At 44.4% G+C, this 72,089-nt stretch overlaps 1 protein-coding gene across 1 annotated transcript; it reads left to right on the top strand.

Moving 5' to 3' along the window:
* Nucleotides 1-20,800: 20,800 nt before the first annotated feature.
* pcdh7a (protocadherin 7a) lies at nucleotides 20,801-56,976 on the top strand (the record flags this gene model as incomplete). Its single annotated transcript, XM_079158792.1, has 5 exons — nucleotides 20,801-22,224; nucleotides 24,333-25,509; nucleotides 30,870-31,652; nucleotides 54,231-54,432; nucleotides 56,395-56,976. 5 exons carry the CDS (start codon nucleotides 20,801-20,803, stop codon nucleotides 56,925-56,927), a joined length of 4,119 nt encoding a protein of 1,372 aa, XP_079014918.1. The 3' UTR covers nucleotides 56,928-56,976.
* Between the last annotated feature and the right edge of the window lie 15,113 nt (nucleotides 56,977-72,089).

Raw genomic sequence — 72,089 nt, forward strand, 5'->3', positions numbered from 1 at the left:
TATATGTCATCCGCGACATTTCTTTGCTCACGTCTGACCGAGACGGGAGTGCCGCCTCAGCATATTTCGCCCCCCGAAACTTCTCATCTGTCTCCAGCACGAGGCTGTGAGCGGGAACATGATCCATAATTTATCTCTACTTATGAGCAGACGCTCTGGCAGGGTGTGTTGTGTGTATCTTTTTCTTCTTATTTTTTACATGCGTGTGTGTTCAAGATTTCTTTTTTTGCATGTTTCTGCCTCGATAAAGCCCTAAAAAAGTGACTTTTATCAACAACAAAAAAATCATCATTCACATCGTGTCCTTGGAAAGAAATCTTTAGTATTTTATTTTATTCTTTTTACATTACTTTCCAAATGTGTACTCTGTTGCCAGTGGTTTTAGGTGGTCATGGCAACGTTGTTACCATGGCTTTTGTAGATATCATGGAGACAAGGGGAAGATAGACCTGAAGTGCTATTGCATTTCTCACAATAAGATAACAAGCAAAGTGCTTTAAACAAAGGATTTACAGTCTCGTGATCCTTTAATTTCCTCAGGAGAAGAAATGCAGACGAGAGAAGGCTCCTCGTCTGTTATTTTCCATGTGTGTGCATGCATATTCGTATTCACTACGATTGTGTGCAATATGCAGATTTCTATACCCACTCGGGTTTTTACGTAGTCGACGTGAGAGAGACTAAAACTGCTTTGATGTAGAAATAGTGGGAGGGAGGCTGTATTGATTATCAATAGCGTGCTGACATGACCAGAGGGCCTCAGAGAACACAGAGTCTCAGTAAAGCACACTGACATAAACAAGCCCACGCAGTTTTGAGGTCCTCAATGCGAATATAAAATAATATATACAAGCACATTTGAATTATTAATTTAATCATTTATTCATAATATTGATGCACGGATGAAAAACAGTAAGAAGATTAATGCAGATAAAAGGCGTGTTGTTTCATTCTTATGCCTCTGATTCACTTCTGTTATCCACTGTTCAGTCAGACCTCTCTCTGTTTCTGCCCAGGCCACAGCCTTTATCACACACACACACACACACACACACACACACACAAACAGGTACGCACATGTGCACACACAAACACTTGAACACAGGCTCAAACCCATGATGCGTTCCCACTCCTCCCCCATGCACACACAACTACACAAAACCACAGCGCGCTCACCAACAACTATCGAACCCAAACTCTCTCACTCACACACACACGCACACACGCCAACTGCACACACACACACACACAGTGATACGGGGCTATTCATCTGTCTGAAGCAGTGGCTTATGAAAGGTCAGCCTTTGAGTTATGACAGAATCTCCTGGCCACAACAGCCCAAGCGTGGGTGGCAGAGCAGTGACTGTGTGTGTGTGTGTGTGTGTGTGTTTGGTAAATGTGTGCGTGTGTGTGTGTGTGAGAGAGAGCAGGGGCAGGCCTGTAATGAGTGTGCGGTGCTGTAGCAGGGCAGGAAAGGTGGTGAGGGAGGAGAATGAGCGCGGCGCCGGAGAAGTGGGTCGCCGGATACAGTTTACCTCAGAGCGGTGATGGAAAGGGACAGCTTAGAGGAAAGACAAACAGAGCGGAGGGCCGGAGAATTGAATACGAGACGGCTTATGGGGATGGGGATGGGGATGTGGGGGCGGGGGGGACAAAGCTTTGGCAGAGATGGAAGAGGACGGACGGACGTAGAGAGGTCAGCAGAGTGAGAGAATGCCGGACGGGTGCCAGGAGAGAGGATAGATTGGCGCGAGGGACAGCGGGGCCGGGGCTAAACGAGAGAATTATCAAGTGTGTGTCAATACACGTATGTCAATCTATGTGAGTGTTTATTCAAATCCATGCATCTAGCTGTGTGTGTGTGTGTGTGTGTGTGTGTGTGTGTGTGTGTGTGTGTGTGTGTGTGTGTGTGTGTGTGTGTGTGTGTGTGTGTGTGCCTTGGCAGCGGCCGAGGGGCAGATGCTGCCCGCGCTCCAGGCCTACTGCTTTACGGCCTTCTGCGGAAATGTCGCCGTGCCAACCTCAGTTCTCATCTGCGGCCAATCACATGCCTCGGCCTGCGGTGGAGCAGAGTTAATGCATACACACACACACACACACACACACACACACACACACACACGCCGCACACGTGTATACATACGCTGGCAGGAACACACAGAGACGCACACCCTCGCCGGAGCGCATGCGCGGAAATTCCGTAATGAGAGACCAGGGTAATAAATGGAAAGTGTGTGTCAGTGGTGATTCTGTTCATTAAGGTGCCGGGAACAGTGTGTGCTGGTAATCAGCAGGAGGCTTTTGCAGCACACAGACTGTCTCTCACATACACACACACACACATGTACGCACACGTACTTGCAAACAGCAGCAAGGAGGGCTGCCTAAGGAGACATTTAAAGATGCTTTACGATTGGCAATATAAAGCCGTTCCAACCTCTGAACTTTTCGGAGTTGTGGCAGCGTTTTACGAGGAGAACTTTGCATATGAAATGGAGCAACTCCATATATCTCTAAGCACACTCCGAGACTATTCTAAAAACTCCTGTCGACCCCCAATTTGCCGGAGAGGTCGGATCCAATCCCACACATCACTCCTGTTACATTCAAGGCTTTCACTTGACTACTGCCTCGCTCTCCCAACAGAGAGAGTCAAGAGTTGGACAGGAAGTACTGTCACGCAACGGGAGACTGACATCATATGTATCCCGAATCCCCGCTATTTATTTTTGTCATCCACCTGATCCATCTTCACAGTCCAACTTAACTTTCAGAAGGAAAAAGAGAATGTGACTGAACCAGGCGCCGGAAGTGCCTTAAACTTGCATTATTTCAGGGATGACAGAGGCTCAGTGGTAGAGCAGGGTCGTCTTTCAATCAAGAGGATCGGCGGTTCACGCCCCGACTCCGCTAGTCCATGTCGATGTGTCCAAGACACGTAACCCCATGTAAATGGGTGAATGATAATGAGCTTTGAGTGTACAGGTTTTGGCATTTCTAATGGCCAGCAGGGGGCTACTACTTCTCTCTTGATATATTACCTCAGTAAACATTGTAAACATGAGTTTATGGACTCAATCTCTAGTTTCAAGTCTTCTTCAAAACAGCATGACGTTCAGTTTTGAAAATAAGGTCCCATTTAGAGTAAAACAGATCATAAAGAAGAGTATGCTTTAGGGCGGGACTACCTTGTGATTGACAGGTCGCTACAACAACGTCCAGTCTTTGAGTTGTCCTTGCGTCTTCAGTTCATGAAAGTTAACTGTAACATTTTTGGTTTCACAAAAATATCTTATTCGGCGTTTGTTTGTACTTAGCTCCACCCTCTTGTGTCACTTCTGGTTGCAAAAAAAAAATAGATGGTGACTGACAAAAACCAAGATGGCGACGGACAATATGGTGAACTCAAGGCTTCTAAACAGCAGTCTACGAACCAATGGGGGACGTCATAGTGACTACCACCAGTCTATGGACTGAACATGTTTTGCATTAAATAAGTAATAATATAATATAATTTTCTTTTACTTTATACTTCTACTCCACAATTCAGCTGCAAATATTGTACTCTTTACTCCACGTCAATTATTTGGTAACTGTATTGATCTTAAGCCCCACTTTTACCAGCTGTAACATTCAAGTGATATACATATTAGTGCATCAATAATTATAACGCAATCATTATTCTGAGATGGACCATTGGTCATAATTTACACTTTTACTTTTAGTACTGTAAGTGTATTTGAATGCAAATAGATTTGCACTTTTACTTGAGGCAGAGTAAGTAAATAAATATGTGAGTACTTCCTCCACCACTGCATTCAATTTATTTTAAAGACATGACACTGCAGGAGCCATTTCTATTTAGAACTACACAGTGTCGCAGTTTGAGTTTGAAATGACATAATCATCGTTTAGAAACAGACACAGGTGTGTGACATTAGGAGGCTGAGAAGAAATAGTTTTTCAACCGCTCGCAGGCTATGTGCAAAAGAGATTAAGTTGTTTTCCTTTCTGTTTTTTATGTTGAACTAAGCCTAAGTTTAACATTGATGCTTTCAATTATAGTTTCTTTATTTTGTTATAAGCGTAACGCACTGTAGATTCGCATGCACTCCACTCATTCATTCATTCATTTCACCCTGCTGCAACCCAAACCAAACATGGCCTTCAATTCACCCGACTCAGCAAGCGAGTGATGCATGTATAAGCTATCGTGGATATTACTGAAGCGCGTTGCAATCAAGTACGTTCCCATGGGCGTCCATTGAGCTTAAATACATCTCTGAAAGCCGTGACATGCACCTCTGTTATGTGTCCTGTCGTTTTGTTTTCACATATCTATCTCTACATTTCTCAAGTTAAAGCCAAGATTAGAAAAAAAAAAAAAAAAGAGATGATAAAAAGTATTTGTAAGACAGAATGGCAGAGAGGTGAAAACATCCAGAGTGAAGCCAGAGATTGAAAGCAATGCAACAGACAAAGGCTCCGAGGAAGGGATGGAGAGGGCATCGAGGGAGAGAGGCAGGAGGATGCTGTGGAAGAAGAAAAAAACCCCAAGGAAGCAGGGAAGAGGAAACGATAAGGGGGGGGGGGGGGGGGGGGGGACGAAGCAACAGAGGGATGCAAGGATGGGGGGATGCAGACGAAGAAAGGAAAGGAGAGTGAAACGGGAGAGGTTGAAGGTTGAGAGGCAGACAGACAGATCACAACCAAGCCGAGACCAGCCGACAGCTGTGAGAGCAGAATCTGATACTGCGGCACAGACACACACACACGCACACGCGCACACACATGCTCACACTATCCAAAAGAGCCACATTACACATGAAATATTAATGCTGCAAAGCAATCAGCAAAAATGGAGATGGGGGAGACAGAACGGGGGAGGGGGGGGTAAGGAAGAGAGACGGGTGAAAGCAATATGTCTTTATTAGCAGTCCTGGGGAATGACATGTGGACTATCTGCAAAAACGATACGCGTCTTGAGTCATCACTTTTAAACAGGAGCATGATCAGCCCCCCCCCCCCCCCCCCCCCCCCACACACACACACACACACACACACACACACACACACACATGAAACAACTTATTTTTCTTCCTCTGTGGTGTGTTTGTTCCGTCGAGCAAAACAAAGCAAGGTCATGCCAAGTGCTAAGATGCCCTTATGCTGATCCATTCCGGCAACAATGAGTGTATAATAATACAAAAAAAAAAAGCAGTATAAGTGCGTACGTGAGCGTGTTTATCTGTGCTTAATGCCGGGTCGGAAATGCAAAGCTTAATGTGGCTTCTTAAGCATGGGCGCCTCTCAATAAATCATTAATGAATAATTTTCACAGGTGACAGCGTGTGCGCGGGGAAAACAAAAATTGGGTGAGAACGTACTGCCTTCCGTTTGCTAAATGCTAATGTTTTCAAAGAATATCGCACGTGTGTGTGTGTGTGTGTGGGGGGGGGGGGGTAATTCCTGATGATAAAGCACAAACAGACAGGTGTGTTTGTTCTCTTGAGCACCTTTCTGCCCCTTAAAAGCTTCAGGTAATAACACCATCCATCACCCACTTGTGTGGACACGTGTGCACGCGTTCAACAGAAAGGTCAAAAGTGGGAGGGGTTTGCGGGTGGTATCTCCTCTCCGCAGGAGTTTAATCAGAAGGTAAAATATATATATACATATGTAGGCTATATGTATATATATATATGTATATTGTGTGTGTGTGTGTGTGTGTGTGTGTGTGGTGTGTGTGCATCGCTGCTCTTATACCTTTCTTCCTATAAAATAAGTAGTAATAGGAGAGAGAATGTGTGTCGTAAAGTAATAGTAAATGGAAACAAGAATGTGCAATTGTTGTGGATTCATAGACCAAGTTTGTTTTGTATGCATGTGAGATGATTTTAATTTCCACTTCCTGCATCATGTATATATACATATATACATGTTATATATATATATGCCAGCGTGGATTTCCGAAGACTCAGAGCCACACACACGCACACACACACACACACACAAACAAGAAGCCAATCGCCCGGGACATGAACATCAGCCGAGTACACGCATTAGCGCGCAGCGGCAGCTCCCTTTGCTAATGAAGAGGGGAAACATTGTGGAGCGCCACGTCTGGGCAGGTGTGATGAGAAATAAACAAATAATGAGAGCAACACTGCCAAGATTACAGCACACTCATTACGGGACTTAATCGGCTCCCTTCAGCCGCCGAATCTTTCCTTGTTTTCCTCTTCGTCTTCTGCATCGCCCATCTTTGTCTTTCATTTTTACGCGCACACGGCGTTCTGTTATTGCGGCGTTGACTGCGGCGTTACGTGTTGCGCATCTTCTTTTCCTTTAACTGAATTGAATAATCATCGGAACCGAGTGACTCTGTATTCACAAGTATTTTGCTAATTGAATTGCATCAAAAGCATCTCGAGGCCGAACGCGCCAACTGCGGGCACAAAAAGGAGAGGAGGTATTCCCGCCATAATCTGCATCCTCGGTCAGTTTATTTTCCCCGAATCATCGACCTGTGATTTATGAATGCCGCTTGACAGCTGCGCATACTTTCTGCTCTACGCATGATTGAGTCTGTGACAAACGGTTCGGTCTGCACAATGTCGGGAATTCCAGAGTTTTAACTGCAATGCCGTAGCGCAGGGGATAATGTTTGTGCGGACGTCACTGTGCATTGTTTGCTCTTCCCTCGAGGGATTGCGGCTACAATAAACGCATGATGTCTGCCGCAACGGATATCTGATACAAAAGATGTCGAGCCTGCTGGATCTTCATTCGTCTTTTTGTTTGCTATTTTCCCCCTCTGGTTTTACTTTAGCGGTCACTCTGCGGCCATCGTGGATATCTCAACAACGTTATTATGAGATTTTGAACGATGCGAATCAAGAGCCTTCATCAGCAGAGGGGTCGGTGGTGGTGGTGTGGGGGGGGTACCTGTTCTGACGAAAAAAGGTGAAGCGTGGAAGAAGTACAAATTTGTTCCGGTCGTGCTTTTTATTTGCCGACGGCCTGTAACTTTTTGACAGCTAGTGCTGTAGCAGTGAATTTCCAGTGGGATAAGCCCGTGCTGTCTGTGCCAGCACGCTTGTTATTCTGATGATGGAAGGAAAGGAGGGAAGGAGAGGAAAAGCTTCCTGATCTTCATTAAGAATGACTCAGCTGCTTTTTTCGGGCTGTCAGCATTTCCGAAGCTGATGACGTTCCAGGGGCGCTGCATGGAGAGCCATTCAACGCCGCTATTGAGAGTTTAAGACTAAGGCTGCCACAGCTTGAATTAAACTATATTATTTTGTGTGTGTGTGTATGTGTGTGTGTGTGTGTGGTGGAGAGACAGTAATGGCAAAGACAGCGACTAAGAACTTGTCAAAAGCGCTTTATATTAATATTCTTAAAGTGATTAAAAAATGAGTAGAGACATAATTCAACCCTTGCTCCTTATATAATTTGAATATGGAATAAGGATTTTAATAATCACATCTGTACGATTGACAAAGCAAAATCTGAAATTGGAAGCAAATCCTGTACTTTGATTAATTAATGCTTTTTTTCTTCTTTGCATAACGATCGTCTTTGTTTTTCTCTCTAAAGTAAGTACTTTTTGAGCTGCGGGAGGAGCTTGTTTACTGTCAACTGTGATGATCGGTGATGTTCCTGCAGCCGGAAACGTAATGACTTTTTGACGTGTGGGACAGAATATCTGGGTTAGAAATTAAATGTAAATGTGTGCATTTCTTTGATAAAACAAGCATGAGCCTCGGGTGATCCAAAGTCTTAAGCTGCATGAAGATTTCCTCTGTTTTGATGATTATTTTGAGTGTTTACCAGTGGCGGGCCGTTCATTTTATACCTGGGCCTTCACTGCTGTCCTACAGCTGAAACACAGCTACAGTTATTACTTGTTTCGTGTAAAAATGAAGCCAACACCTATAGATACACTATCTGCCGAGAGTGTGTCTCCTCTCTGCTCTGAATGCAGCTGGGACTGCTGCGCGAGGCGGAAGAGCAGCACCCGCTGCTCGTTCACGACAGGGCGGAACGTACGTGTTTTAACGTCAAAACACCAGAAAATTCTCCAATAACACCAGAACAAGTCGCTAGATTTGTCACTAGAATGCCATGAGGGTTTGGAAAGTCGCCAGATTCAGCGAGAAAGACGCCAAGTTGCCAACACTGGCACCAGCTAAATATGTCCCCAGAGCAACATTGGATGTAACAATAGTTCCTATCACACATAAAACCAAACAAAAATCTTCATAAAAACAAGTTGTACAATAATAATATATAAACAAGCATAATAAAGCTACTGCAGATGTAAAAACACATGCATTTAACTTACCAGAGCTGCTGTTCACTATTTAAAGACAAAGTCCATCCTCCTTTCTTTGTTAACAAAGAGTTTAATCTCACAGTTGTTCAGTACATCCGTGCGTTTTAGTTCCAGTAAGAAGTCCTTCTCGATTCATGGACGCCAGTGAAGACAGTCGAGCCTCCACAGTTGTACTTCTTGAATACGTTTTAATGCATTTGAGGGCTGAAAATGTCCGCTTCACAGAGGCAGCAGATATTGGGATTGTCACCGCCCAACATGTCATGCTAGCCCACTGACCAATCACGTATGGTTAGGCCAGCTAGAAGGCTCGGACATGTCAAAGAATACGCCCAACATGTCAAACGAAAGATCTGATTGGTTGAAGACTATGACAATCAACAATATCGTCCCCATTCACTTAAACTGCACATGGAGGCACTTGTGAGTCTGCAGGCCTCGGGCCTCTCTTCTTACCTAGAGACACAGAGGTGAAATCTGATTGGATAAAAGCTCTACTTAAAACAAGCTGCACTGGAAGCAGAGCAACCGAGGAAGACAGTAGCTGTGCAATGAGAAAATAAGATAATGGGAAAAATATTTGTATAAATTATAATACATGTAGTGTATTTAAGAATAATTATTAAATTATAAAATAGCTCTAACTTTGTGATTCTGTTTAGGCCAGCAGAGAAGGCTTTGCAGGCCCTGACGGCCCACCATTGGTGTTTACTGAATAATGAATTGTTGCTGATTTCTCCACAGTTTCTTTGACTGAGCAGTATAAATATAAAACACTGGCGTAGACTGGATTTTTTACAATAATGCTGACTGTTTTGCTCAGCATTATCGCCTTTTAGTTTTTTCTCTTTCCGCTGCAGCAAAGCCGGCTGAATTGTAATGCATCAACAAAGCCAATGGCCACCGTGGTGGCTCAACAGGGATTTCTTTTGTTTATTTCTTCTCCTTTTTTTGTCACAAAAGAGACATAAGAGCTATAATTCGCTGTATGGTCGAGCTTGAGTGCAAAGAGAGATGTGTGAAACCTCTCTCAGTGACGGCTCTGTAGACGGCATGAGAGAGAGAAACCTCGGAGAGGGATTCAGAGAGATGAAGGATCACTAGGAATAAAGCAAGTGACTGACTGTGTGTGTGTGTGTGTGTGTGCGTGTGTGTGGGTGCATTGTGCATACTTGCTGCTATGTAAAGACCTATCTGCTCTTATATCTTTCTCCCAGAACCGACAACCGGGAAGAAAATAAGTAGGGATAGGAGAGAGAATGTGTGTCTGTGTGTGTGTGCTGGCATATCTGATTTACACGTATACTGTATACGTGTGTGGGTGTGTGTGTGTGTGTGTGTGTGTGTGGAGGGGGATAATGGCTGAATGAGAGAGAGAGAGAGAGAGGTACAGTCGCCTTCCTTATTCTCAGTTTATAGCCTAATTTCTGAGATTCCCAAAACACGTATGTCGCAATAATTTAGCTTGATGGGATTTTTTAAAACACATAAGTGAAATCTCGCCCCTCTGCGGATAACAGAGTCAATTAAAAAAACTTGTGAAGAAGGATTTTCGCACTTCTGACTGCCCAGTTAATCCGCTCCAATACTGATGAGGCCTCGTATAAAGAGCCGAAAGATCGTTTTACCGAAGAATTAAGAAATTCAAAAAGCATAAACTGTGAACAGAGAGGGAAGAGGAAACGATCCGTCCCTCTGGAAACAAATATGGTAGTCATGTAGAAGAGAGGCAGTGGTGGTTTAAACTTAACAGTAACTTTTTGCCAATGAGATTATTTCAAACACCCCAATACTGATATAACTAATTCAGATCCTGAGGGCATGAATTTGTATATAGAAGTTACAGCAGTAATAAGAAAACTTCACTCCAAGCGTCACAGCCATACTCACCTGGGTTGGTCTGCATTTTTATGACTCCACGCCGGTGACAGCCGCCGACATTATGGCATGTTATGTTTCCAGCTTCTTCGTCTGTCCGTTCGTCCGCTCAATTCTCGTGAACTTAAGGGAATTTCTTCAAATTCCGGCACAAAGGTCCACTTGGACTTAAGGTTGAACGGATTCGAATTTGGTGGTCAGAGGTAGTGCTGGGCGGTATACCGGTTTTAATTTCCCGTATGATATGAATTTTTCACACACCGTCATACCGGTCCATAGCCGAAACAACTGCTGTCACTCCTCAACAGGCAGCTAAATATATTGATCGCCGCTAAGAGCGCAACAGTTGGAGCTAGTTCTCTTATGTGTATTGAGAGGGACCCCTAGTCATGGTTATAACTTCATAACAACAATTAATAATCCACAACTAACGCTCTTTAACAGGGTAAAACAACACGACACAACAATTTGTAACACTAATAATTTTAATACATTTATTAAAATTACACCACCGAACTGCATGCTGGGTACAGCTCGCTAGCTAGCTACCCCGCCAGGACAACAGTCTGCTAACAGCTGCGAGAGGCTCCATCGTTACCGTAACGCTACATTAACGAACAGAAAAGAGCGATGCAGGATGAACAAAGAGAGACCGGAGATGCACCAATAGTAACGGTAACAGTAACGTTAGCGCGAGTGAAACATATAGAAGCCAAAGGGTCAGACATCGCTTGAAGAGGCATTTGCTTGAGGCGCTGCATACGACAAGAAAGGCAAACGGTGGAGCGACATTCTGAACGCAATAACGATCCAGCTATGCAAGGTCATGGTCCCGCTACAGACAATCGAGAAAGACGGGTTCAGAGCAATGATTAAAACACTGGATTCAAGGTACATCTTACCGAAACTACTTCAGCCAAACTGCTATCCCAACATTATACGAACAAACGAGCAAACCCTCTAGTAAGCAAAGCCTTGCTAAATGATGACATTAACATGTTTTTATATTCTATGTACTTCTGACAGTAGAGTAAGCCACTATAAACCTATATAAAAACACAGTCAAGGAAAAACAAATACCGTGATATACCGTGAAACCGCCAGAATCTTAAAAAAAACCATGATACACATTTATGGTCATACTACTCAGCACTAGTCAGAGGTCACTTTGACCTCACAAAGCACGTTTTTTTTGCTATGACTCATGAATTCATATGCTAGTTATGACAAAATCACACAAATATCTGATAGGGTGAAATGAGGAGATGACGACATTTCGGACAGACACGGATGAAAACTACAACTTGACTGGTTGTAGTTTTTGTAGCGGTAATTCTAGTTTAGTATGTTTTTACAATGATAATGTGCATGACAACTTGAGGATAACAAGTATTTACTAACAAGTTTGCCACCTTTAAAGGGGATAACGTGGCCAAAATAAGTCTGTTATTGCAGATTTAAGAAATACTGAAATGTTAATTGTTACTTTTGCTGTTAGCTTTTCCATTGAGAGTTGGATGATGTTGGCAAGAACTCAGTTGATCAGGAATTTAACTAGAGATAAATACTTTTTTGACTGTAGCGATATTAAAGTGCCTGGAAGTATATAGTAATCTGTCGCTACATTATTTCTGTCCCTTTTATATTAATATATTTTATGCCAACTGTTTCTTTTTAGTTTTTAGTTTTTTGTTACAGGTATTGCGATAGCTAGTTTTAAAATAGTACACGGTGAACTAAAGTATTCTTTCTCTAAATAAAACGTCTCTGTCAGACTCTGCAGAGGTTCAAATCATATTTTACCAGCTATTCCCAGTGTGTTCTTATTAACGTGTATCATTCTGTCAGATTAAAACTGAAATTTCGATTTCTTCACTTAGCAGTACATCAAAATGCTCACCTTTAATTACCATACAAACACCTGTACCTATCAAAAAGCATTGGTGTTGGGCCATTTAAACATCAATCATTCTACCAGGTTGAAGGTTGTCAGTGATGAGAACCCGGCAGATACACCAGGATAAGAGGCACTATATATCCCACCTGATCTTGGGATACCCTGCAGGGATTGGTGGACTGCTGTCAGTCTATCCTGCCAGTGCTGAAACTAAATCCCACAGGGAAACTCCTCATAGACATTTACAGTGGTCACAAAAACTGTAGATTTGTTCTGTGGCCTGGTGAAGATTATTTCAGTCTAGTCCAAGAAAACCATATTCTCCAAAAACATTAAAAAGGTAAAAAGGCGAGTGTATCAACTCAAAAACTACTACCGTACATGTTCTCTGGGACAAACGCACAGTGCATAGATCAGAATACCAATCTGAAATAAAATCACTAGCGACTGCCTACGTAGTAATATTCTATCTAGTCTAGTCTATCCGGTGTATATTCAGTGTATCTATGGCCTTGCCTCTAGTTACCAGGTCCTTTACCTAGTTAGTAAGGTTGTACAAAATGAAGTAAGAATAAACCACATAAAAAAATATACATACCACAACTTTAACTAAATATTAAGCCAAAATAATGAAAAAAGGAAAAGTATTTTGTTGGTCAATTTTTATTTAGTTTTCAGGCAAAAATCAAGTAAACAAAAGTGTGATTCCTCTGCCTCGCTCTTGGTAGAGTTATACAAACTAGACCTCAAACAGATACCTTTAGGGTTACTGTACACCCGTGTACAAAGTACCTTCAATTGCCTCCTTTGAATGTCAGTAATACTCAGAATCTCTCAAATATTTATTTACCTCAACAACTCAAATACTTTAAATATTAAAAGATTCCAAAATATCAACTCACATTTCTTAAACACACAAATACTCATGTAAGCCTATTCCAAATACCTTATCTATAACTCCTCCATTTCCAATAGCCAAATATCTCAAACATTGGTAGATATACTGTCATCTTGCATTAAATGTGCTTTAAACCAACACTTCTGACACGTCCTGACACGTCAAATACTCAAATAGTCATGTGACTATGACTATGTACTTAATAACTATGACATTTCAGGTACCAGGTAGCAACAAAACTACTTGGTTAGGTTTAGGCAACAAAAGTACTTGGCTGGGTTCAGGAAAAGATTGTGGTGTAGGTTAAAATAACTTTGTTTGTTATGTAAAAAATAACTTTGTTTACTGGCGTAGGCAAAGTATTGAAGTTATGTAGCAAATATATGGTAAAAAAAAAGTCAACATTGATAAAGGCCTATGTCGGGACATTGCGTGCAGCATTACTAGTTTAAGGTCAGCTTAAATGGATGAACAGCATAGGATAGGAAAGGAAATTTAATGAAGTAACAAAATACAACAGCTGGCCACGGTAGGTTGCAGGACAATTAGCAGTATTTGTAAACCTCTGTAAATGTGTCATATCCCTGCTGGTTCATTTCAGCTTGTTCCTCTTTGTCACTGCAGTTTGTCTGAGTTGGCATATGCTGTCATGATTATGGAGACTCTTCCCTTGGACATATTGAATATTTTAACAGCTTTTTGACTGATACTCCTGCAGTTAGAGCGCAAGTGATTTGGCCTCCTTAGAACTCTGTTACAGTAGTTGTTTCATGTTGCTTTATAAAAAGACATCAAACTGCTGATTACAAGGCTTTATCTTGCTGACAAATGCTACTAATTGGCATTCCACCTAATGCGGCCCACCTCTAGAAGTGTTTGCAGTTGTGATTAAGCTATTCCAATTGTGTTGGAAGTGTTTACATGGGAAATGCAATATTATAGACCAAATGTATGTTGATATAAAAGAAGGCCTGTGACCCACGTTGGCGCTGACGGTGCAATACTTTATTCTTTCTATCACGACTAATAGGAATTTATTCAACCCTGGTCTCACTCTCAGAAACAACCTTGAAACAATATGGCCTAAAACAGAGCTGGAATTCTGGACCAGCTCATTGAGCCTTTACCAACCTCGACGCTGCCTCTTTCATACATCACAAAGAAGAATGCGACGGCTACTGAGTGACCTATGTTCAAGTTTTGTCCACAGAGACATAAGCTCCCTGCCTACTTTGTCCTTTTCATGTGTTACGGAGGATAATACATTTGTACATTCAAATGGTTCTGTTAAGTTTACCATCACGTCAGACTGACCATTCATAAATTGATAGCATGACGAATAAACCGCTTATTATGCTATGAAAGAGTTGATGGCAACCTCCAGCTCTGAAAAGTGAAGCCAATGCGGAACTGTGTGAACACTGAATTATTTCGACCGGCCTTCAGGGGGCGACTCCTCCGGTTGCAAAGAAGAAGTCTATGAGAAAATGACTCTACTTCTCACTTGATTTATTACCTCAGTAAACATTGTAAACACAAGTTTATGGTCTCAATCTCTAGTTTCAAGTCTTTTCAAGTGAAATAGACCATAAAGCAGTGTATGCTTTAGGGCATGGCTATCTTGTGATTGACAGATTGCTACCGCTACCAGAGCCGTATTCGGCATCTCTACTTCACTCCCCCGCATTCCAAATATGGTCACTTCCGTTCACTGGTTGCAAAAAGCCAAGATGGCAATGACTGTAATTCAGGCTGGTGATGGGCAAAACGTCAAACACAAGATTTTAATTAAAACAGCAGTTAAAAAAAAGAAAATGGTTGACGTCCCAACGAAAACGTCCACTTCTTATATACAGTCTATGGGACAGACTCGGTATTAACTAACAGTTATATTTCCTCCATTAGCTCAGGAATAGCATTTTCCTTCCACCATTTTGTACAACACAATATTCATAGGCTTTCTACCATGGCTCAGACCGTGGTTGACAGGAATCCAATTGTTCTCAGTAAGGTAAAGGCACACAGAGATGGGGAGCTCCCTCTCAAGTCAGCCCTCAACTCCGCTGTTTTGAGCACATTCCGCTCGTGGTTGTCTGTGGTTGCCCGAGCTAAAAGAGGGCATGTCCCTGGAGTTTCATCCGGGTGATTGTCAGGGTATTGGATTTGGCCGTCCCCAGCCTCATTTTGCTCTCCCCCTACCTATCAGAGAGCTGCTTATCCCATGACAGGGGGAGGCAGGCATGGAGCTTAGCGTGAAGCAGTTCACGGATCAAAGCGGTGAACGGTGAGCTAAAGTCCACCACCAGGCGGGATCCTTCCGCATAGATCTAGTCTGCTTATGGCAAATTGCAGAGAATCCACGGGGGGGGGGGGGGGGGGTTTGTTATGTGATCAAGGTGAGTCTACACAAGACTGTCAAAGGGCTTTTTGACCACTGAGCTCACAGCGACAGGCCTGAAGTCATTAAGGCCTTTGATGCAGTCTTCCGTGGATAGGGCTACCACAGTTGAGAGCAACTGATTAGAGGTTCCATCATTAGTGTTCGTGCTCTAACAACCAAACGTGCCACAAGTACACTACAATTAGTGTTGTGTCACCAGACAGCCTCTCAAATCCAACAGCGGAGTTGCATTCGAGTGCCTGCACCAAAAAGGAAAAATCAATAAACAATTACCAGTGCTCATTTATGCTGCCGTTGGCGTGGAAAATGTGGGGAAAAAAACAAAGAATTTTCAAGGAAATGTAGATCTAGATGCATTGCAACATAGATTGTGAAAACAGTGGGTGAGGGAATTTTGTAAGAGCTGGTCGACGTTTCAGCTGAGCTGGAGTCCATTATAAAATAAGACTCGTAAATCTAAATGGAATGAATCATGAAAAAGTAGTCTTTCACTCAGGCCTCCTGCCCACACCTCTGACATTGACAGTCCTGAATTCATTTGAAAACTCCAACATTTATAGAACCTTCGTAAAGGGAATGGGAAAAACAGCAGGGCACTGTGACCTGCTAAATTTCCTATTACTTCACTATCAGAGATCACTCCCTGGTTCCCTCGCACTCCTAATTCAAATCACACAATGTAATTGTGTACAACAGTCGCTGCTGAGTGCGCTGACTTCGTATTCAATGTTGCACTGCTTTAAAGTGCTTCAACAAAGCGCCACATCTCCGTCTCCATAACAGTCGATGCCTGCAAACAAAGTTCCCACTGGTGGTCTGACACATTCTCATCCCAAGTTGTCACATCCAGGCGTTTTGTGAGACATATTGGCATCACTTTCTAGCACACCAGTTAGCCCAGCACGTCAAACTAGGGCATGGTCACATTAAACACATGGTTGGGGAAAAAAACAATTGCTAACGTTTAGGCAACAGCACCACTTAGACATGATTGGGCTTGAAATAAGTGCATAAACAAAGAAAGACGTAACATCATTTGGGAAACATATAGCTTTTGAATAAATAAGCAACACATTGGGACACAAACACCGGTCTCCTGGGTGAAAGTACTGTGTTTGTGTGCGTTAATGCGTAAAAAAATATGCGTACAAAAATAAATAAGAGGCGTTAAAACCAATTTACGTTAACATGTTATTATCGTGTTTACTTTGATAGCCCTGCCTGTTTGAAAACTTGATCAATTAAAGCACATGTATGGTTGCTCATAATTAAAGGATAAGACATTCTACTTTTTTTTTTGTCAACAAATTCCAATGAAAGACCAAAACCAACCATGAAATTATCCTACTAACAAGTATCACCTGCGTCATCAAAGTCTGATGTATTGTTTGCCTCTGTGCCTCCATCGTTGTCCAAATTCTATCAATGAGCCACACCATTGCACTGGGTGACATGTTCCTTTATTATGATGAACATGGACACAGTCATTTATTTTGAGTCAGTCCGTCATTTAATCTGCAGCTGAAAATAGTTCCCAACAAATGCACAAATAAAGTTATGTGTGAGTAATGTTATTGCTAAGGTTAGTACTATATATCTTTGACCTGATTTACAGCTTTGGTACCAATCCAATGGGCTTGTGGCTGATTCAGAAAGTACAGAGAGACAAGCTGGTACATTGTTGGTCATAGGATTCAGTGACAATAAGATAAACAGAGAACACTGCCAACCTTATCCTTTTGAAGTGGCCATCTTGAAGATTTTCCTTCTAAATAAATGTCTGTTAGGTCGCTATCTATATCTGAAGGAGGTAACACAGTGGCGATGGAGCCATTTGGTCCACTGATCAGTTTGCAATATTTATATATTTGCAATATTACTAACTGGGTGTCTGTGGTGACATTCCCAGAAGAATTGTCATATTACAGTTTTTCTCCATTGTGTTTACACACAAAAAATAGGGCTACACATCCTATTTTTTTTAAAATGGCATGTTAGTGTGGAATTTTGGACGCAGACCAAGACTCATAAACTCTCAGAATAAATCCTTTGTTTTCACTCAAATATAAATTCTACATCAACGAGAAATCTTAAGGATTGCCACATTAAGTTAGAACATAACTCTACTTGCATAACTGATGGGATTCAACCCTTGGTTTGGACAGTGGCGGGCCATGCATTTTATACCTGGGCCTTCATTGCTGTCCTGGAGCTGAACACACGTATTCATATTAAACCGTTCGGTACGAGGCTTACGAACCGAACAATACGTTTGAATAATACTAGTGCATTTGGAAAATGCAGAAGCTTAAATTGTAGGAAATATATATAATGTTTTCTGCGCTCACGTAGGAGACAACGGGCTGTGTTTTCTGCTACTCTAACCCAAACAGATGAATGGATGGATGGCAATGCATATAGCCGACATATGCCTTGAAAAAGCCTGAAGAAAGCTCACAAAAGATATCTGGCCAGCTTGATCCCCTGATTCACTCAAACAGTTGCCAAATGCCATACGTATGTTAAGCGTGTCTTCATTTTCTCCACAGTTATACTGGTGGGCCACGTGGTGAAGCTGTGATCCTCTTTTGTGATGGAGCAAACAGGCTAAAAATGGATGTCAACCCATGTTTCTCCAAAGAAGAACATCATGCCTTTTACTCCAACACACACACACACACACACACACACACACACACACACACACGCACAACATTTCACTTTTCATTCAATATGCAAATTGAAACTGCAGTTCATTTGCTGATGAAAGAGGATTCATGCTCAATTATGTCTTAATGGGTTGGATATAACGGCACACTCAGGCCAACAGATTTATTTTAGATGATTTTTTTTTTCCCATTAGGTTAAATGTGACTTTTCTAAAATCAACTGTAGTAAAAGTAAACTGAGCTTAACTCAGGCCACGGATGCATGCACATATACATCTCTCCTAAAATAAAAAATAAAAAATAAATAAAAAAGCGTGCGTGTAGGTCGAACGACAGAGGGCGTGGGTGCGCTTGGAGCGGACGCGTACTGATGTCTCCTGAATGCTAAGCACATCGACCCACACACACAAACACAAACACACACACTCAAGTTGTTCTTGGTGCAGCTGAGAGCGCAGAGATGGAAAAGGAAGAGAGTGTGAGAGAGAAACACAGAAGGGAAAGTCAGCGAGAGAGAGAGAGAGAGAGAGAGAGAGAGAGAGAGAGAGAGAGAGAGAGAGGCCTCTCTGCAGTTTGCCAGTCTTTGTTTACGGTCTGCCAGCCATAAACTGTTCACTAATAGCTGCTACACACACCTCACTCGGTCAACAATGCATTAGGTTGTGGGGGGGGGGACTCTCTACTTTTCTAGCCAGGAACAGTTGGTCCTGAGTCTGACTGGCTTCGGAGAATTAGACATGCAGAGGCGATTTTAACAGAGCGCCGGCGTGGAAGCCCCGGTGGTGTTCAATACAGCAGCAGCAGACCCGATGCTGCAATGCGCTCCTCACCGAGCAGGTCGGTCCGCCGAGAGAACAGCATCCTCACAGCTCTGTGTGCATGCTTGTGTGTATGTATACGAGGTGGAGGATACTGCCAAGAAACAGAAAACACGTCTCAATATAAAAACTAATAATACCATTTTTTTTAAAAGTGTAAATAAAATAGTATTTATTCATACTTGTATATTATTATAAATAAGTTATTTCTTTTATTTTGTATGTATTCGTTATGTATTGGTTCATTACATTATTGGTTGCAGTAGTGCCTTTAGACCGTGTACTATGTGTATAGCCTATTGTATAAATGACTGTAGGCCGTGAACATCGCAGCAATTTCCCATTAAGTAGGCTATAAGTGACCATCTCTGTCCCCTTCAGAAAAGAATGAATGAAGCCCTCTACGCTGCCCCGGCAGAATAGCTGCACCAGCAGAAATACGACTGAGCAACTGAGCTGACTTGTATTAAAGCCAGATCACCACTCGTCTCTCTTTGTCCTTCGTATGAATGTGTGAATAAAGATATTTTCCCACCAGGAGCTGTCAGCAGCCGGGACACCGAGCCATTTAATCTTCCTATATGACAGGGGGGGGGGGGGACATACACACACAAGGCGACCCAACACCGCCTCTACTGCCTCTCCCGTTACAGCTCAGCGATCGAGTTACGCGGCCGGTGAAAAAAATGTTGCAGTAGCAGGGGGAGAGAGAGGGGGGGAGAGAGAGAGAGAGATAGAGAGAGAGACTGCAGCATCGCTGGAGATCGGCAGCAGCAGCAGTCCCAAGCAGTGCAGGTGAGAGGAGGGAAAAAAGCAGGAGGAGGAGGAGGCGCATGTGGAGGAGAGAGAGAGAGACACAGGGGGAGAGAGAGAGAATGCGGGACTCTTGGAAAAAGACGCATCTACTACACTCGGTCCGTCACTGAGACATCCATCCCGAACACAGGCTGCATGGGATTACGCTGGATTGACGACGATGATGAGGATGTTGGAATCTCCACTCTAACCCCACCGAGAGAGGCTCTAATGTGCTTTTGTTTGATGAGGGGAAAAATAAGAAATATCAGGAGAAACTCGCTCTGAAAAGCACTCTTGTCTCCTTCGCAACTTGCGTGAAGGAATCCTTCGGCTTGGCACGTTGCTCCACTGCGGGGAAGAGGGGTACAAAAAAAAAGAGGAAAACGCAGCCGGTTCTGAAGGTAAGATCCAAGCAGCAGCATCCCAAATACTTTTTTAAATATTTCTTCTTTTTTTTTACCCAAACTGACTTTCATTCCTTATTCTGGGGATGCGAGTTCATTCTCCTCGGCGTCCGGAGAGCTGAGCAGCGTGTTTTTCTTCTTTTGTGTGGTGCTGCATTGCAGTTTCTAACTGTGAGAAAGCCGCTGTCCCAAATGTGACTGGAATAAAAAAAATTAAAAGAACTTACAAATGGCATTATGAGCTGATAACCATCTTGACAGCGGGACAGCTCTCCGGTTTCCAGGAAATAAAGAAGGAGTGAAGTGGATTTAATCAAACGCTGGTGAATTAGTTGACTTTTTTTTCTTGCAGCAGGATGGGCTTTTTGACATGTTTGTGGCGTGAACAGCCCGGCAAGACATTATTATTATAGAAGTTAGGGGGGAAGCACCGCAGAGTACAGGAGGAGAATTAAAAAAAAGGAAAAGGAGTCCGCACCGCTGAAGTGAACTATACGGTGAGAGTGCGGAAGCTGTTCCCCCGGACCTCAGGCGGCAGTCCGCAGAGAGCGATAGAGAAGAAGGTAAGAAACGGATAAATCAAAACACCCACGCTGTGAGCCGCACCGGACCACAAAGCACCAATAAAGAGGAGAGGAGCTGCGGCTCGGAGGCAGACAGCGGAGAAGGAGAGAGAGAGAGGAAGAAGAAGGAGCCATGCAGAGGCTTGGCGCAGTGCACTCCTCCGCGGCGCAGGCTCTCAGCCTCGTGGTCCTAGCGCTGCAGCTGCTGACTCAGCTGCCGGGCGCCGACTCAGCCCTCCGCTACCGGGTTGCGGAGGAGGGCCCGCCCGACGTTAAGATCGGCAACGTGGCCGCCGACCTTGGCCTCACTGCGGGCACGGGCAGCGGGGACGTCACCTTCGCCCTGGAGAGCGGCTCAGAGTTCTTCAAGATTGACAACGTGACAGGTGAGCTGACGACGGGTGCGCGGCGCATCGACCGGGAGAAGCTCCCGCAGTGCCAGATGATATTTGATGAGAACGAGTGCTTCTTGGACTTCGAAGTGTCAGTGATTGGCCCCCTGCAGAGCTGGGTGGACCTGTTTGAGGGCCGCGTGGTCATAACTGACATCAACGACAACACACCTTCCTTCCCCTCACCTGTGCTCCAGCTCTCGGTGGAGGAGAATCGCCCAATAGGAACCCTTTACCTGCTGCCCACAGCAACGGACAGGGATTTTGGACGGAACGGCATCGACCGCTATGAGCTGATTCAAGATGGCACGACTGGGCCGAGTTCCACAAGACGCACAGCAGCAGGGAACCCCATCGCTAGAGTGGAGGGGCTCGGGGATCGGAGGGGTAGAAGTGGCGATAGCGGAGGAGGACCCAGGAGCACTGTGTTCGAACTGCAAGTTGCAGATATACCAGATGGCGAAAAACAGCCGCAGCTCATTGTGAAAGGCACATTGGATCGTGAGCAAAAGGACTCATATGAACTGGTCCTCAGGGTTCGAGATGGAGGGAACCCACCACGTTCCTCCCAAGCCCTGCTTCGCGTTTCCATCACTGATGTGAACGACAACAGCCCGCAGTTTGAGAGGTCCACGTACGAGGCAGAAATGGGAGAAAATGCCCCTCCAGGTACACCCGTCCTCCAGGTCAGAGCTTCCGACCGCGACATTGGAGTCAACGGGCAGGTGGAGTACGTCTTCGGAGCGGCCACCGAATCCGTCCGGCGACTCCTGCGCCTGGACGAGGCCACTGGATGGCTGAGTGTCCTCCACAGGATCGACAGGGAAGACGTGGCACAACTGAGGTTCACAGTGACGGCCAGAGACCGGGGTCAACCACCCCGCACCGACCGCACCACTGTGATTTTGGCCGTCCGGGATGAAAACGACAACGTGCCCGTCGTGGAGATCCGAAAGATCGGACGGATCCCGGTTCGAGATGGTGCTGCGTTGGTGCCGGAAAACGTCCTGGTGGACACCCCCGTGGCTCTGGTTCAGGTGTCAGACCGAGATCAGGGAGAGAATGGGGCCGTGACGTGCACGGTTGTAGGAGACGTCCCATTCACGCTGAAGCCAGCTGGTGAAACGGCGCTCCCGCCCCTACCTGCAGACGAAGCCTTTGACAGGTAAGCCAAACCAAAGGTAACACCTCAAGGCATGTTACAGAAATCCATTACAAAGGAAAGAACTCACTGCTTATTGATGAGTAGTTCCTGAATTACTCTGAAATGAAGGATTATATGCAAGATAATAAGTTACTAAGAAAACAGACAGATACTGAAGTAATGAACCAGTATCTAATGATCAGCCGCTGTCATTCGGGTATGGATGATGCACCACTTTTTCTTGAGGGAGCCAAGTAATGATGAGGTAATCATGAAGAAATGATGCATTTTAAATAATAGCTCAGTATAATGCCCCATGTTACCTGAGGGGGCACAGAAACAACTATGTACATAATAAGCTACTAATATGTGGATATGTGCCATTAAGCACCTGAATTGCAGATACCAAGAACAATTCATTTAAAACTGGTTCTAATTCAGTGAGGGAATGGAATGATAAGATACACATTAGACATCATTCATGTAGAAACAGTATGTATGTCTTTTGTTTCTTTTTTTGTTTTACCAGAGGCTGGTACTGTTTTTATCCAATATGTTTTCTATCCATGCCAACTACACATTCAGCATGCAGTTGCTACAAGTCTCACCCACACTACTGCTCCAGGAGGAATTACTACGATTTCTATTTTCTCCAGCGGATTCCGAGGAGAGTGGAGTGTTGTTGCGTTGAGATTTAATCTAAGCTTGGTTCAATTGGTGCAACTCATTTGCACCAAGCTAAGGCTACAGAGTAGTTTGAATGTCATACAATCTGTATGCATAAATATTAATTCAAGTCAAGGGTTTTAGACTTTTTATTTATATTGCTACTACAGTGCAGGCTGTAAATGTCAGCACCCTTCAGTTAATTGTAAAGATATTTCCTAAAGGTATTGAATGGAGGGAGAGAGGGAAATGGCGTAGGCCATCTTAGGATACCACTGTCACTACTATGACACATGTGCAATAAGGCGGGTTGTTGTATTGACTTTAGGGCTGTCCTTGACAAAAGAAGGTCTGAGTCAGAGTACTAATCATGATAGGTCTTCAGCAAATTATTAGTAGATTTCATTTTTTTTAAATCAGTCACAGTCCCCAGTATTATTGTCTCTCTGCAGATGACTGCAGTCATGCAGGAAGATCTCTTGAAATCAAGTGTGTCTTAAAGAACAAAGCATTATAGAGCTGAAAGGATTAGTTGGTTGATCGATTTAGTCGATTCCAAGAAAATTGATTGCCAACCACTTTCACAATCAATTAAGGGTGTCAGCCATTTTTCATGCAAATATGTCCACAATTCTCTGGTCCCTCTCCAGCTTTGCAAATCTGAGGTTTTGTGGCTTTTCTTTGTACCTACACATCTCTGGCTTTAATGGTTGGCCGGACAACACAAGGCCTTTGCATACATGGGGCATTCATTTGGGTGCAATTAATTCGCACATAAATATATTTTGTGCAGGATTCGTGGTCCAAAGTGTGACGACAAACTTTATTAGTCCTTTCAACCTTGACAAAGGCAGCACAGGCCAGATACCCTCCTTCCGTTCTTACCTTTTAACACTAAAAGCCCTAAACATAAACAATACATTGCCCAACTGTTTAACATAATCAGGACTCAAATTCACTCAGATAAAAGGAAACTTGATAAAATAGCTTACAATATCTTAGGCTATGAAACAATTGACCTCAGACAGACTGACAGACGCTGCTCTGGGTCAATAGGATTCCATTTGTTGGTGCATAAATCTATTTAAACCTTTCATTGAAAAAGTGCGGCAAAAGTTGCAAATTCATAGCTGCCAGTATGAATAGTTTTGATGCTTAATATCCACATTTTGCATTTTCGTGTCTTTTATTCATCACGCCCCTTCAGTGTAAAGGCCTTTTAGGTTGTCACCTTCTCTATTTTCTGGCATTGTGTTGTTAAATTAGAACATTCTCCACAAAAAGACCAACACAGTGGTTATTGGTAAAATATTGTTTTAGTCTACCGACATCTTGGTGAATGATAAGTCAACTAATTGACTAAAAGGCAGCAGCACTAGTATTTTTGTTTGACAATATCTGTATTATTGTCGTCTACAGTAACAACCACATTCATGAAATCGATTTTCTAATTATTTTCACAGGAATAAGAAAAAATACTTCTTGCATACTTCCGCCTTGCTGGACTACGAGGCCACCAAAGAGTACAGTGTCACCATTGTGGCAGTAGATTCTGGCAGCCCCAGCCTGTCCAGCAACAGCTCACTGATGGTGCGAGTGGTGGATATCAATGACCATGCCCCGGCCTTTGCCCAGAGCGTCGTGGAGGTCCACTTTGCTGAGAACAACTCGCCTGGTGAGAGGGTAGTTACTGTTGTAGCCTCAGATGCAGACAGTGGCAAGAATGCGGAGATCGCGTATTCCCTGGACCCTGCTGGAAACGGGCCATTCTACATAGATGCAGATAATGGAGATATCCGTGCCACCGGGGTTCTGGACCGCGAGCTGCGAGAGAGGTATGAACTCAGGGTGATTGCCAAGGACAAGGGCACACCTTCCCTGCAAGGCTCTGCGACTGTTGTCGTTCAGGTGACCGACCGCAACGACAATGCCCCAAAGTTTGTTCAGGAAATCTTCACATTCTACGTGAAAGAGAACCTGCTCGCCAACAGTGCAGTCGGCATGGTCACCGTGACTGATGCCGATGAAGGCGAGAATGCAGAACTCAGTCTGTTCGTGGAGATGGATGGAGTCGATGAGAAGAAGGCGGGGGAGAAGGTGGAAGGCGAAGATGACGAGAAAGAGAAAGAAGACGTGTTTTCCATTGAGAACAACACGGGAACCATCTTCTCTTCAGCATCGTTTGACCGAGAAAAGCTTTCCACCTACACCTTCCGTGTCCGCGCTGTGGACGGAGGGGAGCCGCGCAAAACCGCAACCGCCACGGTCTCGCTCTTTGTGACGGATGAGAACGACAACGCCCCCTCAATCACTTCCCCAGCAAATGAGTCCTACACCCTCCTTCCACCTGCCAGCAGTGCCCGCACTATCGTCAGGACCGTCACCGCCATAGACTCCGACACCGGCCCCAATGCAGACCTTCGCTATGCCCTAGTGGGGGGAAATCCCTTCCAACTGTTTGAGATCGGCCACACCAACGGGGTGATCACCCTGGCGGAACCTCTGGAGCGGCGCCACCGAGGCCTGCATCGCCTGGTGGTCCGGGTCAATGACAGTGGGGCGCCTTCCCTCTGTGCCACCGCCCTGGTGCATGTCTTCATCAACGAGAGCTTGGCCAACGCCACCCTAGTGGATGTTCAGGTAAGCTTCGTATTTAAAGATGTAAAGTGAAGTACATCAAAATACATGTAACTTCAATGAAATAAATCCACTGTGTTATTTTGGTGTGTGTGCGGTAACGATAACCCATAATGACAGTGATGATATTGTCCTTTGATCCATTCACATAATGGCCACTCTGATAACACATTACATGGAGGAGGGCGGTAATGACAACTGATTGTGGCTGTTTAAACTAAACCGGTAAGAAGATTATTTTCTTGACAGAATGAGACGAATGCACAATTTCATCAGTCCGCATGGTGTTGCAATTTTCTGCCCATTTTTGAGGAAATAATTGCGTCTATATTTGTGCCAGATAAAGAAGCCCATTCCTCTTTTGAGGGCTATTGGCAAAGCCTGCTTCTTTGTAGTTAGAGTGTTCTTTGTCCAGAATGCATTCTTATAATGACCACATGGTTAAAACAAGTGTTATTACTGAGTGATTCTTCTTTTATGGTACATTGAACTCAGAGGTGAGAGCATTAGGTGTGTGTGTGTGTGTGTGTGTGTGAGAGAGAGAGAGAGAGAGAGAGAGAGAGAGAGAGAGAGAGAGAGGGCGGGAGAGAGAAAGAGCATTAGGGGTGAGTGTGTTAGAGAGGTAGAGAGAGAGATGGCCCCGTCCCAGTTTTTGGCTTAACAGAATAGGTTGAAGCATGTTCATTTGAATATAAGTTTTTCGTTAGTAGTGTCTCTTCACGATAGGCCTGAATATTGATGAGCTTTCATTGTGTTATGCAGCAAACTCTGAGCAGAGCAACAGAAGTGGGCAAACTTAGAGAAAACTCCTCCAAGCTCTAAATGAATTATGTTTACAGGGGGATTAAAGTGAAATGCTTGAGCACTAGGTTAGCGTTGGCATGAAAGATCCACGCTGAGGTGAAGAGCTGATTGACTAGACTCACTGCAGATACCAGAAATACCTTTCAGTTCAAATTTGCTGGAAATCTTTCTCTCTTCTCTGCCCTCATTGTATTAATCAAATGCACTTCCCATTATGCTTTAAAAAATGTTCAACGAAGCTATAATTGCTGGCAGGTAATAATTACTAAAACTTGGGTCTCTGGTGTGGGCAAAGTCATTTGTATTGACTTATAATTAAATCGCCTCAGTGGCCTTGTGGTTACTGTGTTTGCTCTGAAACTTGTAGCCTGTGGTTTTTAACCCCCCCCCCCCCCCCCCCCCCCCCCCACACACACACACACACACACACACACACACACACACACACTCAACACTTTGTTTAGAACACGCTCTCTCTGAGGGAAAAGGTCTTCAGCTGTCAGGTCTGTGCATGTAGCATGATGTGAAGAGTGTGAGCCGAAGTCAGCGCAGAGACTTTTGAGAGGAAAAGAGATAAGAGGCAGAAATTTCCCAAAAGTGTGTCAAACGAAGATTGTGTTGGCAACCCAAAATACCACGCCAGCCTTGAATACCTTGATAGGCTCTTTTTGTATCAACACGCTCAAAATACAAAAAGTGTTTCATTGCATTCTGTCTCACCCCAGATAGTGATCTCCAAGGAAGACACACCTTACAGTGCAGATGTTTGCAGCAAGGGCCTCTCTACTGCAAGCAGTGCACGTTATGATTATTTGTGGTGCCTCCTCGGGTGTTTCAACTCGTGAAAAAACAGAAGCCCCTCTGGGATTGGATATTTCCAAGTGCGTAACGTCAACTTCAGCTGATTTCTCATTTTCAATGATGTTAGAAGGGCAGGTTGATATGGACAAACTCTTCTATCCCAATATAGGTCATTTCATATCTCGGTATATAGCACAATATAGCATGTTTTCTGATAATTCAATTAATAAATAATCTATATGAAATAACCACATGGTAAAGTGTGTATACTTAGACCTTCATTGGACATAAATTAAATGTAATTGCGTATTAAGATATCTCCATATGTGATTTCTACACGATACTATTGCATTAAAAGACGATGACTCATCAAACTGAATGACCGCCCAGCTCCAGATGTTACTGTGCAGCTCTTCTTGGCAGTAGCATAGCAACTACAATAACACTGTGCTCTGTGTGCCCCTTGGGTTCTTGGGATTCTCGACACTTACAGCTAAATCTCGTGTTTTGGCAGGAGAAAAACATCCTGTGTAATCATAGCCTTAGAGTTTTCACCCACCTCATATATAGAGACAACTTGGCGTCCAAAAATACGTTGTTTCCCCGCACTGCTTTTTTTAAACAAAGACGAAAAACTGAGCACAGACAGAAGGTGTAGCATATCGAGCACCAGCCAGTGTGTAGAACGCCTCATAAATGTAACGCTGTCACCTAAGAGTAGAATGAAAAGTACAAATTGAACAATCAAGTTGGTGAGGATTAGAGCAGAACACTTGGTAAGCGGCGGAACAATAGTGTTGACAGGCGAATTAACCGCAACGTGCCTAAACGGCAGAGGCCATTGAAGGGAACAATAGGGTGTAATGTGTCCGGGCCGGTATAAAAGCCGCCTTTGATTACAATATGCATAGTTTAGTTGGATTGTATGGAGGAACTTGGCAGAGTAATTGAGTAGAAGTCATTGAAGAGAGAATACCTCCATCTCATAATGAAGTCAAACCGAGTGGTGGATGGATGCCAGATGTAATTAGGGGAGGAAAACGTCTGCTACTGCTGCAGCGCCGCGGCAGAAAATGACTCCAGTCTTTTCCATCCGAACGTTACTGGGTGAACCGCATGTTGGGTAATTAGCCACAATATGATACTGCAGAGATTGAGCTGGAGGAAGTAGTTGTGATATGCGAGACTTGGTTGTCATTTGGGAAAATTTAAGGTGCTTTGTACATCGGAAGTATGCTGTCTGGTGGATCTGATTAAGGCTCTTAGGGATGATATTTTCACATTCTTACAATCACTGTTTCATCTCAGATCCAAAGTCTTTTAATTTTTTTTATCTGGAAATGGTGAATAGATATGTACAATGAGCTTTCTTTGAATATGAATAATAGCTAAGAACGACCAAACTGCAGGTTCCTGTCGCCAGGCATTGATCGACAGCAGAGATCAGGCACCTTTGGGTCAATAGTGTGGTCAGGGGAGAACTCCTCGTCTTGGTAAGCAGCATCGGCGTCTGCAGCGACAATGCAGATAACCGAGTCCTTGGAGAGCGGAGGGGATAAGATATAGAGATGGATGGTGGTGTTAAGCCCGGGCCGGAACAAAGCCCATGCAGCAGAACGGAAGATTCCACTGGGAGTTCGGGATGCGTCAGAGGGATGCACTCGGAACACAGCATTAGAGGCGGCTGCTGAGCACTTTAACAGTCTCCACACACATGCTGCACACGCACCTGCACTTGAACGGGCTATACATAGCTTGCACTCGGCGTGCGACTTGACTCACACTTTCTGCATGCCGACTTGGCGGTTTGGTCGCATGGGGTACATGCATACGGCACTGCGTCACTATTTTCTCTATGTTTCGCACACACGTGGTATGGCAGACAGTGCAGGGGAGCGCTAAGCCAGAGAGATGCCCAGCTGAATGAGAATGGAAAAGAAAATACTGCAGGCAAAGGAAGAACAATGGGGCTGAGGGGAAGAGAGCGGAGCCTGGCGGAGAGAGGTCCTCTGCAGTGTAAGCAGAATAATGGAACAGAAGCAACACAAGTCACTCAAAAAAAGACAATGAAACTTAACCCAGAGATAGATGGCGATGAAACAATGAAATACGACCCGTCCCCGTTCATAGCTGGGGGGGGGTAACGAGAAGTGAGAGTGACTAATGTGTCTCCGTACGAGTAAGCCCAATAATACGTCTTGGATAATGTAATAGTAGAGTTCCGCGGTGCAGCAGTGTGAGCTGCGCTCTCTGGAGTAACACTCAAGGTTATACCGCAGTTATTTTATTTAGTTATTGGCCACCGTATGGGGCTGAAATGCAACTTCTCTCTCACCTCCGCTCCCTGTCTCTCCCGCGCACGTTCCTGCGAGAGCTTTATTACCCAGCGCTCTGAAGGCACCAGGGATTACGCGAGTGTATAATTTCCAGCCTTGACAGGCCAAAGGAATTGTCGCGCGGGGCTCCGAGACGATGTGTCAGGGCTGCAGAATGGGTCGTCTCACTAATGGACAGCTTACACACACACACACACACACACACACACACACACACACACACACACACCGTGTGGGCCGGTGTAGATGCATGCATACGTTTCAGCATGCGTGTGCGTCTGGTCTCCGGATAATGATTCTCCCCAACATAGTTGCTATGTATTGATTAGACATATTCAGATTCATGACCCTGCCCCATATTACCAGCAGAGCTTGGCCGACCAGAACTCCACAGCCTCATTGTCTCTTGTAGTGCGTGTCTCCATAACCAGTAATGGCTGTGTTTGTGCTTCAGCATAACCCACTTTCTTGTAATGATGTTTTTATTAGAGTACAATCTGCGAGCATGACTTTGTGTGTGTGTGTGTGTGTGTGTGTGTGTGTGTGTGTGTGTGTGTGTGTAGGTGTGTGTGTGTGTGTGTGTGCAGCCAGCCATTACATGGGTTCAAAATGGAAGACCATTATTTGTCTCCTCCATCTCAAACCCAAACACGAAATGTTTTATGAGCCTAATATAAATTGATCAGAGTGGACGATCGTGGATTTGCCTCGCTTTAAAAAAAGACCCTGAGAGACAGACAGGACACGGCTCTCGAAATGATTCCACAGAGCACACGCATTTACAGTAACCTTCTATCTGTCCATCCATCCATCCAAGTCAGTGCGAAAGAAATTGCGGTAGCAAATCCTCAGCAAATCCACGCCCACGCTATCATTTACAATAGGGGCATTGTTCTTTGACGAGACAGTAGATGTGTTTGTGTTCTGGGGGACATAATCGCAGCACGTCTGCTGCCTTTATTCACACATTTATCGACTGTTTCTACCACTTTCTTTTCTCTCTCCCAACTGTCCCCGACCCTAAAGTTTCCCTTTATTCTTTTAATCAGCTTTAAACAGCGTAATCCCAGGCATTTCCTGTACCAGCGCAGATGATGTGACATCACAAGCGGAGAAATTTAAGGCGCTATTTGAAATGCTGCAACTGGGAAGCAAGAGCAATTATATATTTAGTGACATTCTATGTGTCGGGGAATAATGGAGAGGCTCCCCCGCTAAAAAACACGGTGATGAGTTTAATTAAGTGGAAGATGCTGTTTGATGTTTCTCTGTGACTCGCACCCACTGTGTCGTCTTTTAGAGTCACAGTTGGACTTTATTTTTTTTGTCATTTATGGTGTGTCTCTTCTTGTTGCTTTTTCCATCTTGACTCTGTGTCTTCTTCTTCTCTCTTGTGCCTCTCCTCTCTACCTCTCCCCCCAGGTGGCCCGAAGTCTCATGGCTCCACTGTCCCTGGACATCGCAGGGGACCCGGACAGCGAGCGTGCGTTAGGGAAACAGCGCCTCAGCGTAGCCATCGGCGTCCTGGCGGGAGCCGCGGCGGTCATCCTGGTCATCCTGCTCGTAGTCACAGCTCGGCAGTGCGGCGCCCAGGGCAAGAATGGCTACGAGGCCGGTAAGAAGGAGCCGGAGGAGGACTTCTTCAGTCCTCCGGGGGCTCAGCCACAGGCCGGCCGCGGCAGGGGGTCGGACCGCGGTCGCAAACCCCGACGGGACAAGCGCAACGGAAGCGGCAGCAGCGTGGTGGTGGGAGGAGGCAAGGCGGACAGATCCCTCTACAGCGGTATTGTCACAGTCAACGGACTGCGTCGGCACACCAACGACGACGACGAGGAGGATCTGAGCAGCGCCAGCGAGCGCCTGGCGGCCCGCTACTGCGCCATGGAAGGCGACCCCAGCAGCCCGCGGATGGGCGGCGGCAGGAGGCACCAGTCGAGCCCGGACCTGGCCAGGCACTACAAATCCAGCTCCCCTCTCCCCGCGGTGAACCTGCAGCCCCACTCCCCCCCAGCCGAGGGCAAGAAGCACCAGGCTGTCCAGGACCTGCCGCCCTCCAACACCTTTGTGGGCAGCGGGGGCTGCGTGGGGAGCGCCGGCTCCAGCAGCAGCAGCAGCGGGGGTAGTGGCAACGCGGACGCCATGTCCCTGGGATCTGACCAGTGCTCGGACTATGGCTGCCAGACTGGGAACAAGTACAGCAAACAGGTAGGAGCTCTGGGGTGATGGGGTGACTTAGTCTCCATGGACCCGTCAGTGTCTTTGAGATTTTTAAGATGGATTATCGACTCTTTATGTCAATCCGTCTTCAAAATCAGCTATTTCTGACGCTGTGTCCACTCTCTCGTCTCCTCCTCCTCCCCGGCTTCATCTCTTCCCCTCCACACATCCGTCGACACGCTCGACCGCGACACCCCGCCGCTAACGTCTTAAACACCATTTCATCTCCACAAAATCGCTGACGGCGCGCTCGCGTGTCAGCGTCCCAAGCCTGTGAGCGGCGTGACAGCACCCTGTTGTCAGAGCATGTGTGTGCTCCGTGTCAAACGTCAGCCCTCCGTTGAGCAATATCTAATGCAGGGGACATGAGTCAACCCCCCCTTCCCTCCCCGGCTGTAGCTGAACAATATGAGAATGTGTATACATGCGTGACTGCGTGTGTGTGTGTGTGTGTGTGTGTGTGTGTGTGTGTGTGTGTGTGTGTGTGTGTGTGTGTAACACATGCTTATCCTCTGTATAAACCCCTGAGGATCTCAGTTGGAGTAAGGACACAGAGGGAGTGGGCGAATAGTTGCTTCCAGCAGGGTAATTGGTCATTTCGCGTCTCTGCCTCTCTTGTTATGGCGTTATCTTTCTTCCATTTAGCATATATGCTTATTCCGTAAACAATATTAGTTGTACTGATAATGGATGCACTGGCTTTGGTGTTTGCTCGAGAAGCTTCAGCTAAAAGTCGAAGTCCTGCTGACAAACAAATACTGCGCGCAGACAGTTTGCTCGCCCCTCCGCCCACGCACACACACACACACACACACAGGCACCATCTATCATCTTGGACACACTGACACAGTAGGGTCCCCCTGGTCCACGGCGTGTGCTCCCGAGAGCGATGTGTGAGTGGCAGCTAACCCTTCTTAAAGGGCCGGCGTCTCGTTTCCTTGACAGACAGCCCCTGCATTTATCCTCCCCGCGGTGAAAAAGTGCTGATGTAGTCATTAAAACAGGAAGGAGAGGAGCTTCTTCTGAGGCTAATCAATTCATACGCGGGGCCCTCTGATCCTGCTCAACACGCGCACACACACACACACACACACACACAGAGGTTAATCCATTACAGAGTCAATCCGCTTAATCTGCCGTTCCCAGGGAAAGAAAATGCTTACTGGGAGAGTTTGGTGTTCATGCTTACGTGCACTCAAAACATGCCAGCACACATACGGAGACGCGTAGACACACAAACTGACAGCGTAATGAATTATTGATCGTATGGGGTAATTAACTCCTCTGCAGCAGTGAAGTGTGCCTCCCCCCCCCCCCCCCACCCACCAATACACAGGCCTGTGTGTGTACGTGTCTAAGACTTTGGGCGCTCACGTTCACCAACGTGTCAAAATCTGTTAACTCCAGCAGTTTGGCGGCAGGTTTTGTGTCGGCGGGAGCCTGTCACCCGCGCTTGAGGGACTGCTTATTTCACGACGGCGTTTTTATATGTGAGTGCAAGTGAGAGATAGACTCGGGGAGTAATATGTGGCGAGTATGTGCCAAATGCAGGAACTGGGACGCCGACAGAACTTGGAAAAGCATTAGACCGGGAGTGGGAGAGAATTATAGGAGGTTAGGGGGGAAAGAAGACAGAGTAAACGAGAAGGGGTGGGAGGGGGGGGAGATAACATTTCAAAGCTACTTTACTGGGTCAGTGAAAACTCCAAAAAACTGCTCATCTGAAGTCAGCACATCATCAGACCAACTAGGGTGCTCCGAATAGAAAAAAACAAAACTGAAATGAAAAAAATGTATAAAAAACAGGCGTCATGGATGAAGCGCAACATTGCATTAAAGAGGCATGATGAACATGATAAAACAGCTCAGTCGACTCTCTTATTTTAATCAAAATTGTTCACAGAGGAGAGGGAAGAACATCCATATCAATGGGAACGAATGAAAACAAAGATGAACAGGAGATGAGAGTGTTAAAGAGGGGGGATGTTTCCTGGAGACTTTTTTTTTGGAAATTGATACAAGATAGAATTATAGCATGATCGTATTTGTTAAATACAATCCAGAAACGTCTCACTTGTAAGAGCCAAGCATGGTGAGATTTTTGGTTTGTTGCGCCGTTTGACAGCTGGTGTCTGTGTGTGTGTGTTTTGAATTTTGATTAAGGGGGATATGTTTCGATATTAGTGCCAATATGATACCCGAGTTTACGTCCAGATAACAAAAAGCACCTTATTACAAACCTTACTCGTTTCTCTACAAAAATAAATAAGCTAAAGTGCTTAAATGTTAAATGTCATCTAATTACAAACAAAAAAAAAATAGAAAAATAGATGAAGTCTGAAATATGCAAAATTGTGATTGAAACATTATATTATTTTAGTGGATACCAGAAAAGTATGGAGGTTCGATAGCCCTCATTGCTGATGGAGAAAGTGTAAAGGAGAAGGCTGGAGTATTTGCTTCCAAGTGGGAGAGGCAGGGAGGAAGTGAGTGAGAGAGAGAGGGGGAGAGAGAGAGCGAGAGGGGGAGAGGGAGGCCTGGTTTGGGTGGCAGCCAGAGAGAGAGTGGACTGCTGAGATGTGGGTCATCAGGATACCCGTTGGCATCAGGACACATTAATGATCACAGCAGTCACATGGCACTGCAGTCAATATGGGCAAAGTGGCCTCGTTCTGCCCTCTAACCACCACCACGCACACACAACACAGGCTCCACCGCAAAACCGCTTCCCCTGTCCGCCGTCCTCCATCAACCACAACAAAGGTCATAGCGCTAGTTTTTGATCTTGTTGCGCTTCACTGTTGTCTGCTTTTAATCTGATACTTTTCTTTTCATTGATGTGTGTCTCCATTAACGCTTTCTCATCTTCTTTTACCCCCCCCCCCCCCCCCCCCCCCCCCATTTGACTCCCCCCCCTGCTACCTCTGTGTCTTCCATGCGCTGCGCCGACCTCTGAGAATGAACCGACTCAGCGTTTTCACTAGTGCGACTTCTTCTTTTACTGTAGTGGGCACTTTCTCTCCCTGGACCCGGCTTGCGTGTGCGTGTGTGTGTGTGTGTGTGTGTGTGTGTGTGTGTGTGTGTGTGTGTGTGCGCGTGTGTGTGTGTGTGGGCGGGTGAGAGCGCGGTGCCACAAAGGCTGAATCGAACCCGATACACACACACACACACATCCAATGTCTAATCAATGCTCCGTTAACGAGGCCAAGACTGCAGTGGAAACAGGTGGGTTGACAGTGCGCAGTTTTTTTTTGCATTGCACAGATTCACAGCACTTTGTGAAGGTCAGCGCGTTGCGGGGGCGTCGCGGGGGCGCCGCAGCGTTTTTGACGCAGCAAGGACGAACCACAGTGATAACTTTGTGGCGAGTGGGACTCATCTGGCCCGGACTTGTCCATCTAATTGGACTGTATGGACGGGCGCCGGCGGAGGGATTAGGTCTACCGGATTATAAAATTGAAAAGCAGCTTTTCATTTCAACGAAATCCCTCCGGGATTAAATATGATGAACGTCTGTCGCGGACTCTCCCCCCCCCCTACACGCAGTCAGGCATCCGCGCGCACAGCTCCTGCGATAACATGCGGAGTGCACGAAGGCAGTGTCAACCAGAAACAACCACAGAAACACACACTCTGCCCTCTCTCCAACCCTCTGTTCCACCAGCACACACTGTAATCGACCCGTGACCCCTGTCACGGCGATAGCAGCCCGCTGATGTATTTATTAAAAGCCACCGCGAGTTCAGGTCGACCATATGCTACCGGGGTGAGTCGGAGGGGGGAGGGAGGTGGGGGTAAGCGAGAGGTGCAAGGGACGAGGTAACCAAAGCAGGGATCGCCCGACGAGCCAGACTGAAACCTGATCTACTGACCTGCAGACAAAAGAAGGAGGGGAGGGGACAGGGAGGAGGTGAGAGAGGGAACTCGAGCCAGAGAGGTAGAGACGATGAGGGGAGACGGAGGACAGACGTTACGGGAAAACGGAGACAGATGTGAGTTTGTGTTGGATGCTCGGCGGTGGAGGTGGAAACACACGCTTACCCTGTAAATATTGATTTTCCCCTTGACCAGGATTATATGGAGGCCTGACAAATGTGCTGTGTTTAAAAAAAGGTGCAGTTCAGCTCCTTTGGCAGTTGAATATTTATATCTCTGTCACATACCATCAGCCACAGACTGAGCATCATTTATGGTACAGGGAAAAAAGCTCAAGGTCGCATCCCACAGTCTTTCTCAGCGGAGTGACTTTGACCTGAAAGTGTGGAACTTTCATCGCTCGCTTCCTCATGAAAATATTCCTGCAGTGCTTGCAGCTGAGTGCAGAAAGTGCTGTGGCTGAGTTCAAATGTCCTCCGTTGGACAAACTGAACAAACATTACATTTTTTTTTTGGTCATCTTCACTGTTAAGGTTTTGGGTGATCATAACAGGATTGAGATCAAGTTTAGGTGAAGGGGTGGGTGAGTTTTAGGAGCCGTGGGCGGAAAGTCAGCAGAACGTCCTCAAAAACCTGGGAAAAAAATGAAAGATGTGTGTGGGTTTCTATGTGTGTGAGCCCGGGACAAAGACAGAGAGACAAAGCGCGGGGGAGAATATGAGGGAGTGAGATTGCGCCAGGCAGAGGGAGAGAGAAATTGTGTTTCCTCACACATCAAGGTCACCCAAAAGCTGGAAAATGTGATTGGAAGTCCCCCCCGTCTGTCTTGGCTGTGTACCACACCAGAGATAACGCAGACAGGCCGTTGGGCCGATAATGTTCCCGTGTTAACAACTCCTCCCTTCAGCTTTTTTGTTTTCCAGCTCCCCGCTAAAAATGTCAAGAATGCGGGGGAAGTCATTCCGGCACAGACAAACTGAGGCAAAGACACTCAGTCAGACGTGTGGTTTTAACGCGCACGGACGTCTGCGCGCATGTGTGTGTGTGTGTGTACATAATAGCACATAATTACACACCCTCCCAGATCCTTATGCATATACACTTTTCACCGCGAGCAGACGGGCTCTGATAAGAATATGATGACACATGAGCGGGGAGTAAAGTTTTCCGGCTCTTACATCAGTTTCTTCTTCCTCCATTCCCTCTGGATCGCATCACATGCACGGGCCCACCGTCTCTTAGAGTCACACACACACATCCGTAGAGGCTCACAGACACACACTCTCTCTTAACTCCCTGACACACACACACACACACACTGAAACACACACAAAGACCTACATAGCAAGCCCCTAGCTGCGATGCTTCCTTTTATTTGCTTCTTGAAGACTCGGTTCTGTATTGAACTGCTCTGCATTCAGCCCGTCTGCCTTGCACCATTACCTTAATGGCTGTCTGCGGGTTGAGCAATTTTACCCAATATTGCTAAACAAAAGGCTGCCGTTCTCACACTAGACAGGGATTCAAGACAGCTTAGTGTCCCCGCGATTGGTCTTATCCGCCCACACAAAAGAATCTCCCGTGCATTAAGTGGTGTTGAGTCGAGGATGAATAAAAAAAATGACATGAATGGATTCAGAATGTAACTGAATTGGACTCGGCTCAATTAAATATTTCGGATTGTGTGGTATTTAACGTGAACGGTCAACAAAAACTGAATCAAACTGAAGGGTGATTTGCCTTACCTTGCTGGCGGATGTTGCGGGATGTTTCCTTCGTTTTATAATGCTGGTCCATTCAAGTTTGGTGCTGCTCAATCAGAGGAACTTGTGCACATTCGCCTATTTGCTATGGCTTCAAGCTTAATGTAGCTTAAAAGTTCTGTATGCCTGAAGCGAAGTGGGCCGTACGACGTCAAATTGTTTATACCTGGCTGTATCACACCGTCTCCCAGAACTCTTTTAGTCGATGCGTACGCACAGTGGGCGTGATTGTCTGATCGTCTGTTTGCAAAGTTACTGAACAACAATCCAACAAGCACTTTATCTTACAGAAAGCCTACCATTGCCTTCATTCCCTCTGTTGGAGGGCTTATGCAGATTCACACGTCACATGTTTAGGGTGTATCTTAGGTCTTTTACCTGGTTCTGTGACATCATTAGTCTGGGATCTTGTATACAAACGGACATCGGTGGTATTGCAGCTCCAACCAAACCGATAAATGTCCTCCACTTCGTGCGATTCATTTGCATGTCAATATTTAGTTTTCAAACTGTTCTTTTTGTCACGAGTGTTTTCATACAGAATGTTAATAATACTTGCCGAAAAAGCGGCATTTCCTGAGCCGTCGCACTGCAATTGTAGGCATCAACCAATCACATTGTGCAGAATAGACAATTCAAAAAGTACACTAGTGTACAACAACCATAGACCAGTCTATGGACGTAGTCCACTTCTTACAGACCAGTTGGTCTGTGGACTGTCGTTATGAAGCCTCAAGTTCGCCATCTTGGATTACGCCATGTTGTCGTTTTTTCACAACCAATGAACGGAAGTTACCATATTAGGAATGCGGAGGAGGGACTTAGAGGTGCAGTATAGGTCTCTAGGTCATGCGGCGGCGACCTGTCAATCACAGTAAGCCCGCCCCCTAAAGCATTTATCTGCTTTATGGATTATTCGGCTCTAAATGGACCATAAGTTACTCAATGAACATCATGCTGTTCTGAAGAAGACTACAGACCACCTCCACTCCTTCCATTCTTACATTTCACAATAAAAGCCCGAGGCATATACAGTTCACTGCGTAACAGTTAACAGAAGCAAATTCAAACAGATCATTTTTCTAAAAGGAAACTCAATAAAATAGCTCACAGTATCTTAGGCTACACATCAGTTTACCTCAGACAGACTGCCAGACGCTGGTCTGGGTCAATAGGATCCCGTTGGTCCTCTGCCTGCAAAAACATGTCGAACCTTTTATTGAAAAAGTGTTGCAACCAATTTGCATCACAGCCTGAATAGTTTTGATGTGAAATATTTGCTTGCGAGTATTTACGCATTCACGTGTGGTTTGCTCTTTAGTGTGTAAAGACCCTAAACCTGTCAGGAGTCTGTGAACACGCAGACGGACACACCTGCACGTTATTATTATTTTCCAGCTTCACAAGTTGGAAAACAAAGCTTGCGGCCATGAAACTGAATGCATACATTTGCGAGCGGGTATACAGACAGGAACGTGGTGTTCAGACTCAAAAACATTAAGCCCACGAGCACATGCAGACCTGAAAATACAAACTGCAGAATGACTCGTACAAAACGTATAAAACTGAGATGACAGGAGAAGCACAGCATTATGAATGATTGAATATTACATCGACTAGCGGCCTGCACTGTCTGCTTCCTACGTCATCGCTCTGTAAGTCATCCAATAAAAAAGTGCCTCTTTCCAACCCTCCGTCCCCAATGTCTGTGTGCTCCCCCTCCCACCACACACACACACACACACACATCCTCCTCCTCCGTCTGTCTATCCTCTGATTGATCTCTCTGTTCTTCCTAAGTGGTTTCATCTCTTTTCATCACTCTCCATCTGGAACCATCTTTTCACAACGTGCTTTTTTAATGGTTCCAAACTTCTTTTTTTTTAATAAGACTTAATAGTTTCTTAAAATTGTACAAATGGCTCTTAAGTAGCAATCCTCTCTATTTCGTACTCCCCATTCTCCCTCTGTTTTAGCTCGTGGTTAAAGTCACTTTAATCTTTGCTTTTCATTTTTGTACTCCCCCCCCCCCCCCCCCCCAATTGGATCAAATTAAGCACGCTACCAAGGAATAAGCCTAAGGTGTGAATATCTGCACTGTTGCAATATGGTTTATGCATTTCTGCCACTGGCGAATCGGAGCACATTTCTCGCCGGATATCAGCTTATTAGATCTTGCATGAGTGTGAAAGACTGGCCCCGGTAGCGCTGTAGTCCAAAGCCAATGTTTTTGCCCCAGGCGTGGTGTAGCCATCTGTTTTAGAATTGTTGGTGGAATATAGATAAATCAGAAGATCAAGATGGAGATAGAGGAAGAGAAAACGGGCGGAGAGGAAGAGACATGAAAATGAGTGGAAGAGGAGAAAAGAAAATTCCTGGTCAGAACCCATGGCTTAGAAAGAAAAAATGTGGGACGGATGAGGGGGGGGTCTATGAGATCCGGGCAGGGCGAGATGAGGGGGGGATGAGTGGTTTAGGGAGATACAAGATGAGAATGTGTTCTTAGGTATCGCCTAGGGGAAGTGATGGAGAGAATGGAGAAGGAGATGGACAGAAAATGATTGAAAAGAGGTATCTGGGTCTAGGGTTGGAAGGAAGGGGGGGGGGGGGGGCTTCACTCTATGAGTAAAGCCAGCTCAGACTCTTCGGGCTATTTTAGTGTGAGAGAATGAGAGCTTTTCTACCTGCCCTATCGCAGAAGTTACATAAACCTGAGTGGGCTGGCCTCTGCCTGCAGCAATGCCCCATATTAAACCACTTTCAATGTACTGTATGTGTGTGCATATATATATATATATATATGTGTGTGTGTGTTTTGTTCAGCCCTGTTCATATCAGAAATAGACCAGATAAGAGGCGCACCACCTGTACAGGTAGAGCCGAACTACAAGAGCTCGCCGGTCCCGGCGCCCGGAGAGAAATCCCCCCCGGTGCCGTCAGACGGAGGCTTTAGAATAGTTTGACCTGCTTGACACACACGTACTCGTGCGGACTACATAATCACACGCTCACACACCGCACTGCTTTTAGCTTCCCTCCCGCGGCCATTACAGATAACTTGAACCACCGCTATCATCCCTAACATGTGCGATAACGCACCTCACAAACAGACTGAACTGCACTGTAAATCAGTGGCTCGCTCCCGTTACAGCGCGGGTAATTGCACAGCAAGTACAGCAAAGCTGCTTCTGAACGGGTCAGCGCCGCGCAGGTGTACGAGTCACACGTGCATTATTTAAGAGGCTCTGTTCTCCTGTTTCACAAATACACAGATATGATGAAGATGGCGGCTAACAGCACTTGAGGAAAAGAAAAAGTGGGAAGTGAAACCAACAAAAACAACATCTCCTATTGAACGTTCACAGACACACACACACTTCAGCACACACACACACACACACACACGCACACACACTTCAGCACACACACACACACACACACACACACGGGGAAAACAAATGTAATCAAAGTCATGCAAATCTATTTGCCAATTAGAGCCCCAAACAGGTTTCCATGGGGAGGAAATGGCAACCTCTAATTGGCTGGATGAAAAAGAACGCTCACATCTGAGCCGACAAACCTGAGACGGCTTGGAAAAATAAACACATCCGTGCACACACACACACACACACGTGCGGGGGCGTGCACGGCGGGGGGATTGCTTGCAAATTCATGCACGGGTCGGGGGGGGAGTCACACACAGTATCACCGGTAAGATGAGAAGCGCGGATCGAGTGTGTGGACACAGATATGGTGTATTGTCAGGTGCAAGGCACACACACACACACACACGTACGCGCGCCCATTGACCGGTCAGTCGCTTTTTAGAAGCACGACTAAAGCTTTGGTCGCGGTGTCGTGTTAACATGAAAGCTTTCACGGCTGTTTAAAAAGAGCAGGCTTTGATTAGAATGAGATGTGTGAGAGTGCTTCTTAACGCCGGCCTCCGCTGACGACGGCCTTTTTTCTTCTTCTTCTTCTTTTATAATCCAGCGGATCCGTCGCAGGGAGCCTTCCATCAAAAATGATGTTGAATCGACGATTTCACCTGAACATGCTCTCCGCGGGTATTTTGTTTCCTCTAAAAGGCGGAAGTCAAGTGTGCTGCTTGGCCACATCTTAAGCAGCGTCAGCTTCAAGGGTGATCAAACGTTGAATTCCAAATTATTGACTAAACTACTAAGTGGGTATCTAAGAGGCGTGTGTTATTTTCATGCGTGCGCGCCGCCAGTCGCTGCTGCAGCAAAATGGCTCTGCGTGAGTTTTTACAAAGTGGTGTTGCCTCTCACATAGCATGATCATTATGAATGGTTCAATAATTCATCCGCTACTCCCACATGGGGCTTTATGTAGAATATAAGCCTGAGATCTGGATTGTTAGGAAACCAATTTGCACACAGCACCTCCTAACTTGCGTAGACATTAGCCGGTGCGGAGATTAAGCTCTTCGCTACAAAGTCATGCAAACTGTATCCTGTTGCTGTCCTGTCGAAGCCACGGCATCTTGGGTGATTTTTCAGTTTTGGTGGAGGATTAATGAGTGAAATAATCTTTTATTTTATAGGCTTTAAAAAAGTAATTGGCCTATCTCATAAAGGAATGATCCCCAAGCTTAAAACAAGACTATGTTGTCGTTAATGAAAGAAAGAAACACCGTGGGGATACGTGGTGTTCACAGCAGAGCGTCACCGTGCAAAAGAAGTAGTTTAGAGCTGAAATGATTCCACGACTGATCGGTTATTTGCTCAAGAGAAACTACGTTTTGATAATCAGTTTATTGTCCAAGTATAGGGCTGGACAATGTGTCGCTAATATATTGGTATTGTGATTTGAGAATAGATGTCGTCTTTCTAAACTTATCAGACTCTTCTAGCTCTTCTATTATTTTCACACGCTGTAGTTTCAGAAATGTGGATATTTTAACATTCTCTTCGTCAGCTGTGATAATAAACTGGATATTTTGGAATTTGGTTGGTTAAAACATGCAATTTAACATCATCAACTTGGTTACTGGCATTTTACAAATTTTCCTCTGACATTTCAAAGGCCAAATCATTACTCGTCAATAGTTCTTAACATGCAGACCTGAAAACAAAGCATCCCTGCTGTTGACAAATCCCCCGCTGTGAGGCTGAGGCACACTTACATTAATATACATTGACTCATTAGAACTAATTAGAGCGGCCTATACCTGTAGTTCTAGTTTGCAGCAAACATGTTTTCGACTGCTTTGCTTAACTCCTTTACTGCAGTAGCTGCGGAATAATTAGCATCTCTAAACATTTCCTTTTTTTTTTTTTTTTTTTAATGTCAGGAGTCGCATAATCATCCGGCCGACTCCTCAGCGTCGGCTCGGCTCCCTGAGACCCTGCCGGATACCACTTCACTGGAGTTGCTCCTTAACCTCAATGCTGAACCATAATTTTTTCAAAGGCGCCTGCAAAGATGGAGCCCAAGTGCGTATATGCGCTTGAAGTGCGGCGTGAGGTTATCGATGGGAAACGGGTCGGATTCTCCCTCGCTCTCTCATTAACTCTCCTCCTTCCTTCTCCCGTCCGCTCAATGGCCCCGCCGCTGCACTCGCTCCCTGGTGTATTCAACAGCACACACACACACACACACACACACGCTCTCGCATGCAAGAGGTCTGTTTGCATACCAAAAGCATACTTCATAGCTCAAAGAAAATGAAAGGCGTATTAATTATACAGTCTCACGCGCACACACACAGAAAAAGAGAGAGGGGGAGGGGGAGGGGGGGGGGGGGGGGGGGGGGGGGGGCAGTTGCTTTATGTTTCTCCTCTGCGTCAAAGGAGACAGAGTGTGAGAATGATGGAGTCTCTGCGTCAGGGAGAGAGGGAGCGAGGAATAAGCGCAGGGGGGAGAGAAAGAGCGCACTGTCTTCTCTCTTTTAATGTGTGTGTGTGTGTGTGTGTGTGTGTGCGTGCGTAGCGTCTACCCAGCATAACGCCCCCTCTGTGTCCCCGAGTCACTCTCTGTCACTCACACACACTGAGACTATTGTCGAGACGTTGGGCGAGGTGCCCCAAGACATTTCTGTGGCACTGTGTCTGTCACGGGAGGGGTGATAGGGCCGACGTGGGGCTCACACACACGTCCAATTCTCACGCGTAGATGTGCCGCGTTACCATTTGAGGTCGTGTAGGTGGGTGAGTCGATGCGGTCCCCTCCTGGAGAGCAGGGCGTGAGGGCGTGAGTGAGGGCATGAGTGAGGGCGTGCGTGCGTGCGTGAGTGTGCGCGCGCGGCAAAGGCCCGAGCAGTGTTTGTTTGTGTCTGATAGCACATTAGCCAGAGCTATCTTTAACCTTGCAAAATGAGTGACACTGATTCTAAACTGACGGGATGGATTTCAGTTTGCCACGACGTCCCGGCGCGTCAGCCGCTGTCAGCTCAGCCCGTCTGCCCCGTTTTACAAAAAAGACAGGGGCGCCACTAAGGAAACCGCGTATATATGAGAGAGAGAGCGAGAGAGAGAGAGAGAGAGAGAGGGGACAGAGACTAAAAGAAAAGGTGAGAGAGCAAAGCCGGGGTCAGATATGGTATATAAAATAGTTTGTTGGAACTACTGGAAGTGGAAGAGAAAGAGGCCTTTTTATTTGTGGTGATAAAAATTGAGAAACAGAGAGAGGAGAGAGTGAACAGGATGCAGAGAATGAGAAAGTATGGGGGAGGAAGTGGAGGTGTGGGGAGGAGGGGGGGAGGGGGGGGATAGAGACCTCGCTCTTGTATCCGGATGTCTCCGAGGTCCTTTATTGACTCTGTCTATTGTTCACAGCAGCACTCCTAATCACTCTCAACAGGGAGGTTGTGCTTCCGTGTGTGTGCCTATCTGCCAGCCCTGTGTGTAGGTGTGTGTGTGTGTGTGTGTTTTTGTGTTGCAGGACGACGTATCTTTAGCCTCATCCTCACTTCTCTCTTCATACACTGGGCCCCACAGTGAAGCCATTGTTCACTCTCCTCTGGTCAAGCTTAATGGACAATAGCAGTGGGTGGGAAAAGCCTGTTCCTAACACGCATGCTATTAGTCTAATGGTCCACATACACACACACACACACACACAGAATGGGCAGTGAAATGCCATCTAAATAGCAGGCATACATATGCATGGTCTCTCTTACTCACGCACGCACACACAAGGCCGGTTTGTACGCCACCATCCTGTTTGCATCTTTCTCAACAATGGCCGCTGTCATGGCTATTAAGAGCGATGACTGTTTTAGGGACTAGCAGTGGAAAGCGATGAACATCACGATCGCGCGCGCACACCGACACACAAACAAAGGAGCTAATCTGAATCATGGGCATTTGTCCGGTAAGCCTCGCTTCACGTCCTCGCTCTACGAGCTTTTTGTTTCTGTTTTGTCCCCCATGGACGGCCACGGTTACACAAAAGGATAAACGTTTCAAAGGCCCGATGCGGTGAATAGAGTCAGTGATTTTCAATGTGTATCTGCAGGGTGGAGAGAGCCCAGATGGAGACGGGGAGAAGGGAGAAAGCTCAATGCCAGAGTGGACAGCTTGATGGTAACAAAAGCTGTGGCGGATGGCGATGCAGTGAACCCGCATGCGGTGTCTCTCTCTCTCCCTGCGTCTCTCCACATAAAACACACACACACAAAACCGTACCTTAAAAAAACACACGCAAACACACTCACAGTGGCTAGTTAGGAGAGCGCTGATGAGGCCGGGTTTGGCTTGTAATTTTTTTCCCCGTAAGAGAAAGTGATTTATGGACGACAGGCTCCGGCAAGCAGCGGACACGCGTTGCAAAAAGTGTTTGCCGGGACGGGCGGGCCGGTAAGCAGCGTGGACGGCAGTTCCGCTGGCGGCCACGGGGGTAAGGGGGGGGGGGGGGGCAGACTGCAGCAGTGTGGAGAGGAGTGAGGAGTGTGGAGAGAGAGAAAGAGGGAGGGAGGGAGAGAGGGGCCGCATAGTGCCGATCAGATGACCTCGCTGCTGCAGTTAATGTTCTCTGGCGCTCAGACACAAGGCTAAGGCTCTCCCTCATACCGCGGGGCTGCTGTACTACAAGCTATTGTGGCGGCAGGAGTGATGTTGTTGGAGGTGTGTGCAGGAGGAGGGGGGTTAAAAATGGAGGGAGTGGAGGAGGATACGGTGGGGAAAGAAGGGGCACACGACACAGAGGAGGCATGTTACTAAAGCACTGCTCCGTTTCCGTAGTCCTCTGTTTCTTTCTTTCTTTCTTTGTCTTTTCTCTTTGTCCCACTCTCTTGCCCTCCTCCTATCACCCCCCCCCACACACACACACACACACACACCTCCCCTCGCATCATTTTGCCTACTGCCGCACTTGCCCCCCTCTCCCTCAGCCTCGTGCCTCCCCTCTCCCTCCCTTCTTCCCTCTCCCTGTCTCTCCCTTGCTCCCTCTCCTCTCTTTCTCTCTCTGCAGTGCAGCACAGTGATTATCATTCCTCTCACAGAGTCAGGCCTGATAGTCAGATACTGCTGAGCACCCTTCTACATCACCTGCTTCTAGGGGGAGCAATGGGGAGAGAGGGAGAGAGAGAGAGAGAGAGAGAGAGAGAGAGGGAGGGGGGGGGGGTTGGACTGCAGAATAAGAAGGATGAAAGGGGAAAGAGGAGAGGAAAGCAGAGAAAAGGGGAAATGAGAGAAGGGAGAGCGAAGCGAAGGGTGAGAGGAAGCAGAGAAATATGGGGGGGATGGGGGGGGGGGGTATAGGGGTAAAGCAGAAGCATGGAGGAGGGAGGGATTGCTCTTACTGCAGAGGTGGTCCCACTGCAACACACACACTCTCGCCTGCATAGTTATAAACGTGCCAGCGAGTGTGTACGTGCACACCTGCGAGTGTGAGCGCAAGCAAGCAGGTGTGCCTAATGTGTGGATTCACGGCATCCGCATGGAAGCCGCCAGTGTGAGTGTGTGAGTGTGTGAGTGTGTGTGTGTGTGTGTGTTGTGGTAACAAGGCGCCTCGGCTCATCAACATCTGTGAGTCAGACAGCCGAAGACATGCCGCTCGTACTGCTTCATCCCTTTTACCCGAGCCGAGTCTCAACCTGCTCCAAACCATTTTCTGCATTCTGCAAATACCACAGCGGTCCTCCCTCTCTCCCCCCTCAACCAAAACGGCATTCTTTGTCTCTTCATTTCTACTTCAGGCCGTCTGTGGTCAGAGTTGTACAAGTCGGGTCCCCTTTCATCATCGGTACATTGCCACACGCACTGATTAACAGCCCTGTCTTTGTGTTTCACCCATTTATCGGTTGTTTTATTCATCGTGTGACTCCCCCCCCTCTCTCTCTCTCTCTCTCTCCCACTCGGTGTCTTCACCTGTCTGCTTGACCCGACGCGTGCACCGTGTAAACAGGACGTCTTGCTCCTTCCTGCATAGCCCGGGGAAACTGCATTCCAGCGTCCCCGCACGCGTCGCCCCCCCCAACGTTACAGCAAATACAGTTTCAGACGAGTTCTATATTTAAATAACCCGGTGTAAATATATCATCCTCAAATAAATTGTTAACACGTCTGTCCTGTTCGCACAGCCCCCGCGAGATGCTTCCTGTCAGGATATTTCACCGTCTCCACCCCTCCACCCTCCCCCCTGTTGCCTTTGATGCATAACTTAACAGTCGACAGCAAAGACATTTTTCCTGACAAATGCTTCAGAGATTTTCGAGCACGTGTGACCTGAGAACGGAGACTTCTGACCGGTCGACTCCATCGCTTAGTCAAAGTTTTGTGTTCTTAGTTTGCCTCATTGGCACGGAGGAAAAGGGATGAGATGACTTGTTTTTTTTAAAACCCCAAGACATTGATGTGATTATTCACCACCAAACTTCACACTTTTAGGTGCTTGCGGGGGGAAAAAAATCTGTTATAATGATAATAGAAGACATCTGGAGAGGATGTGAGAATCTAAATAAAACTCACTTAAAGTGATAGAAAACCATAGTACAGAGTGGCAAAGAAGAACACATTGAAACACGCCACCAGCAGAGCCACGTCTTCTGTTCACTTTAAATATACACATTAAACAACAGTGCACATCGTTCCATGCCGTTAGTTTCGCCGCGCAAAGCATCTTTACAGTTTAATCTGGCAAAGTGACGGCGTTCCTGCTTTTAAAAGCTTTAAAATCAAACAGAATAAACAGTCAACACAAACTCTTCACATCTCAAGAATCTTTGAATTATAATAAACTCCCAGTTCGCTCACTCATTCCAACACCCGCTCTGCTCTCAGAGAGTGAGCACACACACACACACACACACACGGTTGCTGGCTGCATTAGTGCGGCACTCTAAACGGAGGCAAAACAAGAGAGCAGAGGCAAAGGTCATTTCCCCTGATCAGCATTCCAGATATGAAGTCTGGGTCTATACCCATGTGGTGTCAACAGAAGCATATTAGTTTTCATTATGCGCTGTGGAAGCAGAGTGCAATATCACCTTACGCATTCTGTTATCACTGCGATGTGCAGAAGACTGACATTTAATCAGCTCAATTATTTTTAGGTAGTAAATAAGCTATCGCTTTATGAGAGACAGGATGCGGTGACGTAATTTGATGACATGAATAGTGATAATAGACTATTGATCTTGCATTGAGTATCAGAAGCATGCTTGTCCAGTACGGACAGCTATAAGCATTAGAACATGTTCTAAGCTTTTATTCACGTATTCAAATTGTGGGTTTTTTTTAAAGTAATTATTTAATTGAACCTTCTCTAATCATTCAATTGGTCATCCTGCCCACTGGAGCTGCTAAGCCACTTAAAGAATTCCATAAATCTGGCCTTTAATTGAGACTTTCCGTATCCCACGAGGGTCACAATCCTGTTTCTGGCATGAAAATAATCACATTTAGGCGTATGGATGCTTGGCGTTAAACACCACACGTCCGCAGGCTGAAACCCACCAGTGACGGGCGGCCGGCGGGGATATTAACACGCTGAGCTACACCCCTCAGTCAACGTTAGAAAAACTCACCCGTCTGGAGGGAGTGATTACAAATTGGATGCCAGGTGTCTGCTTGATTGACATTTGGCTCGTGGAACTGTCCGACTTCTGCCTCGTTTCAACACAGGAGAGAAAAAAATAAACTCCTCTAAAACCTCCTCTACCTCCGGTTGCGGCACAGTACCACACGCTAACACGCAGCAACATGGAGGCAAGTGGGCGAAGAAAAAAAAATAAAATCCATCACGACGCGCGACAGAACGGCCTTTCGTAACTGATGAACAATTGTGAAATATGAGAAGATATCATCCCTCATTAAAACGTATGAATTCCGTCTGTCACAGTCTGATGCATTTTTATTAAAGAAAAGCAAGCAGGCAAGAAAAAACGTCTTATACGTAATTAGAATCAATCTGAGAGCTGTTTAGTCCAAATGCAATTATTGAACAGCCCTCTTCAACTAATTTGGCTACATCCACTCGATCAAATATCAATTGAAGAGCAAAAAGCAATCACACACTGTCGGTGGATATCGATTGTAATAAAAAATGTTGGCATCAGCCTTAAATAAGTCATTTTGGTGCAGAAAATGAATTAAGAGTTTAGTGTGCTGGATGTTGACTCTAAAGCAAACAGTGTATCTAAAATAATGGTCAACTATGGATTATGCATCCTCGCTCTGCTTGTGTGCAACGTGACCTGAGTGTTGGTATGAGCGAAATACTTGTTATGTATAAAAGAGGAACCAATCTATACGTACCAACCGTATACATAATACAATCAGGCGTAACATGGTGGCTCTTCTCCGTACCTAGATGATGTGAAAAACAAACGAGACTGAGCAGAGGGCCAAAAGGGAAACGGGGCTTAGTCCTGCAACCGTATTTGTAGTTTTGGTTTATGCATAAACTGCATCCTGTCAATTAATTATGCAGACCAGAGCGTAGCAGGGCATAGACGAACACAAGTACACACACACACATACACACACGTCCCAACGCGCTTGCAGATGCGCACAAACGAGTCAGACGCGCAGATGTCGCACATACGCGCGCAAAAAACGCACACGTGTTGAATACGCAGACACATGTAACGAGGAGAGAGGGAGACTGTTAATTAACCAGAGCTCGTTAATTCTCTTTGAACCGACAGCGATGAGGTTTACACACTAATTACCTTGATGACTGAGCCAACCTGCGCACACACGCACATATGCGCCACCTCGAACTGCGAAACACACACACACACACACGTGTACTCTCACAGGCTGACATAACACATCTTGCAGGCTTTGAAAGTCTCGCACACCGCAGTAAAACACAAAGGTGCGAAGTCTCACTCGTAAGCATATGCACACACACACGCGCGCCCGCGCGTGCGCCGGACACTCTAGCCCTGAAATGAAAGCTATATTGGGAGCATTTTTCTTTTTTTTCCTTTCACGGTTCCTTCAGAGCTGCAACATTCAGATGGTTAAGTTTATTCTGAGTTCAGACCCATCATGCATCGGTTTGATTCATACCTTTCTGCCAGAAATAACTTCACAGGATCTCCCATACTGTATCAGGAATGCTCATGAGCTTGTACAGTACAGTTGCGCTACACACACTCGCACAAAATGCTCTCAATGCGCCCACTCAGACACGCTCCCAGCGCCTTGCAAATGAGCGAAGCTCCCATGTCAGTATTGAACTGTAATGGCCCGTGTCAGATTAAGGGGAAGGTTTTTTTTTATGTCCTCCGTCAAACTCAATTAATATTCCATCAGGCATGAATTCATAGGCCACGCTGGACCTTAGCCAACTCATCCACATGCGTCTGTGTTCGAAAGTGTGTGGGTGTGTCGACGTTCAGATATTTAGTAATCAGTCTTTATTCCGATAGCTCTTGACAAATAATAAAAAGCATGCGTACGCACACAAACATGCTTAGTGAGTCAGGTTGGAAAAACATCAAGGGACGCTCGGGTGTTTTGTTTGTTTTTTTAGAGGAAGAGATGAGCTGGTAAAGCAGACAGGAAATAAATAGAGATCCGTTTAAGATATGAGCTGGATAGAAGCTTTAAAAAGAGCTTATTGATAGGAAACGATGGGGAAGGGGGGGAAGTATAAGTACACATTTTGAAAAATAAAAAAAAGTGAGACAACAATGGTGAGAGGCCAGAGGGACAGAGACATACTGTGCGGAAGAGACAAGACATTTTCAAGACTTTCATCCTCCGTTCAGAGAACGTTCAGAGAACGTTCAGAGAACGGAGGATGAGAGAAAAGGAGGGAAAAAAGGGGGTTAGAGAGTTATGGGTCAATAAAGCCTGCTGTAGGGAAGAGGAGAGGGACTCATAACGAGGTCAAGGACACATCATCGATCGCCACGTCATAAAGCTGACGGGCAAGAGAAGGGAGGGTTGGGGGGGAGTGAGAGGGAGGGACAGAGGAAAGAAGGGAGAGTTACAGCTGTGAAAAGCAGAGTTGACTGCAGGATCGTCCGAAGGAAGGGAGGGAGGAGAGAAATAGAAAATAAATGTATCAGGGTGAAGGAATGGAAGGGGGCAGCTCTAGGCAGAAAGAGGGTTAGAGGAAAATTGAATTAGATGAAATCATGGCTGAACAGATGAATTCTGTAAGAGAACAACACACAGAGAAAACAACCAGCAGCAGGCCTCCAACAGTAGTAACTCTCTCCTTGTCTGTCAATCAAGTTCGGCCCTTTCTTCATACATATAGTTAAGCATCCATTATAAAATATAAATACTCAGCGATGTTTGAAACATTCCAATACTAATACTAATGACATCCCCATCAGCCTCAGCTGTGCTTTGTGATAAGTGCCAAATTAGCAAACATTAGCATGCTAACACGCTAAACTAGGCGGTGAACGTGGTAAACATTATACTCGCTTACCACAGTGGTGGAATAAGAACTCAGATCTTTTACTTAAGTAAAAGTAGTAATACTACAGTTAAGAAATACCAAATAAAGTATAAGAATTAGCATCAAAATATACTTAAAGTACGTAAGTAAATACTTGTTCTTGAGAATAGTAAAGATTTATTGGATTGTAATTATTGATGCATAATGTGTCATGCATCACTTACAATAATATAATAATTTATCAGTTGATTTATATTTTGTGTTCATAATTTAAATCTGCAAAGTAACTAGTAACTAAAATTATCACTGAAATGTAGTGGGGTAAAAAGTGCTATATTTGCCTCTGCGATGTAGCGGAGTAGAAGTAAAAAGTAGCATGTAATGGTACAACTGCAAGTACAAAAAAAAGAATTAAGACTTAAGAACAGTACTTGAGTATATGTACTTAGCTACATTCCAGCACTGGCTTAGCATCCCTATGTTAGCATTGTCTCACAGAGCTGCTAGCATGGCTGTAGACTCGTGGAATGCGTTCCATCTACCTCGGAAATAGGAAGTTGTACTTGGCAATGGCGTCGCACCTGAGTGTGTACAATTACAGTACAATAACTGGTGAAACTTAATGTGGCTTGCTCCAGCCAGGTTAGCCATTGTTAGCTATTGTTAGCAATAGAAGTTGATAACAATGCATTACGCCGGTATTTTGGGCATGCAAACAGCGTAGCAACATGTCCACAGATAGAAGTTGGACAGTACTGTATGTATGGCTGATTTAATGAAACACAAATGAGACAGAAGTGCATAATACTACAGCTTCTTTTACTGTTGATGCGCAGAGGAGCAGCCATCTTGGATTTTGATGTTGGGGTGGGTGAGGTTCGTGAGTCAGAAATCCGAATTCAGGCGACTGGGGACCCAGTAATTCTAAATACCAGGTTCAAATGGAACGCAGCATTGATCTTGTTTGAAAACACTTTGAAGGTATTTCCAGAATCCTCATCAATCCTAAACGTTTTTTCAAAGATTGACAGGTGTCGATTTTTGGACAATCTGATGCATTGCTCCGTGACTTGACAAATTGGGGCTAATCCAAACTACAGTGATCTCATTTTCTTCCTGTTTCATATTGTACCTCTGAAGGGAAGGCCGGAGAGGGATCATTTCATTTTTAACCATCATTATCATGAAATAATTATTCCGTCATCATGAAAAAAACATTACACCTCGTAATGGCACTGCTCTAAAAAAATGAGATGAGATCTTACGATTAACTTCTTTCTTATTGCAAGAAAACAAATCATGATCCTCACCCGTTCCCTCTCTCTCACTTGTTCGCCCATTTTTTCTTTCTCTGTGCCATTGCCCCTTGGTCTGAAAAAAGAGGAAAAAAGAGGTCGGACTGCTTCATCTGAACTAATGCTCTAAAAATACATTGCTCTCTCTGCGGAGAGTCAAGATGAAGCCACTGTGATTCCAAGGACTGCTGCTTCTCTATTAGAATCTAATAGCTCCTCCTCAGTCTTGCTTGTGCTCACAATCTCTGCTGTCTGTTTCTCTCATCCCTTTTTTTTTTACCCGTGTGTGACAAGAAATGGCGGAAAAAACAAGTGCTCCGTTAATCCCCCCCCACACACACACACACACACTTCCTTACTTAATTAATTTAGCTGTGCATTAGGTGAAACGTTCCATTTTTCTGTGGGTGTTTGGAAGGAAAAGAACAATTGGTTTAGTTTGGGCTTTTAATGCCAGCCGTCCATCCGTTTCCCTCCAGATTATCCCGAGGCGATGTTCCCAGTTAAAGTTTTTTTCGCCCTAATCTGCGTCTTCCCTCTGTTCCCCTCACTTTCTCGCTATACGCCGCGTGTTTCAAAGCATATCTAAATTGAAAGGGATGTCATTTTTTGCGAATAGATAAATGAGCATGAGAGGAGATAGGAGGGGCGTTGTAAAGAAATGGGCTTCCTGGTGCAGAGTGATCCCTCCAGGCCAGACGGAGTCATTTAACTCCTTCTGATATTCTCTCAGCATGGATTTATTACGCCCTTCTTCTTTTTTTTCTCCTCCAAAGTGAAAACCGGTCTGCTAACTAGACTGGGGTGATTTGAGTGTTGAAATCGCAGCAGGTGCGATGCTCAGTTTGAGCCAACGATGTGATTCGTGACTGAATCATCACCCCTTTTACCTGTAGGATTGGTGGTAGGTTGCCTGTTGGTTTGTGTTCACGGTGATGGGTGCTGACCAAAACCAACAATGCGTTAATCCGTCTCTTAGTAGATTCCAAGGTTCCTATCCAGCCTTCAGAAGATATAAATCTTAAAAAAACATTTCATGAATACAATAATACAGTAGATTCATTTGAAAAAAAGATGAAATCATAGACCTAAAACACATGGACACTGCATTTTTATAAGCAAATGTAACTCTAACAGGAGTAACTATTTTCCGCTGCGGATGAATACACATCTGGTCACCTGGTGAATATTTATGCACACAACCGTTCTGTACACACGCCAGGTCGGTGCAGCCGGGACCGACTTCAAATGAACCCTCGGCCCAATGCCGTTCGCTATAAAGGAACACGTCGCCCATTGCAACGATGTGTTTAATTCAAAACGGCGGAGCTACGTCAGGCTTTGGATACACAGACCGGACTTCTCAATGAGATCAATGCATTGCAGGTTTTGTTGACAATCATAAAAAATATAGAACCCAACTTCCTTCACTTCATAGTGTTTTTTGACAATGGGCTCTATATCGCCCAGCTGCTACTACTGGGCTCCAGTCCCGATGAACAATAAGTGTCTCCAGGCCGGCCAGAGGTTCGTAAACATCCGCCATGTCCAGCAGCATTAATCTAAACTGGGATTAAAAGCCAATGGAAAACTTTGAATGACCGCCGCGATTGGTTGATGGCTATTACCCTGCATTGTCGCAGCTAAGCTCATAATCAAGGCGAACACGATTCGGTTAATCTCAATATGTCTTTGCGGACCCCCTTGCCCACCCCTCCTGCCTAATCCCCAGATTTAGAATCTCCGATTAGGAATCCAGGATGATTAATCCCACATCCCGTGTGTTTTCTGTTTTCCCGCAGGGAACCCTTCGCCGGGTGACCTTCTCCGTAGTCAGCCAGCCCCAGGACGCCGGCTGCTACGACAGCGGCCTGGAGGACTCGGAGACGCCGAGCAGCAAGGGCTCGTCGGGGCCGCGACTCGGAGCGCTGCCGCTGCCGGAGGAGGGCTACGAGCGGACCACACCGGAGGGCAGCGTGGGGGAGGAGGAGCACGTGGAGAACGGTTAGAGCAAACGCACACAGTCGCACAGTAAAACAGCCAATTACATTCATCGAAGTCACTCCGAAATTGCAGTCACGAGGCCACCAGATACTTTCATACTTTGTATTCTGTGAAAACACACACACACAAACACAATCACACCCACAGTGAATGCATGCTGCCAAGGTCTCAGGAGCCTCTCCTCTCCTCACGTGAAGGGAATGTGTTTTATAGAATAAAGGAATTTTCCTGTGTGTGTGTGTGTGTGTGTGTGTGTGTGTGTGTGCTGCACACATGTTTGTGTGAAAGCGTGTGTCACCTGAAAAGCTTTTTTCTGAAAAGCTAACGGTTTGCTCGTCGGTGGCCTTGCCTTTAGTCGGCAGCCCAAAACTTCCCTTTTCACCAACAAAATTGTGTTTTTACCTTTTTTTTCTCGACCGGGTCTTTGTCAAGGACGGAGACATAGCACACAAAAAGGTTTTTTTATTTTTTTTATTTTAAATTCCATCTTCTTCTCCTCTTTTCTCTGTGTACGCTCACGCCAGAGATGGAACAAGTGAAGCAACACACCAAGGTCACTATGACCCTGGTGTGTTGCTGACTGTACTTGTGGGGTTAAATGATGCTTTCTCACCGACGTGCGGAGTCTTGAGAATATTCTGGAGTTTTAATAAGTTTCCTTCACGGTCAGATGGAGAGAACAGAGAATTCATTGTGTCGGTTGCAGTGGCGGGCCGTGCATTTTATACCTGGGCCTTCAGTGCTGTCCTGCTACAGTGTAACCACCTCCTAATAACCTCATTATGACGCCACAGCTACGTGTTATTATTTGTTTCTAGGGGTGTAACAATACACGTATTCGTAATACGTTTGAATAATACTAGTGCATTTGAAAAATGCAGAAGCTTAAATTGTGGGAAATATAATGTTCTTTCCGTGGAGCCACTGCGCTCAACCTGGCAACCCAGCCAACGTCTGACACGCCCACCACGGAACAAAAGCATTGTACTCTGCTGAGCTACGTGTGTTCTGGGACAAAAATGGGTTTTTAACTAATAGATGTCACCATGACACTTCCCCAGTTGATTGCTTACATTAAGGCAATTCTTTTTTGTATTACACGTTTTCTGAATTTGTATGTTTAAATGAGACACTGTCTTATCAGATATGAGTTGATTTGTATACATTTCCACAACAGTAATGTGAACGTTGGATAAAGCCAGGTTCAGAATTATTGTTTCATTGTGTTGACATATTAAAGTCAAAGGTTTTGACAGAGGGAATATTGGATGTCTCTTTGTATCACTCCATAAATCAGACAATACTGTCAACAGCCGTAAAAAAAAAATCAATTTTCACCATCTTTTTAGTAATAAAATGTTGTATAAATCAGGCTTTGATTTATATATGAACAAACCCCTCTGTAAAAACCTTCAGAATATAGATAGGAATGACACTGTCTTGGTACTGAAGCGGAGATTTCTGATTCAGAGTCTGAGAATATACTCATTTTAAATGTGTACTGTAACATTACAGACAGGTGAATAGGGTAAAAAAAAATTAACTAATAGATTTAAACATGAAACTTCCCCAGTTGATTAATTAATATATTAAGACAAATATTTGTTATTATTTTTATTTTTATTTAGTTTTCTGAAAAGTTATATGCAAATGAAGAATTATCTAATGCTAGCTTTTGATACATTTAGCAGAAATCTACAGACACAAACAAGACTAAAACTAGTTTTCTTTCCACTAGGCTGAAAGAAGACATCCTTAATTGTCTCTTCTTGGGAGCCCAGTGGTTTGGACGCATACCGTATCATTTTAGCATCCTCAGTTTGAATCTAGTTGTGTCCCTTTGCTTCAGGTCATCTCTCTCCCCATAGTTCTTGTCTCACCCTAAAACTATCAAATGAAGACAGAAATAAACAAAAGAAAAATCATTTTTTCACCCTTCAATCTTTCTTTTTGCCTTTCCAGATGCCAGGCAGCTGCCAGATGTAGCCCTAACAGGAAAGTGCACCAGGGAATGTGATGAGTTCGGCCACTCTGACACCTGTTGGATGCCCGTCCGCCCTTCGCCTCGCCAGCGCCACGGCAGCGACCCCCCACGGCTCTCCACCTTCGCCCCCGGGGACGACAATAACAACCTCCGCGGCAACGACCACGAAAGCGACAGCGAGAGCGCCGGCAGCGCGGGGAGCTCGGAGCCCGGGGTGGTCGGCGGCGGAGAAGGTCAGAGGTTACCCTTGGCCAACGGGGATCCTCTCGGCACCATGGGGGGCGGAGACCGCAACAGGAACATGGGCGACCACAACCGCAACCTCCTGAACCGCAAGATGACCTCGGCGTCCTACGACACGTTCAGCAGCGCAGGCTTCGGGAGGCGCCAGCAAGAGGAGGAAGGAGGAGAAGGCCAGAACCCGGCCGAGGTCATACCTCTGACGCGCACCGGAGGCGACTACAAGACCACGTCCTGCCTCACGCTGTCACGCCGAGAGGTCTACCTGTGACGGCTAGGCCATTGAAGCGATCACTCCCTTTTCTGAAAGAAAAAACAAAACAGGGAGGGTTAAGACTTTACTGTCATCAGTTTGGAACGCCTTTTAAACCCGCGAAGATGTGAAAATGTCGGGAAAAGCTGTTTTCCAAAAGCTATACATCAAATTGGATTTTGGATTCTGACTATTATTTATAGGCACCTAAACTTAAGCAAGCGATGAATCAACTCTTCGGAGAGCTCTGACCAGGAGTACTTTCTAAAAAAAAAAAGAAGAAAAAAAAAGTATTTTTAACTACTACTGAAAGTTGCCCCGCAGGCGATGATCCCATTACGAACTTGTGGGGAAGGACGACTTCATCTCTTCTTCTTTTTACCTGAATCCAGTGCATGCCTGACCCTCTGCCACAGAGGGGGTCTGTGTGAAGAAGAGGGAGAATGAGACTGAGAGTGAATCCTGATGCGATAAATGTCTCTGTGCATGTGGAAAACTTTCTCCAGCGGGCAAGATTTGGACTCAACTGGCGAACCATCTTGCTGAAAAAAAAAACACCGAGGTCTTATCCTGTCAAAAATAGATGAAGGAGAGGTAACGGGTCTTCGATTGCACCGTGGATCTAATCCAAACCAAGCAAACGTTCTAATGACTAAAGACAACGCAGGGGGGATATTAACCAATCAAACTGCTGATCCCCGCGATAAAGTACTGAGAGTATGGTGACTGTACAGCTACACGGTAATGAGAAGAAAAAAAAGTGCCGATCTCTAAAATCAGGTATCTTTAAAAACATTCAAAACAAACTGCAACCACCTGAAAATACTTTCTTTTTTTTTTGTTTGCAGTAATCAAATGTAACCACTCAAAACACAAGGTGCTCGTAGAGCGTCGGTAGTGCCGCAGAGTTCCGGCGTGCGTGAAAGTACGTGTGCTATCATTTTTGCCTCCACACCCAGTCTGTATGTATATGTATATAGATATCGTACATGTGTATTTGATAAGACGGCAGGCTTTTACTCTCTCTGCTGCTGTCCACCGTTTCCACGGGGGACTGAGGACGCCTGCCGCGTCCCTACAGGGTTCCCGTATCACAAATGTTCTTTCATACACACACACACACACTTAACACACACACACATATCTGAGCATGTAAACACAAAGTGGTACAGTTGCATTTACAGAATGTGAACATGCATAGGGCCACAGTTTATGACATGATCTGGTGGCAGTGTATCATAAATTATATAATAACTTGCATTAACGTTCGTACAGGAAACATTAAGCACACACACAGTATTAAAACATACATAGAGACACAAACCCATATTACGATGTGCGCAAGGCATACGCACTATGTGTGTATGTGCTCTTAATCATACTTTTTTAACATATTGCCTCTCATTGAACTAGCTGTAGCATTTTGCCTGCTCCTCCCCCCCCCCCCCCCCCCCCCCCCCCCCCCCTCCTTCAGACAGTATTTAAACATGAAATGTATTTAAATAATTACTCATCTCTCTGACTGACGTGCTGGGCGACATTAAAAGGGAATTTCAGACATGTCATGTATGTAACGATAGGCAATGCAGGAACATGAGATGCTCTGCATACTGTAAGTAGGACTCATCGAAAAACCAAATTTCTGTAAGGAAAAAAAAAAGGACTCTGCATGAATGAAAGAAATGCTGACTTTGTTTCTCTCTTTTTTTAAACCACGCGCCTTTTTTGGATACCACGCCTATTTGGATACATCTGTATTACACGTGTGTGTGTGTGCGCGCGCTCACGTGGGGGAAATGGAGATAACGATGGCGGCGAGGGAGTTAGTTTCAGTGGATTAAACTGTTCCCACTCGGTCGTGGAGCGAGTTTGGTGGTAACCTTTCTCTCAGTCTCCATGAACAAAAAAAGAACACAACGCAGCGGGAGCTGCGGAGATCCGCCGCACCCCTTTTTCACCACACAGTGCCGACCCGAACTCGCCCACGCCGCTGCTCCAATCTGATAACAGATAACAGAACTTGTCCTGCCCAGCAGCTACCGCACGAATCCAGACACACACACACTCTGTGCTGCGCCGGGGCCGAAAGAGCGTCTGTGGATTGAGGCCGGCGCATCTTAATTCCCATCATCAGTGTGTGGTTCGGTGGTGCGATAGGGATAATAGGGTTAGGTCGTCCCTGCGGTCTTAATGAGTTCCCTTTCTCCTCTCCTTTCCTTTCCTTGATCTGCGCTGATCTCATTAACGTCTGGATCGGTGAATGTAACACCGCTGGAAATTGCCAGTAAAGCGTGTCTTCTTCGGTTTTTTTCTGGTTGTTTCGGATCCGATGAGGCGGAGGAGACGCGCTCGTTAAGGACGTGCTGCGGTTTAAGCTGGCGGATCCTCGTAGAGCGTGTAGTTAGTCAGACAGGAGAGCAACACTCAGGTAAGATGTGTAACTACACTGTTCACTCAACGTTTGGAAAGTAGTGAGTCATGTACATTACTTTTACAACCGGCGTCGTCCTGAGAGAGGTGGGTGTGCTCCTCGCGCGTGGTTACACGTTGTATATCTGTATATACCTTCAACTCGACAACTATGTGACCGACTCCCTTTAGCTCGTTTTAGGCCACTGATGTACTTACTCCCTAAGCCTTCATTACTCCCAAATCCCCAACACGGCTGTTTACTGAGCTCTGCTGTTGATGGACTGTGAGGATGTCAATAACTCAACGCATGGAGTTAATCTGTTCGTGGACGGTTCACTTTGGGAAAAAAAGGGATTGGTGAAAACAATCATCCTGCGGGGCTCGTACACTGAAAGAAGGAAGGACACGTGCTCTTTCTCTGCGAGAAAGAGTTGGGATGAGTGTGTGTACTAAAACAAAGAACTGAGCGTCCAGCTTGTGAGTTTTGGAAAGAGACTCTCGACTCAGCCCTGCTTTCTCCTCGATTTCTTCAAACTGCCTGTTTTATGGCAGTTCTATTGCGGCACCTTTCAAACCCTCCCATCACCGGTTTGAGGGAACTTGAGCTGTACATGAATCGGTGTGGGTGTGTTCCTCTTTTTTCCTTCATTTTTTATACTGCACGTTTAAACATGAATATCTTTCAGTCTACCGCAAAACAGAGAGGGGAGACGGACAGAGAAGAGAAGAGCGTGACGTCTGAGAACTATCACCCACTAATCGAGACATTTTTAAAAACAGACACTCCAGCGCACATCATGTCCCCGTCATCCCCCTCGTGCTGTTACTCTTATAGCCATGTACAGATAAAACTACACTGTAGAACAGACAACTGGAACCCATAACAGACAATGGCATGCCTAAGGTCTTCAAATCTGCACTTGAGAAAAAAATGAGACAAAAAAAACCAACAACTGTTATTTTTATTTTCCTCTACTTTGTTTTTCTTTTCTTATGGGGCTGGCTCTGTTTTTTGCTGCTCCCTTCCTGTAATTACGTAATGAACTAATTGCATTTGCTATGACGAGGAAGAGGAGGAGCTGTCGAAGAATGGTTTGGTATGAAGATGAATCATGTAAAAGTTTGACTTTGACATTAAAAACTTCAAACACTCGTGTTTGTTAACTTTTATTAGATTGTTTCACGCAGTAACAAGGAAATAAAAAATAGATACACAACAGTAACAATGAGATAAACAATAGATAAAAATAGTAACTAAGAGATAAATAATAGTAAAAATGAGAGAAACAATAGTAACAATGAGATAAATAATAGTAACAACTAGAACATTTCGCAAGAAATTTTGACAGTGTGGCTTCTACTGCCCGAAGACATCGCAATATATAGTCACACACGCCGATGTTACCGGTAGTATCGTTGAGGTTCAATTGAGATATCGCTTCTCTCTTTTCTGCATTTTAGATTCATACTCTTGGATTGAATCTTGTATTCGTGATGGACAGTCCACAAATGGCTCCTGTCATTTCTGTACTAGACATATACATCGTTGTTTGAGAAGCCTTTGGAAATGATGGGAGCTGACGCTCCCATCATTTCTGTATTTGAGATAAATACCTTTGTTTTTGGATAAACCTGATTATTAAGCCCAATGGATAATATACAGTGTGCTTTGGCACAGCTTTGTGCCACAAAGCCACACTGAATGAGATAAACAACAGTAACTAAGAGATAAACAATGGGTACAAAATAGTAACTAAGAGATAAACAATAGTAACAATGAGATAAACAACAGTAACAATGAGATAAACAATAGTAACAATGAGATAAACAACAGTAACAATGAGATAAACAATAGTAACAATGAGATAAACAACAGTAACAATGAGATAAACAATAGTAACAATGAGATAAACAACAGTAACAATGAGATAAACAACAGTAACAATGAGATAAACAATAGTAACAATGAGATAAACAACAGTAACAATGAGATAAACAACAGTAACAATGAGATAAACAATAGTAACAATGAGATAAACAACAGTAACAATGAGATAAACAACAGTAACAATGAGATAAACAACAGTAACAATGAGATAAACAATAGTAACAATGAGATAAACAACAGTAACAATGAGATAAGCAACAGTAACAATGAGATAAGCAACAGTAACAATGAGATAAACAACAGTAACAATGAGATAAACAATAGTAACAATGAGATAAACAACAGTAACAATGAGATAAACAACAGTAACAATGAGATAAACAACAGTAACAATGAGATAAACAATAGTAGCTAAGAGATAAACAATAGTAACAATGAGATAAACAATAGTAACAATGAGAGAAACAACAGTAACAATGAGATAAACAATAGTAACTAAGAGATAAACAATAGTAACAATGAGAGAAACAATAGTAACAATGAGATAAACAATAGTAACTAAGAGATAAACAATAGTAACAATGAGATAAACAATAGTAACAATGAGAGAAACAATAGTAACAATGAGATAAACAATAGTAACTAAGAGATAAACAATAGTAACAATGAGAGAAACAATAGTAACAATGAGATAAACAACAGTAACAATGAGATAAACAATAGTAACAATGAGATAAACAACAGTAACAATGAGATAAACAACAGTAACAATGAGATAAACAACAGTAACAATGAGATAAACAATAGTAACTAAGAGATAAACAATAGTAACAATGAGAGAAACAATAGTAACAATGAGATAAACAATAGTAACTAAGAGATAAACAATAGTAACAATGAGATAAACAATAGTAACAATGAGATAAACAACAGTAACAATGAGATAAACAGCAACAATGAGATAAACAACAGTAACTAAGAGATACACAATAGTAACAATGAGAGAAACAATAGTAACAATGAGATAAACAATAGTAACTAAGAGATAAACAATAGTAACAATGAGATAAACAATAGTAACAATGAGATAAACAATAGGTAGATAACAGTTCCAAACTAAATATTTGCCTCAAGAATATCACTTTGAGACAACCAGCTATTGGTAGCGACTCCACACACATGGGGACACTTTAAGACAAAAAACACTTTTTAATAAGATTACTTTTACAAAGTGTTTATAAGCTGTAATGGATGGTTAATAAACATACAAACAAACTAATGATATAGCAGTTATAAGCCCTTAACAGACATTATCATATTGTTGGGGCAAAATCCAAGCATAAAGTATTTTATTTCAGTTATTTTGCCTATTGTAAAAATGGTGTGTTGGTGTGGATCTAATGAGCCCAACTGTGTTCATGTGTTGATGTTAGTTTCCATAGTAGCCATTTCATCGTCGACCATTTTATAAAACTTGACGTCACTGTATAAAACGACCTGATGTGACCTCTCGGATGATCACAAACTTTACAATATTGACAATAAGTGGGTTTTTGAGCCGTTATCAAAACTCGCAATCCAATCGCAGAAAATATCATTTCTTGCAGAAATCATGAGATGTCGATGTTTTTCATAGCGAATCACAGCATGTTTTTTTTTATGGTGTTCCTCAAGGTCTTGGTGTCCTAAGTGGTATTTTGGATGGATTTTTGATCATTTTGATCAACTCGAGTTGAGATGAAGTAAAATTAAACACCAAATCTATGTAACAAATGGTATCAACCCAAAAATCCCTGCAACCTCGTATCAGACATACGTTAGCATGGGAATAGCCATCATATGCTGCCATCATAATGTTCCTTTTACACTTTCACAATTTATTTTAATTCATTTTCATTTATGATTTATGACTAGAATAACTTCACACACACTGTTGAGCCGTAACTCAAATTAATCTTCAGGTTCCCAGCTTTCAGCTGACGTATAACTCTTCTATGTGGCATGTACTGTTGACCTGCTATCTCCCCCTATAGATCCCCTGCCCCCCCCCCACCCCACCTTGTGACCTTTTATTCACGCCTTGTTAATATTTACAACCTAAATGCCGTATTAGAAAATAAGGCAAAAAATCTCTACTCAATGATTGAAGATGTTCAAACACTTCCATGACAACTGTGCAAACTCTATCTGCTAATGATGACCATGCGATACAGTGGAAAGCTCCAGAACAAGCAATATTGAGTTGAGATTGTAAAAACATCTTCAGTTTCCAAGGTCAAGAATGAACTTCGAAGTTCAATGTTTAAATGCTTTTCATGCCCAACCAACAGCACCAAAATCCTCCCATTTAGCAGAATGATACCTCGATACAAATATTATTTTAATGTGTAATGTCAATTTGCACCTGGCTGACATGCGTGCTGACTACAATATATTTTTAAGATATCACTAAAATGTGGCACAATCCATCAACCTTATCTTTGAAAGGTGAATTTTCTGAACTGGATCCCGCTGCAGGAAAATTGTATCAATTGTAGAGGGCAATTTGGACTTAAACTTATCTGAAAACGCTTCAGAGGTGTTAACTGCTGCAAAGATTAGCGTGAAGGACTCAAGAAAATGTCTAGAAAAAACACCTCTTGTCCAGTGTGCAACACTGACACCATGTGGTCATGGATCAGTACTACTGTAGTTTTCTGATCCTTCTATAACATGTTATGTATGAGCTGATGTCCTTTGTTTCCAATTCATTTTGGTCAAAGTGAAGAATAGAACTAGAGAAGAGCAAGAAATCAGTTTCTAAATATACTCATCCAGTACTGAAGAGCTATAAATATGTTTCTTTGCATGTTCAGTCCAACGCCATGTCTTCTGAGAAGACAGCTGCCACTTTACTTTATAGCAATCTGGAAAATAATCGTTTCTGAGTAGAAGGCTCTTTATACTTTACAATTAATGTCATGTCAGATGGATGACACATTCACTTTAGGTGTCATTTAGAAGTGTAAATCTGAGAGAAAGTGAAGTCCCAGGACATTGTTTCTTCTGTCTGTTCAGTGGGTTTGCCGGTGAACCGGAGAATACGCAAACCATAGTCACTCCTCCAATTGATCTGAAAGCACCCACCGAAAACAAATGAGGATTCCTCTGTATTCACTTCTTTTATTGCCACATATATTTGATTGCCATACATATACACACACACACATACAGAATGTGTGTGTGTGTATGTAAAGTGTACCATTATCATTTTTTTATAAAATAATCAAAAGACTTGGCAAAAGGGAATCTTATTTCTGGGAATTTTCCTTTTTTCCCTATAAGCAGTCATATAAATAATGTTAACAAATTAATCACACAATGCAAAGGCAATTTCATTTTAATGTTGACCAGTCAGGACCGGTCTGGGGAAAAAATCCAGTTGTCTTTGTCTGAGAGTCTGGAGGCCACTTTTTGAAGGTCTTGGTCTCTTGGTCAAGAGGAATCTTGAGGACTACAACACTGGCATCAACCATACAGGGGAAAATATGATGATTTGAAAGGCTAATAAGCACGGTAATTATTCACTCCATGTACATTAAAACCAAACGTATTTTAATGCTCAATTATCTTCAACCAAATGTTTTCCATCTTAACAGGCCATGGAGTTGGTCTGCACTTTGTTCTAGTCCACATGCCCATCACTTAATGCAGATCCACGGCCGCCCACTAATGACATCTTTCTAACAATTCCAACTTAATATTCACATCGCAGGTTGAATGAATTCTATTGTTTGAGGAAAACTTGTTGAATTGTGGGGGTTTTTTCAGGCTAATGGGGTTTAGTTTAAATGCCAAATCATGGCTTCCAGGGTCATATCATTTTGTCTCCTCATCATCTGCAATTAGTATAATCAATTAAAATGCCAGCATGTATCACGTCCAATAAAAGTGCTTTCAACTAAAAGAATGATGAATTACTGACCACAGTTTTAGGTCTTTGGGAAAGAACAGGCCAGACCGTCCCCGAAGGGCAGACCGTTCTGCAGCCTGCAATAAAGTCATAAAAACACACATAAAATACAAATCATTAAACCACACAATAAAAGGTATTAGCAACCTTTTTAAGGCATAAAAAGCATCTGGTATCGTATCAATCAGCATCGTCATAAGTCATCTCTTATAAGTGCAGACCGTAAAAGGCTTTGTAAATAAATCACGCCGTTTCACCGGATAAATGGACAAGGAGTTGTCTGCACTGCAAAAAAAAGGATGTCGGTTACTTTGAACTCTTAATTAAATGCCGGGGAAAGACCCAGTGGATGTGCATTTTATGGATTTCATAAAGATGTAGAGGAAAATGTTGCGAGGCAGGCGCCTGGGGAGGTAAACCGCAGAATGTCAACCTCTTCACACACTGTCCAGTATATCAAATGGTCTTTGGAGTTGTCAGATGCTTTCAGGGGCTTAAGCAAACTCCTTTTTCTGAGTGAAAGTGAGCAGAAGTGAATTGCCTTCACATGCAGACAGAGAGAGAGAGAGAGAGAGAGAGAGAGAGAGAGAGAGAGAGAGAGAGAGAGAGAGAGGACTCATGGCTTCAAAGTGAAAAGATATAATCGTGTAATACGTTGAAATGTTTTCTGATGTCCAGTCAGTTAGTGCGCTGCAAGCCTCCCAACACCAAAGAAACATCCAGCATCAGTAGGGCTGAGCGTAAAGCCTCGCAGAAGTGATAAATTGTGTCGGTGGTGATGTTTCTCTGTTGAGGAAAGCCTCGCAGCCTCGCTGGAAACATTCTCTCTCCCTGATACGCAGGGAGAGGCTGATTTGATCCTTCCCGTGTTCTTCCGTAGGCTGTCGTTTATGTCTCTTCATCTTTTCATGGTCACATCAGCTCCAACTCATCAAAGCTGGGCCATCAGTAGTTTTGGGTGAAATAGCAGGAGATAACTTATATACAGCATGATGGAAAATGAAAGCATGGGATGAGAGACGATGTGAAATTTGGATTTCCTCACTGTAAAGTGATAGGAGCTAATGGAACCAGTCCAGCTAAATGTCTATGTAATGGTCCTGGGGTTTTGGGACATCAAAACCTTGATGATCATTAGAAGTCACTTTATCCAAATATTAGATTTCCAGACTCACAAATTCTTACCATGATGAGGGTGTCAGACCAGTTTAGTGTAAAGGTGTCATTGTTCAATGTGAATTTGGAATTTATAACTTAGTAAAAAAAGAGAAATTAGAATTCCAATTAGAAGGAGTTTGTCCATGTGTCTGTTTCCCCCCTTGCTCTCCAGCCATGTCGTGTATTTGTTTATTTTTTTCCAGTAGTTTCAAAGTTGTTGCATCTCTGTGTTCTCTGTCCTCATAGATCACCCTGAGAACGTGATCCCCTGAAAGTAATAAAGACTTGTATAGTGTGTGTGTGTATGTGTGTGTGTCTGTGTGTGTGCGTGTGTGTGTGTGTGTGTGTGTGTGTAGCTGATGTGTGATTTGCTGTTTCAAGTGATTGCAGAGGTGAGTCTCATCTGCTGATTGGCAGATAGTTGAAAGCCTCTGGTTTCTGAAAGCCCAGAGACAAATATCCTTCTGTGGCTCCACTCCCTTATTGTTTCTCTCAATGAGTGCACAGCTACTCAGCTGTTGTGTGGTTACTAATTGAGGACATTTTTTGGTTTGTGTGTAGATAAGTGATTGCTTCATGCTGCATTTGTGACAATAGGGATTCGTGGGTAGGTATTAACCAGCTCAAGGCTATAATTGTGTAACTTGTAACCATTTTTCAATTCGTTTTTTTTTTGGAAGGGGCGGGGTATTTGGGGAATTTTGTCACTAAGTGCGAATGTTTGCTTTTGGCATAATTCAACTCTGAAGATAGAAATATAAACAATGCTCCTTGAAACCTCGATAAAAAATTCGTCATCCTTGAGAGGATTTGGTCGGGTTCACCGAGGTCGGGGCAAAGACGCCTGTCAATTTTGTGAACGTGTCACGCATCTACTAAAAAGCCTGCGTCATGAACAGGCTTGACCTTTCAACAAAGCTCAACGTGGACACCAACTGGACTAAAAGGAGTGTTACAGCCTGGATATCATGCAGCCTGTGGTAGAGGTCCCCCAAGTATTTGTTAGCCTCAGCTATAAAAATGACTGTAAAATGTACCAGGGAAAGAGAGTTGATGAAGTATAATCATTCAATAATTAAAACACTTATCTTTATAGAATGACGTTTTGACGAAGAAAACCTATACAACAAGACATCAATTAGCACTTAGAAGATAATATAATATTAGTACTAACAGCACTATGATACCCAAGAGATAATTGTAACCAACTTCAATCTTGCCTTGCGTTTTAGATAGAACTATTGTCCATTAAATAATTGCCTTTCATCACTCAAATGAACCAGAACTGTCCTGTTGACGCTGAAAGATTAATGTTATATTTCCTGACACCCATATTCTTACTTTTTGTTTGGCTCTTACTCACAATGTGGCTGCATTCAGAAGAGAAATCCAGCACATTTTCTGTTTATTGTAAAGTAGCTGGATGTGAGTCAGATATTCAGTGACCCCCGAGGGACCTTCGGTGGTAGAAGAACAGCACAGCCGGCTCAGTAATTTTCCTCTGTTATTTCCCAAACATCAGCCCGTTCCTTTCGAGGGATGGGAAGTCTGCGGACTGCTCTGGCACCTGTTCAGACTTCTGTGCATCGTGAACACAAACATACTCTTGTTTTCCATTTCTGTGTGATTTTATGGCTCGCAACAGGAAAAGAAAACATAAAAAACCTGCATCATTTCAGTCTCACAAGCTCAATATTGCATCCCTTTGGTTTGCTACCGCAGCAGATGGCAGCGGCAGAATGTAGGTCTCCGTTTGGTCTCTGTGAAGGTGATGAAGCCTGGAATCGGTTCATCTGGAGAAGAAGCCAGCCTTTTCACATATACAGCCTGCATGTCATGAATAAAAGCTGGTAGACTTCCCTGGGAAGATCACATAGCTGCAGAAATGTCAAGCTGCTGTGTGTACTCCTTAACATTTTTCCATGTTTACAGAACTCCCCGATCTGCTGCACACAACTTGATTTAAAATTCTCTTCTATTGGAGACGTTATTCATGATCATGCAGAATGGGAGACCCTGCACTGCATCTCAGGATTACGCTAGAAGCTGGGGGACATTGTTTAATGTATTAAGCATTAAAGGAGGGTTAGAAATTCGACATCTTATCATACACGCTGTCAGTGGAGCCCTTTTTCTAGCTGTTCTTCAACATAAACACAGAGGAGAACCTTAGCAGGAAACAGTTTATGAAAGAGAGCATTTTGGTGTGATACTTCTATAAATATTTATGCAACTGCTCCACAAGGACTGTACATTTTAAAAGAAAACACCCAGTTTTGAACAAACTCGTCTACCGAGGAGTTCTCCTTTGAGAAAACACTTCAAAAACAAAGTGCTGCCAATCTCTGCCAGACGAAACGTGAAAACGAAGTGAGGTAAATTAGCCGTTATTGTCGGGGACCATAATAAAGGAAAACGTTCCTCTGGGACCGCAGATGGGTGTAGATGCACTACAGATGCAGCATAACTAATTGTACACAGTGTTGTGAGACATTGAAGCTGGCATAAACAGTATATAATATAGGACTAAAAGCTTTGTGATAGAATCTTGTTATCTAGTTGTTGTTGTTGTTATGTGCCAGTGGAATTTTAATACAGTATGAGTGAAAGTCGTGTTATGAACGTTTAGTCAAAGGAACAGTTTTGACGGTGGTGTTACCGGCTCAGAATGACGCACTCGGTCCAGACTGGTGCATCACTGAACCTATCTCTGACCGGAGCCAGCATCGCCGTTCATTTCACCACCAGGTGTTAACTGCAGATGCTCTGCCATCACTCTCTTAAGGGAGCAGCAATAACCTCCATTTACAGTTCGCCTCTTAACTTCTCAGAATACTTCATGTTAAACACTGAGTACACTATAGTCTACGAACACGCTAAATGACAGTCGTAAACATATTTTCACTCCTGTATGAGTAAAACAATCCTCTTATTTAGACTTTACTGATTGCAAAATCTTGTATTATCCCTTTAACTGTATAATGCATAGGAATAACCCCACAGGAGCTGCTGGGGTTGTTTTACATCAAGTAAACATTTTACCAGGCTCTAACTGACCATTTATGATGCCATTATCATTTTTAATAGTCTGTCAATTGCTTATGCTAATTGCTAACACAAATTCCATTATGCTAATCACCAATGCTTCTAGCCCTATTATAAAATACGCTTAATAGTTTCCGGTGCTGTCATTGGCACAGGTATCACAATAAAACTGCAGACGGTCACTACATTTTAGAGCAAACATGATTGACAGGGACAATTCTGGGTCAGTGTAATATTAAGCCTGGGCCCCCCCCCCCCCCCCCCCCCCCCCCCCCCTCCTCTGTCCGCCCCGAACTGCGGCAAATATTTTCCTGCATTTTTAACCAGAGAGAGGAAATTGTAATTATTTATACGGGGTGGTAAAAAAACGACGGCTTAAATTGTGCTCCTTCTTTAGTCTTAGCGACCACTCAAAGCTTTTCACAACACAAGTCAGCATTCACCCATTCACACACACGTTCATACACAGAGGTGTCTGGTGGCAGCTGTTCCTCAGGAGCGAAAACTATTCATTGTGGCAAAACCGACATTCTCTAAGCTCCTCAAAGGTCTCCGTTTATTCTCCGCCCATCCGTGTCCGCGTAGTAAGAGAAGGTTGGATGTGAACCGACGGGCGAAAAAGCCTGCCGCACAGAACCTCCACAAAGGTGTACTGTCTCGTGGTGTGACGTCACGTTTGCCGGTGCGGACATAAATCAGGCTCCACCGAGGCTTCAGGCTTCATCTTTTAATGTGTTGATTATATCGTCTGCACTGAGGTTACATCTCGACCCTTCACACATACAAAGCAAGCAGGGAAATAAATTTAAAAAAAAAACAATTTGCTGAGCTGACAAAAAGTCAAATGAGTGTAATCAAGTTAATGTGAAAAAGCGTCACACTAAATTTAAAATGATAATTTACATGAGCTTTGTAATGACTTTCTGTTTCAACATGGCCGGTCATATATCATGAAACATATCCACTTTAATATTTCACTTCGTGCCTCTCCTGTCCTTGTGCTGCTCATTTATTTCCCCAACAACTGACACAAAAGAATTCCACTGAAGTATTTTTCAATTCAATTTGTCAGAACAAATTTCTGAAATGAGGCTTTACCGGGAAACAGGACTAAACTCATTGCCACAAAGCTTTTATCGTGTCATGACAGAGCTGATTATTTGAAGAGCACTTTAGTTGTCAGAACATCAGTTTAATTACTCTGTTGTATTAAACAATTTGTCTGTCCTCTCTTTTCTTGTAAATCAACCCACTCTGACATGAAACCTTCAGGGAGCCTTCAACTGAACCGAGATCTAGTGTGTAGGTTTTGGATTAAAGAATCACACCTTTTATCCTTGTTGTCATCACAAACTTTTCATTTCTTTAACACATTTCACCTTCCTGGGGATTAATCAGATGCAATACATGGTTGCCGGGCATCCTGTGGTCCGTCACGGCTCTGTCGGACTCTTCTGTTGAACGCCTCAGCGTTTTCAGTTCTGTTGGTTTGACTGTGTTGGAGACTTGTGTTGTGTCCTGGCGCCGTTCTGTTTTAGGGCTAAACACTCAGCGATACACTGAGTGTGTTGTCCTTTCTGCTTTTGTACTTCAGTTTCCTGTGCTTGCTCTGTGTGTTCCTGTAGAAAGTCTTCCCTTGCACACCTGTCTTTTCAGCCCTGCCTTGTTATCCTGCCAGTCCTCGTTGTCCCGGTTGTCTCCCTTCCTGTTCTAGCTCCCTGCCCTCTCCAGCTGTGCCATCTCGTGATTAGCTTCCTTGTGTATTCATACTTGTCTCGCCTTTTGAGTTCTTTGTCAGTTTGTTTGAGACCAGTTCAAGTGTTGAATGTGTTCTGATTTTCTTTGTTTCCCAGTGTTTCTACATTGTATTCCTGGTTGGAAATGAGTTAATTATTTAGTTCCTGCCTGTTGCGGTCTCTGCATGTGTTCGAAAGTGACATGGTCACAACGACCCACAGAAATCCCCTGACTACACTTCTACCATAACAAATGATGGTATGTTTTTCCAGGATGCAAATCACATTTTTTAAACACATTTTAACATTCCCATTCCCTGTCACTGACGCTAAAATATAATCTAATACCACAAATGTAACAGAACACAGGTTCTATATTGGAGTATAATTACCTATATTCGTCCTAAGTTGAGGTTTGGATCACGTGATTGCGTCTCACTTGGCCGGCTGTGTGTTGAACCCTTATTGTCCAAACTTAAGAGTTTGCAAATTCAACCTGACAATCCAAAACAAACCTGTGACACACGTTAGTTAACTCGGTATTAAACTCTCGGAAATGTTTGTTTTACCATCACCTTGACGGCAGTCAAGTCTTTATTGATCATTATTAGTGGTTCCATTGGAGACACCAGACAACAGCAACAAAACAGAGCAGCATAGAAACACTAAAGGTACCAAGAAAACATCCAGAATCAATGAAATAAATATGAAAAACAGCTCACAAAGATTGTCAGTGAAGGGGGGGGGGGGTGGGGAGCTGAAGCCCTTTTACAGCAGTGAGTTGAGTACGTCATTACAAGGAAGAGCTAGCTCTGGCATGAGTGATGAGGGGCAGAAAACGATCACACACATCGTAACGTCTTTACGGCATAAACTCGAATTTTGCGGCGCACAGCTGTTTTCCGTATCTGTCCCAGCTGCTCGTCTACTTTCACGCTTTACAGGAGAGTATTGACACATTTGCATAACGTATCTGACGGCGGAGAGGA

This window comes from Pholis gunnellus (assembly GCF_910591455.1).
Source record: "Pholis gunnellus genome assembly, chromosome: 5".
Taxonomy (NCBI): domain Eukaryota; kingdom Metazoa; phylum Chordata; class Actinopteri; order Perciformes; family Pholidae; genus Pholis; species Pholis gunnellus.